This window comes from Salvia splendens, chromosome 6 (genome assembly GCF_004379255.2).
Source record: "Salvia splendens isolate huo1 chromosome 6, SspV2, whole genome shotgun sequence".
NCBI classification, from domain to species: domain Eukaryota; kingdom Viridiplantae; phylum Streptophyta; class Magnoliopsida; order Lamiales; family Lamiaceae; genus Salvia; species Salvia splendens.
Genome location: NC_056037.1, coordinates 23,393,034 through 23,454,302, shown reverse-complemented (window position 1 = coordinate 23,454,302; position 61,269 = coordinate 23,393,034). Strand labels below are relative to the sequence as shown.

At 40.4% G+C, this 61,269-nt stretch overlaps 2 protein-coding genes and 1 pseudogene across 2 annotated transcripts; 2 read left to right on the top strand and 1 right to left on the bottom strand.

Annotated features, from left to right (window-relative positions):
- Window positions 1-13,216: 13,216 nt before the first annotated feature.
- On the top strand, window positions 13,217-23,415 carry LOC121807333 (actin-depolymerizing factor 5-like). The gene is made up of 3 exons (XM_042207554.1): window positions 13,217-13,237; window positions 13,377-13,636; window positions 23,265-23,415. The coding sequence occupies exons 1-3, from the start codon at window positions 13,217-13,219 to the stop codon at window positions 23,413-23,415; spliced, it is 432 nt and encodes a 143-aa protein (XP_042063488.1).
- A 9,794-nt stretch (window positions 23,416-33,209) lies between these two features.
- On the top strand, window positions 33,210-37,666 carry LOC121808987 (annotated as a pseudogene).
- A 4,230-nt stretch (window positions 37,667-41,896) lies between these two features.
- Window positions 41,897-43,768, bottom strand: LOC121808986. Its single transcript, XM_042209541.1, has 3 exons — window positions 43,470-43,768; window positions 42,906-42,977; window positions 41,897-42,491 (listed from the first exon to the last, which is right to left on the bottom strand). The coding sequence occupies exons 1-3, from the start codon at window positions 43,766-43,768 to the stop codon at window positions 41,897-41,899; spliced, it is 966 nt and encodes a 321-aa protein (XP_042065475.1).
- Window positions 43,769-61,269: the final 17,501 nt, after the last annotated feature.

Sequence of the window (61,269 nt, the reverse complement as noted above, 5' to 3'; positions counted from 1 at the left end):
AATTTTGTTGTGAACTTAGAGTACCTAAAATATAAGCCTAGTTGACCGCGCGAGTCGTAGTTCTAAGTTGAAAACTTAACAATTGCTTTTCCGAGCAATGAAACGTACGAGAATATGAGAGTTTAGGCAAACGCTTAAGTCAAGGTGCGAGACAAGAAGAACCGATGCTAAGAGATATTTTCATGCAACGACGGGCGATCATACTCGCGATTTAAAATAGTATAGTTTAATCTTGCGTAAGTGGAAGCACGATGGAGATGATCTTCATACCCTGCTAAGGAGCACGAGGATGACAACAATATCCTACGAGGATAATCATTATGACATGCATAGAACTTTATGAAGATATGGACTCCGACTATCATTATTAGTGGCAATGACACGAAGAATCTCAGCGTGGAATCCACAGTTCTTAGAGCGATGTTACCAGTCTCGGCTTGCGAAAGATGAACGAGGTGGTACGACTTTAATAGCTATAACAAACTATTTTAATCAGCAGTTCTTACTTGGATTCTAAGAAGTTATTTCTCAGGGTCTTTCAAATAACCGTGAGCCCTTGTCTACTTAACGGCTTGTTTCATTCACCCCTTGCAAGTGATGCATATTATTTCTTTTCCTCCATTGAGTCATAACTCACTTTCAATTCTTGGAAAGTGGTGTTGCCTTCATAACTTTGGACAATTGGATTGATTGTAGTCTTCTTTGACTTATTATTTATACGAACAATATTTTGACTTTGTGAGCCTTTGATATTGAACTTCATTCCTAAGACTGCTTGCAGTTATGTCCTTCAATACAATCACGTTTCGCAGACATGTTTTCTGTGGGATATTTCTCTTGGAACTTTTGTTCAACTTTTCATTTGGTCACCATGTCTGTGTCAAGTTCTTTCTTACAGAGTGAAATTCTTTTGGTTCACTTCCACTATATGTATCATTTCCATAATAGAACCTTTCTTTCTACAAAACAAAGTTAAGGCCTACATTTTGTACCTTGCCTTAACAAACTTAATACACTTGATTTTTATTCAAAAGCCCCTTTGACTTTGATTATCTTTCACAAACTTATGAACACGTGAATCTATCATTCCATATTAAGATTTTCGTTGAACCATGATCTGTACTGCTTTGTGACAACTGCCTACATTTCTCAATCCTTACGCAACTAATCCTTTTTATCCTCAACTCTTTAAGTAATTATCCATTGATGTGTGGACCTTCCAAATTTGATCGAACAACTGAATTATCTTTTGGTAGCCTACTATGAGAATTGACATTTATTTGATTCCATCTCATATTCATGACCTATCTTATGTTCTTTCAAGCTCCGTTCGGATGATCATAACCAATTGTTATATTTCAAAATCGGTTCATATCTAAGTTAAGACTGTTTGACTAAAGTTTGTGTTAGGAGAGTTAGGAGTAGTAGCTCGACTTTTACACGTCATGCCTTTGGAGAACGTTGACATAATTTTGAGAATGGTTTTGCTTACCGAGAACCACGCAATGATTCACTGTAAAGAGACACAGATTTCTTTTCAAACCCCTGGTGACGAGCCGGCCATCTTGTATGGAATCTCCATGAACCGACGAACCTCCATAATCTCTGCTATGCAAGCAACCACGATGATAAGAAAAGAGCGTCCGGCATATTTTGTGTATTTGAACGGAGAGTAGAAGGAGTTGAAAGTGGAAGACGTGGCAGTAGTACGAGACTTTCCCGATGTGTTCCCTGAAACCTTACCTGGACCACCGCCTGACAGACAAGTGGAGTTTACCATCGACTTAGAACCCGGATCTGCGCCAGTGTCGAAGGTACCATAACGAATGGCCCCTAAAGAGTTGGCAGAGTTGAAGATTCAGTTGCAAGAACTGTTAGACTTGGGTTTTATTCAGCCTAGTGTGTCACCGTGGGGAGCGCCAGTGTTGTTCGTTAAGAAAAAGGATGACACGATGAGGATGTGCATTGAATATCGTGAGCTCAACAAGTGGACTTTGAAGATTAAGTACCCGCTACCAAGAATTGACGACTTGTTTGACCAACTCCGAGGAGCGGGTGTATTCTCGAAAATGGACCTGAGGTCGGGATATCATCAACTAAAGGTCCGAAGAGAGGATGTGCCTAAGACTGCTTTTTGCACTTGTTATGGCCATTATGAATTTGTCGTGATGCCATTTGGGCTGACCAACACCCCGGTCGTCTTCATGGACTTGATGAACCGAGTCTTCCACAAGTATCTCTACAAGTTCGTGTTAGTCTTCATCGACGATGTTTTAGTATACTCAAAGAACGAGGAGGAACATGGATGGCATCTACAAACAGTGTTGGAAACGTTGCGAAAGGAGAAGCTTTATGCCAAGTTTAGTAAGTGTGAGTTTTGGTTAACTCGAGTGAACTTTCTTGGTCATATTGTGACGGCAAATGGAATTCAAGTAGACCCAGCAAAGGTGGAGGCCGTACAGAATTGGAAATCACCGAAAACGCCGAGTGAAATCCGCAGTTTCTTGTGATTGGCGAGATACTATCGACAATTCATTGAAGGATTCTCTAAGATTGTGAGACCGATGACGCAACTGTTAAAGAAAGGAATCAAGGTGGTTTGGACGCCAGAGTGCGAGGCGAGTTTTCAACTGTTGAAAGAGAGATTGACTACAACACCAGTCCTAGCGGTACCAGAACCCGACAAGGACTTTGCCGTCTATACTGACGCGTCGAAAGTAGGACTAGAATGCGTGTTGATGCAGGATGAGAAGGTGATAGCATATAAATTTCTGACTCATGATTTGGAGTTAGCAGCAGTGGTGCATGCACTGAAAATTTGGAGACACCATCTCTATGGAGTGAGATGCGAGATATATACAGATCACAAGAGTCTCAAGTACTTTTTCGAGCAGAAAGAGCTAAACATGCGACAGTGACGTTGGTTAGAGATTGTGAAAGATTATGACTGTGGTATTCACTATCACCAGGGCAAGGCGAACGTAGTAGCCGATGCTTTGAGTAGGAAGAACCAATCTCAACTGGCTTATTTCCTAACGCAAGAGGAAGCGTTGATTCACGAATTCGACAAGATGAGATTGGAAATAGTGAAAGCGCCCGAGACAGTAGAAGCGAGATTGGCGACGCTAGTGATTGAGCCAGATTTGAGAACCAAGCTCATAGAAGCCCAGCGACGTGATGAGAAGTTGGAATAATTACGTGTGAAGGTGAGAGCCGAGAAGCTGGATCATTACCGTGAGGAGGCGGATAATGCTTTGACGTACGATGGACGACTGTGTGTGCCGAGCGATGAGGCGCTAAAAGATAAGATTTTGAGTGAAGCGCACGACACGCCTTACACCGCACACCCCGGAAGCACGAAGATGTATCGGGATTTGAAGCAACGGTTTTGGTGGAATGGAATGAAAGGGGACGTAGCGTCATATGTGGAACGATGTCTAGCATGCCAACAAGTGAAGGCCTTACACCAACGGCCCTATGGGAAGTTACAACCGCTTGAAATTCCCGAATGGAAGTGGGAGCATCTAGCTATGGATTTCATGACGGGTTTGCCAAAGTCACAAAGGGGTAACACCGCGATTTGGGTGATCATCGATCGACTTACTAAAAGCGCGCACTTCTTACCGATTAAGATTACTTATGGCGTGGACAAGTTAGCAAAGCTGTACGTGAATGAGATTGTGCGTTTGCATGGAGTGCCAAAGACTATTGTGTCCGACCGTGATACGAAGTTCACATCGAAGTTTTGGATGAGTTTGCAACGAGAATTGGGCACACAATTGAACTTCAGCACTGCTTATCACCCGCAATCGGACGGGCAGTCAGAGATGACGATTCAGACGCTTGAGGATATGTTGCGAGCCGTTGTCCTAGATCGAGGGGAAAGTTGGGAAACTGTTCTACCGTTGGTTGAATTCGCTTACAACAACAGCTACCAAGCAACGATAGATATGACTCCGTATGAAGCCTTGTATGGTAGGAAGTGTCAATCTCCACTTTATTGGGATGAAGTTGGGGAGAGAAGATGTTAGGACCCAACGCTATAAAGGAGATGACCGAAATTGTGCATCAAATCCGCGCAAGGATCAAGGAAGCTCAAGATAGGCAGTAGTCGTATGCTGACGTCCGTCGAACGGAAATCAAATTCGACGTTGGTGACAAAGTGTTCTTAAAAGTATCCCCGACGAAAGGAGTTGTGAGGTTTGTAGTAAAGGGCAAGCTGAAATCGCGTTTTGTAGGGCCGTACGAGATTATCGATGAAGTAGGTCCTGTGGCGTACCGATTGGCGTTACCTCCTAGCTTTGGGAACGTGCACAACGTGTTCCACGTGTCGCAGTTGCGAAAGTACGTGTTTGACCCCAAGCATGTGATTCATCAAGAGGAAGTGATCCTGACCCCGACATGAGCTACGAGGAAAGGCCCGAGGTAATCCTAGATCGGAAGGTGCAAGAGTTGCGAAGCAAGTCGATAGCATCCGTGAAAGTGTTGTGGAAACACCATGGTCCCGAGGAAGCCACGTGGGAGTTAGAAGATAGAATGAAAGAAAAATACCTCGAGTTGTTTATTTGAGAATGTCAAAATTTCGGGATGAAATTTCTGTTAAGAGGGGAAGGATGTAGCACCCCGAAAATTTGCGACTTTCGTTCTCATTAATGTGGTTGTTGAATTTGGAATATCATTTATGGAATTAAATTTATATGTGGTTGAGTTAGCAATGCGAGTTTTAACTGTTGTGAGTTATGTGGAATAATGTACTATATTTTTCCAACGTGGGAAATTAATTAAATGAGATCATGCATGTTGTCCTAGCCATTTTAGTTTGAATTTTTGGTCCCTTCAAATTGTTGGAATTAATATTTTCTTTCTTGGATTTAATTAATTGTTTTGGGATATTTATCCAAATTAAATCCAAACCAAATTATCCCTAATTTATTCTACATGATTTTCGACCCTTAGCTTATTCCTTGGAGATTTTCAAAAATCCCCTATTAATTAGGAGGATGAATTATTTTTGTAGATTTAATTGGTGCCTTGCTTAATTTCCCTTCTTGAACTTAAAATCCAATTAAGTCTAACCGTATGTTGTCAAATCCCTTCATATCCTATTTAAATTAGGATTTGACTATTTCCGTCTTTAAGGCCAATGAATTTTCGCTCATGTACCTATGATTTTCCTTGGGGAATTAATTTATTTGTTACCTATTTTGTGGGAGTCTTTTCCCCAAAAAAAAAATGTACCAAATATAAATCATATTCCAATTTTATTAGAATATTTAAATATTTTTCTCTTCACTACTTCCATACCACACGCCCACCCCCTATTCCATACTTGGAGATATTCTTTTTAATTATTTAAATTGAGTATGGGATTAAACCTTAGCCATAAAATAAAATAAACCCTAACCATAGTCACAAAAAAAAAAACCGCCTCCACCTCTCAAATCTCTCTACCACACGCCTCTTCTCCCACTCTCCCATCTCCAAAAATCCTCCATCCAACCCTTGTTCTTGCAATCCGTTGAAGTTATCTTCAAGAGTCTCCGAAGAATCGTTTCGTTCTTTGCTTCTACCGATTTAGTTTTGTGAAAGAAGGTATATTTGCTCACTTTTCCTCATCCTTTTCCGTTTGAACCATGTTCTTGAGTCCTACATGCATGTAGTGGTTGTAGGATTGATAGATCGCAAGATTTAACGGGGGGAAAGTGTGTTTTCGTAAGAACTTGGATGATATTGTGTTTTGATTGAAATCATGTGTTGTTGGTTTGGAATATTTGGTGAATAATATGAGTTTATGTGCAAATATATGTATGAGGAACTTGTAAGCATGATTATGTGTTTTCGAGCATGAGAAATCGGTGTTTGCGTGATGGAAGATGGAAACCCTATTTTCGAACTTGAACCAGAAATCTGTGATGCACGACCAGTGGCTTACGATCTGTGATTGACCCATCAAACGAACGAATCTTGCTATGAAATTTTACTGAGTAAACTTCAAGGTGTTTTCTGTGTCCCGTGTGAATTTCAGCCCTTTTTATAGAAAAATGAATTTTTAATAAATTTTTGAAGTTGACTGCGCAAATCTGCCAGAAACTTGAGTTCTCGCCATGAACGTTTCGTTTTCTGTCTGACTGACCAAATTACCTCCGATTGATGTGATTCTTGAACTCTATGAAAATTTGAAGTGTCTTCTGAGTCGTGGTAAATTTTCAGCCTTTCTGGGCGTTCGATGAATTTATGGTGAATTTTTCAAATGAACTGCGCAATACTGTCAGAAATTGTATGTTCCGACCAGGGAGTATGTGATATGACTGACTAAATGACGTGATTTCGGTGTGAAAATTTTCATGGATGAGCTTGAATGTGTCCTCTGTATTGTGACCAAAATTTAGCATCTTTTGAGGTCGGGTGAATTTATAGTGATTTTTACAATACGGTCGCGCAGTTCTGCCAGTTTTCTGCCCTGTTAAAATGACACTTATTTTCATGTTTAAAAGTATTATATGATACATGTATGTCCAAGGAACGTGTTTAAATGATGTGATCACGTGTGATAAATTGAAATGTGTTACGATGTGTTCTCCCATCTTTGTGACGTATGTTGGGTCGGGAATTTGAGAAAAACGACGAGAGAATCGATAGGACATGCATAGTAATATGTTGTTGTGGGAAGCTAACTGTGTTGTCATTGACAAGGGTGTTGTATATTCGTGAACTCGAGGATCGAGAGTTGCTAAGTTGGGTTGTGAATTGCTAAGAGAACGAGGTGGGCTTTCTTTTCAAACCTCTTTACTTTTCCGAAAAATATTATGTGGAGATATAAGGGTGGTTTAACTGTTATGTCATGCCATGTTGTTTTTGTATGAGATTGTGTACCTGATGCCTAGTTCGTATGAGTTTACTCCGTTAGGCTATATGGCTGTGTTGTGAAACGAATTCGGGTCCGAGTAGGGCCGTAAACCCTATCGGGCTGTGTACACTGGTGGGATCGTGAGCCGTCCTTGCAAGTCAGCCGGTCTCGTGGGCGAATAGTGTGGCCACATTTTCGTCGCACTGTGGTTGCGATTGTTGGATTGATGTGAAAAGTGGGGAGATAAATTGTCTGGCCAGACTTGAATATTTTGTGTTTCTCGTGATATTTTTCTTACTACATAAAACTCGAGATCACTGGTATGGATGACATAACTTATTAAATGTTTTCGGCATGAGCCCATTGAGTACAACAAGTACTCAGCCCTGCATATTATTTTCTTATGTGCAGGTTGAGCGGGATGTTGCGGTGGATGTTGAGCTGGCTTAAGTACTTAGGATGCGTTGTGTCTTCATACATAGGCGTTATCCTTGACTCTCTTTAAACCTTTTCTTTTCCGTTGCTATAATTTGAACTATGACTCAAGACTTAAATCTTTTTCGTACTGTGTTTGAGTATGTTTGGTCGTGTTAGGTTTTAAACGAGTGTTTACTTTGTTATCTGAAAATGGTATTCCCGTGAATTAAACTAAATGTTTTTCTTAGAAGATGATTGGGTTTTTAATAATTATTTCTCTTCGCTGCTTTCTTTTAAAGGTATTTATTATGAGTCGTTTTTATTTAATAGAAAAGTTATAACTTTAAACTTCTTTAAACCAAAATGTTTCTCTTCCTTTAAGCTAATTTAGTTTTCATAAATGGTTATACTTGGTTAATGTTGTCCCTTGGTCGCGATCGTCGCGCTTGTTGTACACCTAGTATGGGCGGTCGTGACAGAATGAAAAGTCCCAACATCATCCACGTATATGCAAATCACGTGATTTTTCTATCTCTATTTTCTTGGGGCAAATATATATGTTCAAGCTGCATTCTATATTCAGACTAATTGATTCAATCATTCGTTGTAAGCTTGTTTGATGTCATTTACTCCCTCCGTCCCGGGCTACTCGCTCATTTCCTTTTCGGCTCGAAGATTAAGGAATGAGTGTATAGGAAAGTCAAAAATGACGGCTGTAGGTGAAATTTTTTACTAAAAATGGAAAGAGTGCAAGTAACTTGGGACGCCCAAAAAGGAAATAAGTGCGAGTAATGCGGGACGGAGGGAGTATTATATTTAGGATTGTAACGCTTCTTATTTAATCATAGATGTCACACCCCAACCCTTTTGAAGTATATAAATCACATTAATTACATCAACATCCAAATAGTATAGTTACAAAATCCATCATCTATTTGCTTATTTACCGAATATTATAAATCAGCATACATAACCATAGTCATTATATATCATAAACAGTATCATATTGATATGCATATCTCTCTCTATTCAATTTATTATTCTGTGACAAATCAAGTCAGGTACCTGCCCGGGACTCCATTGTATATGATCCAAAGGTCTCATTGTCGTTATATATCATATATATGACCCAAATGTCCATTGTCATTGTATATGAACCATAGGTCCATTGTCATTGTATATGACCCATAGGTCTATTGCCATTGATATCAGACTCAGGCAAGATTGTCACAAATCATCTTTAGTCTCATGGTTCATCAAATAGTTCCTTTACAATATATAAATATATCCATTGAACCAATCATATATTCATATCGTATTCCAACATTGATATCAAATAACACATCATATAATCCAATTATTCATTCCACTTAAATATATAGCAAAGAAATACATAGTAAAATTAAAAACGTGATTTATACTGATTACGACATTATATTCCAACTTCACAATTATCTTTCAATAAAAAGCTCGATAACATGTTCCTTTATTGTTTATTTGTTAAGTGCTCTGTAGTAGAAGTAATATTTGACCTGATGAATGACTGGATGAGTATTCCCCCTCGAAAATTTCCTCTACCGTGTATATATGTGGACACGAACATTATATAAACTTTTTTTTATAATAGCTTAAATGAATCACACTTGTAGGCATGCTTAGCAACCAAAATATATATCCACGTGTAAACATACACTTTTACCATCTTTTTATTACATATAATAATATAATATTGAAATTTGGATGACTATTGCATACTATTAAAATAACAAAAGGTGATAACTTGTGCATACGTATATTTTATTCGACACATATATACGTTGCATATTTCTCAACAGGATAGTGATATAATAGGGTGGTGATATAATGAAAACATATATTTAATATAAATTCAAAACTTTAATCCTAGCCATGAATTATTATAGATTAATGCTTATTATATTTTTAGATTAAAATTTCAATAACTTTTATGAATCAACCAACAGAGTGTATATTAGACACTTTCATAATACGGTGAATCATTTAATTATAGAATAATTGTGTAATCCCGATTTCGTCGTTCTCTCTCCTTCCACAATTCACGTTAATTAAACCGTTTCAATTACTCCCCCTCATTCCAACTTTTCGCCTTTTCGTCGAAAAATTGCTTGAATTTTGCAGTGAAATTGCGTTGATTATTTGTTGATGTTGAATTTTGTGTTGAAATCGTGTTGATTCTATATTGATTCTAAAATCAGTGTTAATTTTATGAAGATTTTTTGTTGAATTTGTGTTGAATCGATCGTGATGCTTTTTTGTTGAATTCTGAAATCTGTGTTGATTTTTTGCGCTGAAATTTCGTTGATTCTTTTGTTCTGCTGTTGGTGATTTTTTGCATTGAAATTGCATTGATTCTTTTGTTCTACTGATGTTGAATATTTTGTTGAAATCGTATTGATTCAAAAATATGTGTTGATTTTTTTAGATTTTTTTGTTGAATTTGTGTTGAATCGACTGTATTGCCTTTCTGTTGAATTCTGAAATCCGTGTTGATTTTTTGCGCTGAAATTTCGTTGATTCTTTTGTTCTGCTGATGTTGAATATTTTGTTGAAATCGTATTAATTCTATGTTGATTCTAAAATCTATGTTGATTTTGTAGATTTTTTGTTGAATTTGTGTCCATCGTTTTAATCGTGTTGAATCACTTCTTCGACTCAATATACGGACATCTACATCCTAAGAATTTGAAAATCACAAATCTAGAAATGAAAAATCTTTAAAATATGGAAATCACGAATCACGAATGTGTCAATCTTCACCGTATGGAAATTATGAATCACGAATGTGTCAATCTTCGACATATAGAAAACACGAATCTGGAAATGAAAAATAAAAAATCTTCTGCGGCATTAAGATTAAGCTATAATTCTCATTACCATGAAATTACCTTTATCAGCGTTAGAACCCTCAATATAATAAAAAACCGTTGTGACACAGAATACGCCAGAATTGATTTTATGAAATATGAGATTCAGCCGTATGATATTACGCCGGTGACGGTACAGTCATAAAATAAATTCTTGAATACACAGACAAAGAAATCAATTTAAGTCTTCAGAATAAAGTTTTGACGGTACAGTCATAAAATAAATTCTTCACAGATCTGAAGCTAATTATTATTAGTATCAATATTATTATCTTACCTATAATATTGTAAATCAAGTTAGTGTTTATATATATCTGTATATAAATCTATTTTATAATAATTTATTAAAAACTATCTTTATAGTATCTATTTGATAAGTCTATAATGCAATGGTAATTAATAAATATTCAAATGATAATAAATTATATATACATGTGTGATTTGGATATGGATGTTACAATAGAAAAATTAAATAATCATGTCGCATCACATTAAACATACTTTAACTTATTTTTGTTGAAAAAAGTATTCCAGACTGAGTTTTTTGATTCAAACCTTGTTGATATTTTAGTTTTAGATTATCTTTTATATAATTCACATTTCACAAAGTTGAGTTTTGTCAAAGTATTCAAATAATCCGAAATAACTTTCGTAAATTACTAAGTAAACTAATATTTCCGAAAAAAGTCCAGACATTTGCAGAATTATGTAGTACTTCCCCCGTTCCATAAAAATATGAGCATATGATATAGCACTAGAATTAAGATAAAATTGGTAAAGTGAGAGAGAGAAGGAAAATGGTAGTTAAAGTAGTGTTACTGGATAGTAGAACCTCATTATCATTAGTGTTTTAATGGTGGTATAAATTGTAAATAATTTGATATATAGAGGTAATATATTGAGATAACATTCTATAAATGAAAATACCCCAATTTTATGCGACGAACGAAAATACAAAGTGCATATACTTTTACGAACGAATGAAGTATTAAATTTTTAAGTAGGATCAACAAGCATTTAACTTTTTACGTAATGAAATTCTAACATTCGACAACATTTGCACAATTACTTAAATGCTTACTAAGTTGCTAGTGATTTGACCCACACAGTTGCTGCATGTTCAATGAGGCAAAATAACATTGAACTTGCAGGGACGAAAATGATGAACTAGAAATATAAAAGACGAGTAGAGTGCTCGTGATATTATACTCCCTTCGTTCCAATTAAGTTTGAGTCAAAATTTTTAGACATAGAGAATAAAATATAGTGTTGAAAAATTGTGAGAAGAATAAAGTTGGAAAGATAATGAGAGAGTAAAGTAGGAGAAGCAATAAAGTAAGAGTGATTGGATGTTGTGTTTGTATCAAAAAAGAAAATGACTCAATTTAGTCGGGACATTCTAAAAAAGAATATGACTCAACTTAGTTGGAACAATGAGAGTAATAATTTCCCAAATGATACGTTTTCCAACCTATTAATTTGCTTATATAGATTTTATAGTGGAACATTATCACATATGTAATCTCACAACTTAGATATGTTCAACTTAACCAACTATTCTTTGTTAACAGTTTCAAATATACATTATTATAATATGGTGCATTATAATTTATAAATGTCAATGCAATAACATTATTACGTGAACATAAATTTAAATATCAACACAAAGATATATGTTATCAAAATTTATGTTGATACATTAATATCATTATATTGATACATTAATAATAACTTTGCAATTTAAGAAGAGTTAGCAATAGACCACACCTGAACATGCCTCGGCGAGCAGTTACAAGGATTATTCATTAAAAGCTTGTTTGATGTCATTTTTTTATACTCTCTATGCTCCATTTAAAATGGAATGTTTATCGTTTTGGCTTGTCCTTTTAAAAATAAAATGTTTCATACTTTTTTCTTTTTTTATTTACTCTCTTTTTATTAACTTATAAAATGACACCGCATTAACTTATAAAATAACACTACATAAAATCACGTTCTTAAAAACTAAATATTTTATATTTTTTCGGATGGAGAGAGTATTAAAGAGGAGAGCTGAACTAAGAATTCACTTTTTTATTATCATCAGTCGTGTCATTGTTTATGATACCTGTAATGGAATTCAGTTTAATTAAAGCTCCATATGATGTGAAATTACATCAAAGTTTAAGATATATGTGGGTTTGATATCGATGCTTTAGTCAAAAATAGATAAATAAATTAGATTTCTTTTTAGCGTAAGGTCACAACTAAGATGAGAAATAATTTATGGTGATATATAGCCTAGGGACACCAATGGAGGGAACATGTCTCATCATCATTTACCCTTCCATTTGCGTTAACCTCATTGGACTAAAGACATTGTTAGGCTTTAGTGTTTGTAATTTTCTTCACTCTACAAGAAAGTGTCGGAGTTTTATTGCCCTTAGGCAATAAATAAATAATTAAAAGCTCATGTTTTTTTTAATTAACGAACTAATTATGTATTCCACTCTCAATAAGGGATTTCGGCATTGAAATTTTTTTTACTCTTATCCTTAAGAAACAATATTATTCATTTTCAAATATAATAAAAATACAAGACTTGAATATAATAAATGTTTTGGCCTACATTCTTTGAGATTTTTATGGGAAAACTCAAGATTGGGATTTGCAATGCCAATGTCTTCAAGAGAATAAATTATTTAAAAAATTCACCCATTTTGCTTAGACGCTAAGATAATGTTGAGCTGCTGCAATACATAGAGGATTTATATGTTTGATCCCAAGATGGGGACCATTGTATAGTTCCCTGCCATAATTAATCATCTAAATTTAACATAAAGTTGATCGGGATTATCAAAATTAAAATTCTAACTCTAACATTACTTTGTTTCCCATATGATACTATATAGGAAACAAATACGGTTTGAATCGTAAATAGATGGCTACAGTAGTGGCAATTTCATTCTCCAAATCTTATATAAACATCATACACTTACTACTCTACTTTCATAATCTTTTTTCTAGTAACAAATTGACATCTCAACTTTACTTGGTAACATACTCTCTAATGGCTATGGCTTTCAAGATGGTATGTTATATATATTCCTCTTATCTATCTTCTTTTATCTACGATGGCAACAAGTATTTTCTACACTATATATTGAATTATTCCTCTTGTTGTAATCCGCAAAAACTTCGATTACTATACGATAAATTTTGGCTGTTAGGCTATGACGGGAATGTGGGTGACGGAAGAATGCAAGAATTCATTCATGGAGATGAAATGGAAGAAGGTGCATCGATACATCGTGTTCAAATTCGATGAGGGCTTAAAGCAGCTCACTGTCGACAAGGTTGGCGGCCCAGCAGAGGGCTACGACGACCTAGCGGCAGCCTTACCAAAAGATGACTGCCGCTACGCTGTCTTCGACTTCGATTTTGTCACTATCGACAATTGTCGGAAGAGCAAGATCTTCTTCATCGCATGGTCCATCCCTTTCTTTATCTTTTTATTACAACTAATATATTTTGTTATAGAGATCGTGATCAAATACTAACTAAATCAATACATTATATTAATAATGTCAATACAGTGACATGAGTATGTCATTATGTTGACATACTCATATTGACATTTTTAATATAATGTGTTGATTAGTTAGCAAGTAGCACACTAGTAAGATAATACACTATCACAAAATCCCATTATATATGTTTAATTATATCAGTGGATGATGGAGTACGTACTAAACAAGCCCAACAGTAGTAAAGCCCAAGACAGAGTATCAGTTCGGCATGACTAAAGAGTATAAGTCCGGCGTGACTAAAGAGTTCAGTTCGGCACAACCAAAGAGTTCGGCCCCAGCCTACAGCTCGGTGAAAGCCAACTCGTCAAGCTCTACTCTCAGATCGGCAAAAAGCTGCTCGGCAATAATTCAGCAGTTCGGTCTCAGTATTCGACCGAACTAGGAGATAGTGGACTCATGCAAGATTTCCACCTCCACTACACCGACGATCTATTTAGTGGTGTCAAGCAGTCATTAACTCATGCAGGATAGTGGACCCATGCAAGGTCGCCACGATCTCCACGACATCCACTACCTAATAAATGCTGCATGCCACGATCTTGGTTCACTGTATAAATAGAACCTAGGTCAGATAGATAAAGTCTTCTTCTTCTGTTGAATTCTAAAAAAGCTCTCTAGAGAGAATATCATAAAGCAGGCCAGTGTTGTAAGCTGTAATTCGCAGATCAAGCAATACAAACCTGCCCCCATTTCTCCCCGTGGACGTAGATTTACCTCAGTAAATCGAACCACGTAAAATCTCTGTGTTGATCTTCATTTATTTCCTGCATTTACAAACATCAAGAATTCGCCGCCTCATCACTGGCGCCGTCTGTGGGAAACAGAGAACAAAATTTGTGATAAAGCGAATTTTTGACCCTTTTCCACCCCAAAAAATGCATACCAGATCACATAACACTCATAATACCGTTCGTGATAACCGTGAGGAAGCTAGTCCAGCTCGCAGGTCTGAAAAACGGCCTCGGGAGACATCTACCTCCAGTTCTCACGAAGAAGGAGCAAGCCACTCCAGGAGTCATCGCACCGAATCTTTCCAGCAGCCCAATTTAAATGAAGCTGTCAAGCTGTTCTTGGCCGAGAAGCAGGAGGAGTTCTTAACCTTCCTGCAGAAGAGCCAACAGCCGGAGAAGACAACGGCGGATTCTCCCTCCTCATCCAGACATGAAAGTCACTACCGCAGTAGTGACGTGTCTTCCAGGAGAAAGAATCCTCAACCTCAACATGCTCCTGCTCCTCCTCGGTACCGGAACCACAGGAGAACTCCATCTCCTCCGTACCGAAGAGATGTCGGGTTCGCCATGTACGGAGCATTAAAGACTCCGTTCTCGGACGATATCACCCGAACTCCTTTGCCGCGGAACTACCGGACACCGTCAATGACTTATGACGGACTGGAGGATCCTCATGACTTCCTGGGACGCTATCAATATAATATGGCGAACCAGGGTCTCAATGAGGTCCACATGTGCAAGCTGTTCCCCGAGCTGCTCATCGGGAACGCCAGAAGGTGGTTCGACAGCCTTCCTCAAGGCAGCATCAGATCCTACCGAGATCTCATGGATGCTTTCCACAGGAGGTTCTTTCAGAAAGCGGAAGCCCGAATCACTTCGGCTCAGCTGCTTTCTATACGTCAAGGTCGCGACGAAAAGATCAGCGACTTCCTGACGAGATTCCATAAGGAATGCCTACAAGTAGATAATCTCAATGATCTACTTGTCATCTCGGCATTCCAAAATGGAATCCTGCCCGGAGCTCTCTACAGAAAGCTCGTGGAGTGCGGTCCGCAAACAGCTCAAGAAATGTGGGACATTGCGGACCAGTTTTCTCGTGCGGATGAGGCAGACCGTCGAAAACGGTCGTTAGACAGCTCATCCCAAGGAGACAAAAGGAAGCCCGATCAAAGCGACCAGGTGCTTCCTCGCCGAACTCCTTTTGAAAGAATTCAAAAGGCACCGGTACAAGGCAGATTGGGGCCACGTCTCAATCCTGAGAAGCCGCCCGCTCAGTTCGTACCATTAAACAAGTCAAGAGCGGAAATTTTCGAACTACATTCCGATATGTTCGAAAAACCAAAGCGGATAACGAAATCAGCCGCACGGCGACTTCAGGATCAATATTGCTCCTTCCATCAAACCCACGGTCACGATACCGAGGAGTGCCGAGATTTGGCTGCAGGTATTGATGTTCTTGTGAAAACAGGAACGTTAAAAAAATACCAAAGCAAGCAGCCGAAAAAGAACAAAAGGCAGAGAAGTGCGAACTGCAATCCTCAGGATCCGAAAAGGCATGAGGATCCCGAAGACGACGACGAGCCGCAATACGATGGAGTAATCCTGACTATTGATGCTCTCCCAGCCGGGAAGACTAAGTCGTCCCTAAAAGCAGAACGCAGAGGTTCCAATCAAGAGGAACCAACACATAAAAGGCTGAAGAAAGACGAAGTGATTACATTTTCAGATGCCGATCCCGTCCCAGCCATCTCTCCTCACCAAGACGCTATTGTCATTCAAGCCGGAGTGGCAAACAAACTGATCCACAGAGTATTTGTGGATACAGGAGCGTCAGTCAGCATTCTTTTTAAAGAATGTTTCGATAAAATGGAAGTGGATCCAGCTCGGCTCAGTCCGGCTCCACTTCCTCTGAAAAGTTTCGCCCAGGAGGACACCCGCCCAGAAGGTATTATCAGCCTTCCGATCACGGTGGGAAAAGCGCCTACAAGCTCCAATACGATGATCGAGTTCTTTGTGGTGAAAGCTCGGTCCCCGTACAACATCATCCTGGGGAGAGACTGGCTCAACACAGTTCGGGCCGTTTGCTCTCTTTTGATCACCTCGGATGACCGAAGTCACTTCAGAGCCGAACTCAATGACCGTTCAGTTATACGAAGATGATCCATCCAGAACGGTCAAGGTCGGCTTCGCAGGAACGCCTCTACTCCGGGAAAAAACCATTCAGCTCCTCAAGGAATACAAAGATGTCTTTGCATGGTCCCCGTTGGACATGACCGGAGTGCCCCCCGAGGTAATCACTCATCGGTTAAATATTGATCCTTCAATCCGGCCAGTAAAACAGAAGCAAAGACTCTTTGCGGCAGAAAGAAGCCAAGTCATCCATGACGAAGTCCGCCAATTACTAAAAGCGGATGTACTATTCGAGGTGAAATATCCTTCTTGGGTGGCCAATCCTGTGATGATCAAGAAAAAAGGAGGAGGATGGCGGATGTGCATAGATTTTACCGATCTAAACAAGCACTGTCCAAAAGATTGCTATCCCCTTCCGAATATAGATAAAAAAGTAGAAGCTTTGATCGGCTTCGAAATTTTCTGTTTTCTTGATTTATACAAAGGATATCACCAAGTGTTGATGGATGAGAGTGACGCTCCGAAAACAGCTTTCATTACCGATTTCGGCATTTTCGCTTATAAAAAGATGCCATTCGGTTTAAAGAATGCCGGAGCCACTTATCAAAGGATGGTAGACAAGCTTTTTCGGCACCTAATCGGAAAACAGGTTGAAGTGTATGTCGACGACATAGTTGTCAAAAGCAAAAGCACTTCGGAGTACGAAGACAACCTCAAATCCACTCTCGACGTGCTCCGAAAAGCCAACCTCAAACTCAACCCCCAAAAATGTACCTTTTTGGTAGATTCGGGAAAATTTCTGGGTTGTTGGGTTTCAAAGGACGGACTCAAGGCAAATCCCTCAAAAGTTCAAGTCGTTCAGAACATGGCAATGCCGAAGTCCATACATGACGTGCAAAGGCTAACCGGATGTCTAGCCGCACTAAATCGATTCCTTTCCCAAGCAGCCGAAAAGCAACTGCCATTCTTCAAGGTGTTGAAAAAGGCACCAAAGTTCGAGTGGGGAGCCGAGCAGAAAAAGGCCTTTGACGAGCTCAAAAGTTATCTAGCCGAGCTTCCTATTCTCTCTGCTCCAACCGAAGCCGAAGTAATATTCTTATACTTAGCGGCATCAGATCAAACCATCAGCGCGGTGCTTGTACGAGAAGAAGGCCTAAAGCAGTTTCCCATCTACTTTACAAGCCGAGCATTAAGAGGTCCAGAAACAAGGTATCAACCTCTGGAAAAAATTGCTCTGGCGTTAGTAAATGCAGCAAGGAGACTGCGGCCATACTTCTATGCTCACAAGGTATGCGTCTTAACCGATCTGCCTCTTCGGCAAGTTTTGACCAAGCCAGAAGCATCAGGCAGAATCGCCAAATGGGCCATAGAGCTGGGAGAACACTCAATCGAGTACCTACCTCGGAAAGCCATCAAGGGACAAGCCTTGGCAGATTTTCTTGCAGAGGCAAAGTTCGATCAAGCAATCCCTGTCATTGCCGGACAGAAAGACTCTGCCAATGCCGAGCTAGCACAGCCCTTGGAATCCGAAGTAGAGCCACCGGACTGCTGGAGCGGATTCGTAGATGGAGCTTCGAATAAAACGGGAAGTGGAGCTGGTATTCTACTTATCGCTCCCAACGGACACGAGGTAACTTACTCACTTCGGTTCTCATTCCCAACCACTAATAACGAAGCCGAATACGAAGCCCTCCTTGCCGGACTCCAGTTAGCGCAAAGTCTGCTCGTCAAATCTCTCAAAGTCCATTGTGATTCACAAGTCATAGTAAATCACATGTTGGGTACAAGTGAAGCCCGTGACGAGAGAATGAAGAAGTATTTGGACAAAGCGCAAAGCATCAGCCGAAGTTTCTCCTATTTTCGGATAATCCGCATTCCCAGAGCGGAAAATAGCCGAGCAGATACCTTAAGTAAGTTGGCCTCAGATCCGAGCTCAAAGGCGGAAGAATTAATGCATCGAAGCATTGATGAAGCCGAGGTACATTCAGTATCCAGCTCGCCGAACTGGATGACGCCAATCTTACAGTATCTGGATCAAGGACAATTGCCCGAGGATAAGAGAGAAGCCCGGAAGATCACGTGCCGATCACTTCGGTACGAACTTCATGAAGGAGTCCTCTTTAGAAAGTCTTACCTCCAGCCGTTATTGCGGTGCGTAAGACCAGAAGAGACGGACTACATCCTCAGAGAAGTTCATGAAGGATCGTGCGGTAGCCACATCGGAGCTAGAGCTTTAGCTAAAAAAGTTCTAAGATGGGGATATTATTGGCCAACCTTGGTACAAGAAGCAGTGCAGCTCGTCAAGACATGCCCGAAGTGCCAAATCCATGCAAATATCCCAAGGATGCCGCAGACCGATCTATCCACTATGCAAAGTCCTTGGCCTTTCATGCAATGGGGCATAGACATAGTGGGACCACTTCCTCAAGCTCCTCGGCAAATGAAATTCCTAATCGTTGCCGTGGACTACTTTACGAAGTGGGTGGAAGCTGAACCATTAGCTACGATAACGAGCTCGAAGGCATTGGATTTCGTCTGGAAGAACATAGTGTGCCGATTTGGCATACCCCACATCCTCATCTCGGATAACGGGACTCAGTTCACCGACAAGACGTTCAAGAGTTGGTGCCAAGAGCTGAATATTCAACAGCGGTTCACTTCGGTCTCTCATCCACAAGCAAACGGACAAACGGAGGTAACAAATCGCATCCTGGTGAAAGGGTTAAAAGCTCGGTTAGAACAAGCCAAAGGACAATGGGTAGAAAATCTCCCTCAAGTCCTATGGTCCTACCGAACTACACCCACAACCTCCAACGGTGAAACTCCGTACAGTCTGGTGTACGGCACTGAAGCCGTAATTCCGGTGGAGATCGGCGTACCCAGTCCCCGAACTCTAAATTTCTCCTCAGAAATGAATGACGACGGACTGAGAGCCGAGCTAGATCTTGCCGAAGAAAGAAGAGAATTGGCATGCATAAAAGCAGCCAAGTACAAGGAGCAAGTAGCCCGGTATTACAACCAAAGGGTGAAGAAGCTGCAATTCCAAGTGGGAGATCTCGTCTTGAGAAACAACGAAGTAAGCCGAGCAGAAAAGCTGGGCAAGCTCGAACCCACATGGGAAGGTCCGTATCGGGTGTCAGAAGTCCTCGACAAAGGGTCTTACAAATTGGCTCACATGTCAGGAGAACAGGTACCCCGATCATGGCACATTTCCAACCTCAAAAAGTTCCATTTGTAAGAGACAGTCCGGTCAGTCTGTCTTGTGTCTAGTTCGGTCCTAAGGCTATGTGCGTTTTTTGTCTCTGTGCTTTAATTGGCTTACTTGGTCTTTTTTTGTCTCTGTGCGTTTTTGTCTGTCTGTTTCGTCTCTCTGTGCGTGTCGTCTCTTACAAATGTTACTGAGGTATCTTGTTCTTCGAAGGCTGATCCCCTTCTTAGAACATGTACAAGCCAACGATTGTGCGTCAAAGCTTCTAAAGAGGATACAAGACCACAATTCAGCTTAAACAAGCAGTTCGTCTGAAACGAGCTGCAACAAGCCCACGATTGTGCGTCAAAGCTTCTAAAGAGGATACAAGACCACAATTCAGCTTAAACAAGCACTTCGTCTGAAACGAACTGCAACAAAAGTCTGATTCTCGCGATAAAACTTGCCTGAATTACGACTAGGGAAAGTCCGATCCACGCGATAAAACTCGCCGAATTAGGACAAGGGAAAGTCCGATCCCCAAATTAGGACAAGGGAAAGTCCGATCCCCAAATTAGGACAAGGGAAAGTCCGATCCCCAAATTAGGACAAGGGAAAGTCCGATCCCCAAATTAGGACAAGGGAAAGTCCGATCCCCAAATTAGGACAAGGGAAAGTCCGATCCCCAAATTAGGACAAGGGAAAGTCTGATCCCGAAATTAGGACAACGGAAAGTCCGATCCGAGCGATAAAACTCGCCAAATTAGGACACAAACCAAGTCCAGTCAAAGAAGAGTTCACTTCATGAGACCGTGGACAAACATCAACTTACCCCATACTTTTATCCAGAATGCCGAAGTGATTCACTTCGCTTTTCGGGGGGGGTAGTGATGGAGTACGTACTAAACAAGCCCAACAGTAGTAAAGCCCAAGACAGAGTATCAGTTCGGCATGACTAAAGAGTATAAGTCCGGCGTGACTAAAGAGTTCAGTTCGGCACAACCAAAGAGTTCGGCCCCAGCCTACAGCTCGGTGAAAGCCAACTCGTCAAGCTCTACTCTCAGATCGGCAAAAAGCTGCTCGGCAATAATTCAGCAGTTCGGTCTCAGTATTCGACCGAACTAGGAGATAGTGGACTCATGCAAGATTTCCACCTCCACTACACCGACGATCTATTTAGTGGTGTCAAGCAGTCATTAACTCATGCAGGATAGTGGACCCATGCAAGGTCGCCACGATCTCCACGACATCCACTACCTAATAAATGCTGCATGCCACGATCTTGGTTCACTGTATAAATAGAACCTAGGTCAGATAGATAAAGTCTTCTTCTTCTGTTGAATTCTAAAAAAGCTCTCTAGAGAGAATATCATAAAGCAGGCCAGTGTTGTAAGCTGTAATTCGCAGATCAAGCAATACAAACCTGCCCCCATTTCTCCCCGTGGACGTAGATTTACCTCAGTAAATCGAACCACGTAAAATCTCTGTGTTGATCTTCATTTATTTCCTGCATTTACAAACATCAAGAATTCGCCGCCTCATCACAGTGATGGAGTACGTACTAAACAAGCCCAACAGTAGTAAAGCCCAAGACAGAGTATCAGTTCGGCATGACTAAAGAGTATAAGTCCGGCGTGACTAAAGAGTTCAGTTCGGCACAACCAAAGAGTTCGGCCCCAGCCTACAGCTCGGTGAAAGCCAACTCGTCAAGCTCTACTCTCAGATCGGCAAAAAGCTGCTCGGCAATAATTCAGCAGTTCGGTCTCAGTATTCGACCGAACTAGGAGATAGTGGACTCATGCAAGATTTCCACCTCCACTACACCGACGATCTATTTAGTGGTGTCAAGCAGTCATTAACTCATGCAGGATAGTGGACCCATGCAAGGTCGCCACGATCTCCACGACATCCACTACCTAATAAATGCTGCATGCCACGATCTTGGTTCACTGTATAAATAGAACCTAGGTCAGATAGATAAAGTCTTCTTCTTCTGTTGAATTCTAAAAAAGCTCTCTAGAGAGAATATCATAAAGCAGGCCAGTGTTGTAAGCTGTAATTCGCAGATCAAGCAATACAAACCTGCCCCCATTTCTCCCCGTGGACGTAGATTTACCTCAGTAAATCGAACCACGTAAAATCTCTGTGTTGATCTTCATTTATTTCCTGCATTTACAAACATCAAGGATTCGCCGCCTCATCACTGGCGCCGTCTGTGGGAATCGAACCCACGACCTGCAACAAGCCCACGATTGTGCGTCAAAGCTTCTAAAGAGGATACAAGACCACAATTCAGCTTAAACAAGCATTTCGTCTGAAACGAACTGCAACAAAAGTCTGATTCTCGCGATAAAACTTGCCTGAATTACGACTAGGGAAAGTCCGATCCACGCGATAAAACTCGCCGAATTAGGACAAGGGAAAGTCCGATCCCCAAATTAGGACAAGGGAAAGTCCGATCCCCAAATTAGGACAAGGGAAAGTCCGATCCCCAAATTAGGACAAGGGAAAGTCCGATCCCCAAATTAGGACAAGGGAAAGTCCGATCCCCAAATTAGGACAAGGGAAAGTCCGATCCCCAAATTAGGACAAGGGAAAGTCTGATCCCGAAATTAGGACAACGGAAAGTCCGATCCGAGCGATAAAACTCGCCAAATTAGGACACAAACCAAGTCCAGTCAAAGAAGAGTTCACTTCATGAGACCGTGGACAAACATCAACTTACCCCATACTTTTATCCAGAATGCCGAAGTGATTCACTTCGCTTTTCGGGGGGGGTAGTGATGGAGTACGTACTAAACAAGCCCAACAGTAGTAAAGCCCAAGACAGAGTATCAGTTCGGCATGACTAAAGAGTATAAGTCCGGCGTGACTAAAGAGTTCAGTTCGGCACAACCAAAGAGTTCGGCCCCAGCCTACAGCTCGGTGAAAGCCAACTCGTCAAGCTCTACTCTCAGATCGGCAAAAAGCTGCTCGGCAATAATTCAGCAGTTCGGTCTCAGTATTCGACCGAACTAGGAGATAGTGGACTCATGCAAGATTTCCACCTCCACTACACCGACGATCTATTTAGTGGTGTCAAGCAGTCATTAACTCATGCAGGATAGTGGACCCATGCAAGGTCGCCACGATCTCCACGACATCCACTACCTAATAAATGCTGCATGCCACGATCTTGGTTCACTGTATAAATAGAACCTAGGTCAGATAGATAAAGTCTTCTTCTTCTGTTGAATTCTAAAAAAGCTCTCTAGAGAGAATATCATAAAGCAGGCCAGTGTTGTAAGCTGTAATTCGCAGATCAAGCAATACAAACCTGCCCCCATTTCTCCCCGTGGACGTAGATTTACCTCAGTAAATCGAACCACGTAAAATCTCTGTGTTGATCTTCATTTATTTCCTGCATTTACAAACATCAAGAATTCGCCGCCTCATCAGTGGACATCATGTGTATACTTTAATTTGAATTTGTTTATTTAGGGCGCCAAGTGCATCGAGAATTAGGGCAAAAATGTTGTACGCGACATCGAAAGATGGATTAAGAAGGGCATTAGAGGGCATCCACTATGAAGTTCAAGCAACTGATCCAACTGAGATGGGATTTGATGTCATCAAGGATAGACTTAAATAGTTAATTATCCTAACTCTCCTTACCCTAATCACACCCTTACAATCACTTTTACCAACTTATATTACTCACTAATGTAATCACATATCTATAAATGTGATTAAATTAGGATACCAACTTATAAAATACGAATAAATAGGTGATTATGTGTGTATCATCTTGTTTTAAGTTGAGGGCGTAATTGTAGTTTTGTTGACAGCACTTTGCATTGTCCTTAATCATCTGGTTATTAATAATTAACAATTTAGTACCTTTTTCGCATAGATCTTTTCTTACTTTTTGTTCCTTTTAATATTGTAGTACTTCTTTTTACCTTGTGCCAAGGCCAAGTTGTTATTCGTATTTTAATTTTGTCTTTGATTTTAATGTATCATATTCATATTACACAGTATCCTATAGTTTTACAATATTATTTTGAAATAATAATATTGAATTAGATACAAAATACTTCATCCGTTCTATAAAAATAGCCTACCTTGAAATGGCACTATTTTAATGCGTAGTAATTGGTAAAAGAAAGAAAAAAAGATAGTAAAAGTAATGTTAGTGGATTGTGTGGTCCACATTATTTAGCACGTTTAATTCTTTAAAAATTTCCTTATTTAGAGCTAATACTCCCTCCGTCCCAAAAAAATATGGGCAATGGATACGGCACGAGAATTAAGACAAAATTGGTAAAATAAGAGAAATGAGGAGGTGAAGTAAGAGAGGGGAGGAGAATGATAGTTAAAGTGGAGTTAGTGGATAGTGGGATCTACATTATTTAATTGATATAACTTTCAAAAAATGGAATGCACATATTTTTGTGGGACGAACAAAAATAGAAAGTGCACTTATTTTTATGGGACGAAGGGAGTATAATTTTAAAGGACGAACCAAATATGCATGATTTGTTAAATTCATTCAAAATCGAGTCACAACGCCCTTTACAAAAATCAATCGTAGGGTTTCACAAGATTCTAAAGTTATTTGATAGAAAGAAAGGGTAACAAATCAGAACTAAAATTCACTACATATAAATCTTAATCTTCACTAATATTTAACTCTCGGTGTCCTCCTTCAACCTTCTATGGTGCTCACGGAGGAGGGATTAGAATACAATGTATGAACTTGCAACCACTGCTTTCGCAACTTAATGCGTCATGCGTGAACCCTTTGTCGCACACGGGCCAATTTATTCAGATTGTTGGCCAATAATATCGGATTTGGGCTATTATCAACATTTTCACATTTTTCCGCAACGTAATGTGTAATGCATTTACAACATTTTTGTTTCATTTTCTTCAACATTTTTTGAAATATATGTCCAATCAAAATGGGACACATATTGAATGGAGAGATTAATAATTGGCCTCATATATTAAATTTTAACTACTAGTATACGTTATAAATAATAAATTAACCAATATCAACAACAAAAATACATCACAATTAGCATTATTACCAAAAATTTAATATGTCCGTGGACCGTGGCACGTACCTAATATTCATGAGAATTCGGTCTCTCATTCGAAAACATCAAACGATTTATTGAATCTAATATAACATCAAATTCTCTTCTCCCGCAAAGATTTTCTTTAAAGTGAAGTACTTTGAAAAGAGACAATAGTTATAGTTAATCATGGAGTTGTATAAATAAAAATTATTTGACGGTAATTTAAGTAGTAGAGGGAAAACGGATACCCGACCAAAAAAAATCGAGTACCCGCACCCAAAAATGAGTATCCGGCGTCGGAAAAATCGATCAAATTATTATGAATCATACTTAATTTTAATATATAAATCTGATTCTATATTACTATTACTATTAAGTGTGTTACTTAATAGTAATAATCTGATCAAATTATTATGAATCATACTTAATCGAGTACCCACACCCAAAAATGAGTATCGGGAGTTCTAATATTTTACTTAATATTAATAACAATAATAATAATAATAATAATAATAATAATAATAATAATAATAATAATAGTTGTATAACTCTACTCCATCAAATACCAAAAATGTAAGAATTCTAAAATTGGGAAAAAGAATGTCCAGGAACAATTAGGATTTAAAAACTTGTAAAGTTGTACTACTTTTCTTGTTTACCTTTTCAATTTTATTAAAATCAAAACAAATACAAAAATTTAAAAATTAAAGAATCAGGTTATCGTATTTCAAATTTACAACTAGTATAGTAAATAGAGTAAATTAATGTGAAAAACATCTCATAAAAGTTGTAACATAGTTGGAGCCGCATAAGGTAAATGTTCTAAGTATTGATTTTCGATTTTATCTAACAAATAAATTATATATGCAGCCAATTTCACAATAAAAATTTCCTAAGTTTTTGCAAATTATAGCGACGATTTACATTACTTGTATTTCTACACCATTAACGTGGATTAACGAATAATAATAGGAAAAACTCGCGCGCTTTGCCGACTCAAATTCTATAACATCGGTTGGATTTTATAAGGGGTGGGCAAAAATACCGAAATACCGCACTTACCGTACCGAAAAAATACCGGTTTTTCGGTATACCGCAATTTCGGTATGGTATGATACCGTACCGAAATCTTTCGGTACGGTAACAGTATCAATTTTCCTATACCATGGTATACCGAATCCTTAGTGCGTACCGGAAAATCGGTATATATTAAAATATTATATAAATACCATATTATATTTTTTTTATAAAATAGAATTAAATGGAAAAAATTCCAGAAAATCCTACTTTTAAATATTTTGTGTATAAATTTTTTTTTGTACAACGGTATTATGGTATACCATACCGTACTTTGGTATACCTCAATACGGTAAGGTAACGGTATCAAAAATTAACCATACCGAATTTTCGGTATACCGGATTGCGGTATACCGAAAGTTCGGTATGATATTTTGTCAAACCACAGTTTACGGTACGATATACCGTACTGATCCACCCCTAAATTTTATAACTTTGAATGCTTTTTTTTAGTTCTTAATAATTTCATTCTTCCCTCCTAGCTTTTTTTCTCGTGCTTTAATGTATAGAAAAATGTTAGTCATACACTTTTATGTCTCATAAAAAGAGACATAAAAATAGAAAAAAAAATTTGGTCCATCCTTAAAAATAAATACCTTCCTTTTTTAAAAAAAATATCTTTTTAATAAGATGATAAAAACTTTTCTTTTTTAAAAAAGCATCTCTTTTTAATAAGATGAGACCCATTTTTTGCTAACACACTTTTCTTTCTATATCTCTCTTACTTTACTAATTTTATATTAAAACTCATGTTATTTCAAATTTTTCTATTTTTAGTGAACGGAGAGAGTAGTAAATTTTAGTCTATTTATTTATTTAATTAATTCAATTTTAATATCTAAAAAATCGTATACACGTGTACATATACTCCCTACGTCCAATAAAGTTTGTCACATTTTTCCATTTCTGTCAATTGTTATATTTCTCTTTTACTACTATTATTTGTGATCATATTCCACTAACTCATTCTTACACATATTTTATTATAAAACTAATATATAAAAGTATGATTCACATTTCACCAACTATTGCAACACACTTTCCATTACATTTTTTAAAATCTGAATATAGTCTAAGTGTGATAAAATTTAAGGGAGGGAGGGAGTATAGATTTTGTTTTGTATGCGGTTTTCCCCCTCCTGCTCTAGATTTTCCCATCAATATAACCGATTATCGGTTCAAGTTTGTTGGAAAGGTGATTCCATGTTTTGTTTTTAATTCACACACTGAAGCACACTCATCAGTCTCTAGTTTTTTCCAATGAATTCCGATACGACTCAGAAGATGGTAACTCTGGTGAGCTCCGATGGGGAAACATTCATGTGGTCGCCGTGAAATCACAGATGATTAGGCACATAATCGAGGATGGTTGCGCCGGCACCAGCATCCCGCTACCCAACGTCACTGCCAAGATCCTCTCGAAGGTGATCGAAGCGTTCCACGCTGAGTTCGTCAAAGAAAATCAAGGAATACTCTAGGACCTCATCATGGTACCTCCTTTTCCCTTTTCATCCCTCTTAATTCTCATTCTCCATATTCATTTCATTTTTGCCCAAATTGAAATTAGCTGGAGTTGCTTTTACCCTCAAACTTAGGTGATCTTCTTCAGATAATTATATTCATGCTATTTTAGTGTTAAAATTGGAGATTTCTCTATAGTCATCTATCTCATTAGGTATATAAATTGTTGGCTATTTCTGCCTACTTTCTTTTGTCCATTCAAATGTCATATCAATCTAATAAAATGTGCATAGGAAGTTAGTTATTAGAATAGTGGATTAAGTCAGTTATGTTGTTACGTGTAGTTTACTATTTATATTTTATACCACATAGTGAGTTATGAATTAAAAGTTTAACCTGGCAAGTGCCGTGGAGAAAAGCGTGGATCCCTTTGTACTACTTCCGGTCACAATAGGAGTAAACATTTAATTCGGTACGTATTTTATGAAATGAAAAAGAAATAGATTTAAAAAATTAGTGGGGCATGAGTCTCACATTTATATGTCGTACTCCCTTCGTCCCTGAAAATTAGTCACTTATTTCTTTTTTCGTCAGTACCTAAAAATTTGTCACCTTTTACTTTTACCATTTTTTGTATTAGATCACATATTCCACTAACTCATTCTCACTCATTCTCATATGCTATTAACTTTTTTAACCCACTTTCTATTACATTTCTTAAAACTCGTGTCTGGTCAAATAGTGCCAAATTTTAAGGGACAAAAGGAGTATTAATTTTAGAGTAAATGCCAAATGTGATCCTAAACATATAGCGATTTTACGACTTTGGTCCTAAACATTACGTTTTAAATTATTGCATCTTACACATTTAAACTCAGGCCAAACTCAGTCCAAAATGGATGGAGCCGTTAAATATTGATTCTGACCCAATTAAGCCTTTTGATGAGAATTTTTTATTATTTCGAAAATAAGAGCATCTCCAGTGACGGCCTTCCGGTAGGACGTCCGGTCGGACACGCGGAAGGGCTACCGGGACGTCCGCCGTTGGGGGGTCGAAGGTCGGATACGGACGTCCCGTGAGGACGTCGGGTGTCCTCGGACGTCCCGGCGACGGGCGGGCGGACGTCCGCCACTGTGGCGAGAGTCGGACGTCCCGGTCGGACGTCCGATAATTATTTTTTTTTTAAAAATTCTATATATACGGCTCGTTGAACTTCATTTCATTCGCATCACTTGTGTTAACAAGTTTCTCTCTTCTTTTACTACAAATTTCATTTCTACCTAATGGAGAACGATAGGAACTCCCCGGCCACGAGCGAGTCGCAGACTCCGGCGTTTCCCATCGATCTGGAGGGAAACGTTAGCAGAAGTGCGTCAACGGTTCCGGGAATGTCGGGGATGGGTGGAATGGGTGGAATGGGTGGGATGATGTCCCCTTATATGTACAATTGGATGGGTGGTATGGGTGGTATGATGCCGAGGGCATCGGATCGCTGAAGCCTACCACACACACAAACCGGCTGGGGCGAAGCGTCGCGTTCCCGAACAGTGCCGGAAACAGTGGGAGCGTTTGAGGCCTAAGCTTAGTCGATTTGCTGGCCTCTACCAAAACAATCTCCGCCAGGCAAGCAGCGGCATGTCCGAGGAGGATGTCCGGAGCCTTGCCTTTGCTCAGTACCCCGACAGAGCCTTGAAGTTCAAACAATTCGACCAGTGGGAGGCTTCCTCGTGGTGAAGGATTCCCAAAAGTTTTGTGGGGGTGTCGAATCGGGCTGGGCGAAGCGGACGAAGATCAACGCTTCCAGTGAATACAGCAGCAGTGCTGGTTCGCACGAGCTCCCAGAAGCCGATGAGGTGTCCCCGCTACCTCAATCAGACGCTCGCTGTCGTCGTCGCCCGGTTGGGCAAAAAGCAGCGCATCGGAGGGGTCAGGGAAGCAGCAGCGGAAGCGGGTCGTTCGAGGTCGAATCGGAGGCCCCTGCTCCTGCGGAAGATATCGACCGCCTCGCCCGCGCGCAAATCACCCAAAGCTTGATCCGGACCATGCATAGGTGGCATGGCACGACCGATGCGACGTACAAAAGGATGTTGAAGGATGTCATCAATGGATGTCGGCGCGATTTGGGGATGCCACCCATTGGAGATGATGGCGCCGAGATAAGCGGAGGGGACGACGGGCCCGGCGAGGGCTACGGGGGCGGCACTGGTAGCGGAGGCAGTACGAGCGACGAGGACAGCGCGGAGTGAGCCGGGGATGTTGGACTATGTATTTTTCTTTTTTTCATGACTATGTATTTTACTTTTTTTCTAAATTCTCTTTTTTTTTATGTGTTATGACTATGTATTTTTGCCCGTTTTTTGGTTTCCCGTAATTTTTCCCGTATTTTGCTTTCCCGTACTTTTTGTTTATATTAAAATTAAATTATTGTGATTTTTTTTATTACGGGATGTCCTAGTGGGAAGGGCGATGGGAAGGGCGGATATGCAGGGGATGTCCTAGTGATGTGGCAATGGGGTGGGATGTCCTAGTGACGTGGCAGGAGGTGTTTTTGGGATGTCCTAGTGGATGTCCGAGTGGGACATCCGCCCACTGGAGATGCTCTAATTAAAAATTATTTAGAGCATTGCGCTTAGCCCGATCGGAGAGGAGAGGAGAGGTGTGACTAGAGAGCCGCCGGCGAGGCGGTAGCCGTCGGAGAGGAGCGACACCACTTTGCTGCGCTTCAGCATTACGAAGTGGTATTGGTCAATTTATTAGTGGAGATGAGAGAAAGAGCAGAGTGATGGTTTGCGGTGGTTTTATGGAGCAGAAAAGGAGGTCATAAAAGTACTGGTTAATGGGGCAGGGTATTCGGGTCTGCACTGACAAGTTAGCATTCTCACTGAGCTGACGATGCAGTTGATGCCCTCCACCCTCGCCACCGGGCTGACAGTTGCCGAAGTAATTCCCCGGCACCGGCGGATCGGTTCGCCTCCTGGCGTCTGCGGGTATGACGAAAAGCTGGTCTGATTTATTTCCGGATTTCACCATACAGCTCTAGACGATGCCGTTACTGCGACCAACGACGACACCGGGCGAATTTCAGCTTCTCGATGTCGGATCTGCGGAGGAGGAATGTGGATCTGACTTTGTTCATAGGTAGCGGGAAGGACGCCATATTTAGAGGTATGATTCGACTTAATTTCCAGAAAATAGCATCGATTTTGTTCGAATCGTTGATAAATGATCGATCGAAAATCGGAAGGGCGAGAGAATCACTGTGATTGGAGAGAAATCCTTCATATCCTCCTATTCCGTTGATTTCACCCCACGCGGAGATGAATTTAACGATAGATCTGGCGTCGCCAAGTCAGTTGTGTTGGAGAAACCGATGCAGATTCCTTCGCCGGGGAAACATAGTCACCTGAATCGCGAAAATGTTGATTAATTTCCAACTACTAGTATACGTTATAAATAATAAATTAACCAATATCAACAACAAAAATACATCACAATTAGCATTATTACCAAAAATTTAATACGTCCGTGGAACGTGGCACGTACCTAATATTCATGAGAATTCGGTCTCTCATTCGAAAACATCAAACGATTTATTGAATCTAATATAACATCAAATTCTCTTCTCCCGCAAAGATTTTCTTTAAAGTGAAGTACTTTGAAAAGAGACAATAGTTATAGTTAATCTTGGAGTTGTATAAATAAAAATTATTTGACGGTAATTTAAGTAGTAGAGGGAAAACGGATACCCGACCAAAAAAAATCGAGTACCCGCACCCAAAAATGAGTATCCGGCGTCGGAAAAATTGATCAAATTATTATGAATCATACTTAATTTTAATATATAAATCTGATTCTATATTACTATTACTATTAAGTGTGTTACTTAATAGTAATAATCTGATCAAATTATTATGAATCATACTTAATCGAGTACCCACACCCAAAAATGAGTATCGAGAGTTCTAATATTTTACTTAATATTAATAACAATAATAATAATAATAATAATAATAATAATAATAATTGTATAACTCTACTCCATCAAATACCAAAAATGTAAGAATTCTAAAATTGGGAAAAAGAATGTCCAGGAACAATTAGGATTTAAAAACTTGTAAAGTTGTACTACTTTTCTTGTTTACCTTTTCAATTTTATTAAAATCAAAACAAATACAAAAATTTAAAAATTAAAGAATCAGGTTATCGTATTTCAAATTTACAACTAGTATAGTAAATAGAGTAAATTAATGTGAAAAACATCTCATAAAAGTTGTAACATAGTTGGAGCCGCATAAAGTAAATGTTCTAAGTATTGATTTTCGATTTTATCTAACAAATAAATTATATATGCAGCCAATTTCACAATAAAAATTTCCTAAGTTTTTGCAAATTATAGCGACGATTTACATTACTTGTATTTCTACACCATTAACGTGGATTAACGAATAATAATAGGAAAAACTCGCGCGCTTTGCCGACTCAAATTCTATAACATCGGTTGGATTTTATAAGGGGTGGGCAAAAATACCGAAATACCGCACTTACCGTACCGAAAAAATACCGGTTTTTCGGTATATACCGCAATTTCGGTATGGTATGATACCGTACCGAAATCTTTCGGTACGGTAACAGTATCAATTTTCCTATACCATGGTATACCGAATCCTTAGTGCGTACCGGAAAATCGGTATATATTAAAATATTATATAAATACCATATTATATTTTTTTTATAAAATAGAATTAAATGGAAAAAATTCCAGAAAATCCTACTTTTAAATATTTTGTGTATAAATTTTTTTTTGTACAACGGTATTATGGTATACCATACCGTACTTTGGTTTACCTCAATACGGTAAGGTAACGGTATCAAAAATTAACCATACCGAATTTTCGGTATACCGGATTGCGGTATACCGAAAGTTCGGTATGATATTTTGTCAAACCACAGTTTACGGTACGATATACCGTACTGATCCACCCCTAAATTTTATAACTTTGAATGCTTTTTTTTAGTTCTTAATAATTTCATTCTTCCCTCCTAGCTTTTTTTTCTCGTGCTTTAATGTATAGAAAAATGTTAGTCATACACTTTTATGTCTCATAAAAAGAGACATAAAAATAGAAAAAAAAATTTGGTCCATCCTTAAAAATAAATACCTTCCTTTTTTAAAAAAAATATCTTTTTAATAAGATGATAAAAACTTTTCTTTTTTAAAAAAGCATCTCTTTTTAATAAGATGAGACCCATTTTTTGCTAACACACTTTTCTTTCTATATCTCTCTTACTTTACTAATTTTATATTAAAACTCATGTTATTTCAAATGTTTCTATTTTTAGTGAACGGAGAGAGTAGTAAATTTTAGTCTATTTATTTATTTAATTAATTCAATTTTAATATCTAAAAAATCGTATACACGTGTACATATACTCCCTACGTCCAATAAAGTTTGTCACATTTTTCCATTTCTGTCAATTGTTATATTTCTCTTTTACTACTATTATTTGTGATCATATTCCACTAACTCATTCTTACACATATTTTATTATAAAACTAATATATAAAAGTATGATTCACATTTCACCAACTATTGCAACACACTTTCCATTACATTTTTTAAAATCTGAATATAGTCTAAGTGTGATAAAATTTAAGGGAGGGAGGGAGTATAGATTTTGTTTTGTATGCGGTTTTCCCCCTCCTGCTCTAGATTTTCCCATCAATATAACCGATTATCGGTTCAAGTTTGTTGGAAAGGTGATTCCATGTTTTGTTTTTAATTCACACACTGAAGCACACTCATCAGTCTCTAGTTTTTTCCAATGAATTCCGATACGACTCAGAAGATGGTAACTCTGGTGAGCTCCGATGGGGAAACATTCATGTGGTCGCCGTGAAATCACAGATGATTAGGCACATAATCGAGGATGGTTGCGCCGGCACCAGCATCCCGCTACCCAACGTCACTGCCAAGATCCTCTCGAAGGTGATCGAAGCGTTCCACGCTGAGTTCGTCAAAGAAAATCAAGGAATACTCTAGGACCTCATCATGGTACCTCCTTTTCCCTTTTCATCCCTCTTAATTCTCATTCTCCATATTCATTTCATTTTTGCCCAAATTGAAATTAGCTGGAGTTGCTTTTACCCTCAAACTTAGGTGATCTTCTTCAGATAATTATATTCATGCTATTTTAGTGTTAAAATTGGAGATTTCTCTATAGTCATCTATCTCATTAGGTATATAAATTGTTGGCTATTTCCGCCTACTTTCTTTTGTCCATTCAAATGTCATATCAATCTAATAAAATGTGCATAGGAAGTTAGTTATTAGAATAGTGGATTAAGTCAGTTATGTTGTTACGTGTAGTTTACTATTTATATTTTATACCACATAGTGAGTTATGAATTAAAAGTTTAACTTGGCAAGTGCCGTGGAGAAAAGCGTGGATCCCTTTGTACTACTTCCGGTCACAATAGGAGTAAACATTTAATTCAGTACGTATTTTATGAAATGAAAAAGAAATAGATTTAAAAAATTAGTGGGGCATGAGTCTCACATTTATATGTCGTACTCCCTTCGTCCCTGAAAATTAGTCACTTATTTCTTTTTTCGTCAGTACCTAAAAATTTGTCACCTTTTACTTTTACCATTTTTTGTATTAGATCTCATATTCCACTAACTCATTCTCACTCATTCTCATATGCTATTAACTTTTTTAACCCACTTTCTATTACATTTCTTAAAACTCGTGTCTGGTCAAATAGTGCCAAATTTTAAGGGACAAAAGGAGTATTAATTTTAGAGTAAATGCCAAATGTGATCCTAAACATATAGCGATTTTACGACTTTGGTCCTAAACAATACGTTTTAAATTATTGCATCTTACACATTTAAACTCAGGCCAAACTCAGTCCAAAATGGATGGAGCCGTTAAATATTGATTCTGACCCAATTAAGCATTTTGATGAGAATTTTTTATTATTTCGAAAATAAGAGCATCTCCAGTGACGGCCTTCCGGTAGAACGTCCGGTCGGACACGCGGAAGGGCTACCGGGACGTCCGCCGTTGGGGGGTCGAAGGTCGGATACGGACGTCCCGTGAGGACGTCGGGTGTCCTCGGACGTCCCGGCGACGGGCGGGCGGACGTCCGCCACTGTGGCGAGAGTCGGACGTCCCGGTCGGACGTCCGATAATTAATTTTTTTTTAAAAATTCTATATATACGGCTCGTTGAACTTCATTTCATTCGCATCACTTGTGTTAACAAGTTTCTCTCTTCTTTTACTACAAATTTCATTTCTACCTAATGGAGAACGATAGGAACTCCCCGGCCACGAGCGAGTCGCAGACTCCGGCGTTTCCCATCGATCTGGAGGGAAACGTTAGCAGAAGTGCGTCAACGGTTCCGGGAATGTCGGGGATGGGTGGAATGGGTGGAATGGGTGGGATGATGTCCCCTTATATGTACAATTGGATGGGTGGTATGGGTGGTATGATGCCGAGGGCATCGGATCGCTGAAGCCTACCACACACATAAACCGGCTGGGGCGAAGCGTCGCGTTCCCGAACAGTGCCGGAAACAGTGGGAGCGTTTGAGGCCTAAGCTTAGTCGATTTGCTGGCCTCTACCAAAACAATCTCCGCCAGGCAAGCAGCGGCATGTCCGAGGAGGATGTCCGGAGCCTTGCCTTTGCTCAGTACCCCGACAGAGCCTTGAAGTTCAAACAATTCGACCAGTGGGAGGCTTCCTCGTGGTGAAGGATTCCCCAAAGTTTTGTGGGGGTGTCGAATCGGGCTGGGCGAAGCGGACGAAGATCAACGCTTCCAGTGAATACAGCAGCAGTGCTGGTTCGCACGAGCTCCCAGAAGCCGATGAGGTGTCCCCGCTACCTCAATCAGACGCTCGCTGTCGTCGTCGCCCGGTTGGGCAAAAAGCAGCGCATCGGAGGGGTCAGGGAAGCAGCAGCGGAAGCGGGTCGTTCGAGGTCGAATCGGAGGCCCCTGCTCCTGCGGAAGATATCGACCGCCTCGCCCGCGCGCAAATCACCCAAAGCTTGATCCGGACCATGCATAGGTGGCATGGCACGACCGATGCGACGTATAAGAGGATGTTGAAGGATGTCATCGATGGATGTCGGCGCGATTTGGGGATGCCACCCATTGGAGATGATGGCGCCGAGATAAGCGGAGGGGACGACGGGCCCGGCGAGGGCGACGGGGGCGGCACTGGTAGCGGAGGCAGTACGAGCGACGAGGACAGCGCGGAGTGAGCCGGGGATGTTGGACTATGTATTTTTCTTTTTTTCATGACTATGTATTTTACTTTTTTTCTAAATTCTCTTTTTTTTTATGTGTTATGACTATGTATTTTTGCCCGTTTTTTGGTTTCCCGTAATTTTTCCCGTATTTTGCTTTCCCGTACTTTTTGTTTATATTAAAATTAAATTATTGTGATTTTTTTTATTACGGGATGTTTTAGTGGGAAGGGCGATGGGAAGGGCGGATTATGCAGGGGATGTCCTAGTGATGTGGCAATGGGGTGGGATGTCCTAGTGACGTGGCAGGAGGTGTTTTTGGGATGTCCTAGTGGATGTCCGAGTGGGACATCCGCCCACTGGAGATGCTCTAATTAAAAATTATTTAGAGCATTGCGCTTAGCCCGATCGGAGAGGAGAGGAGAAGTGTGACTAGAGAGCCGCCGGCGAGGCGGTAGCCGTCGGAGAGGAGCGACACCACTTTGCTGCGCTTCAGCATTACGAAGTGGTATTGGTCAATTTTTTAGTGGAGATGAGAGAAAGAGCAGAGTGATGGTTTGCGGTGGTTTTATGGAGCAGAAAAGGAGGTCATAAAAGTACTGGTTAATGGGGCAGGGTATTCGGGTCTGCACTGACAAGTTAGCATTCTCACTGAGCTGACGATGCAGTTGATGCCCTCCACCCTCGCCACCAGGCTGACAGTTGCCGAAGTAATTCCCCGGCACCGGCGGATCGGTTCGCCTCCTGGCGTCTGCGGGTATGACGAAAAGCTGGTCTGATTTATTTCCGGATTTCACCATACAGCTCTAGACGATGCCGTTACTGCGACCAACGACGACACCGGGCGGATTTCAGCTTCTCGATGTCGGATCTGCGGAGGAGGAATGTGGATCTGACTTTGTTCATAGGTAGCGGGAAGGACGCCATTTTTAGAGGTATGATTCGACTTAATTTCCAGAAAATAGCATCGATTTTGTTCGAATCGTTGATAAATGATCGATCGAAAATCGGAAGGGCGAGAGAATCACTGTGATTGGAGAGAAATCCTTCATATCCTCCTATTCCGTTGATTTCACCCCACGCGGAGATGAATTTAACGATAGATCTGGCGTCGCCAAGTCAGTTGTGTTGGAGAAACCGATGCAGATTCCTTCGCCGGGGAAACATAGTCACCTGAATCGCGAAAATGATGATTAATTTCCAACCGAATTCCTCTTCAATCGGAGGAATCCGCTGCAGGACAGCAGAGAACCATTTATTTTCTAATGTTGATTAATTATTTTCAAAATAATTAAAAAAAATTAATTTAAAAGTTTAATTGGGTCAAAATCAGATTAAAAGTCGTTGACTGTTAATATTTAACGGCTCCATCCATTTTGGACCGAGTTTGGCCCGAGTTTAAATGTGTGGGATGCAATAATTTAAAACACAATCGTTATGACCAAAATCGTAAAATCACTATATGTTTAGGACTACATTTGGGCTTTAGTCTTAATTTTATAATGAAATGAATGGAATGAGTTAGTGGAATGTGAGGCCTACAGAAAAGTTGACTTTTATTATGGAATGAAGGTAGTATTGCTTATGGATTCCTTTTATCTATTCTTCTCTTTATTTGAGATCTCCACTTGAATTCTTTATTATCACCTTTACTCCTTTAAAAATGTGTTATAGCTGCTGATAGTCCTCATACTAGTTTAGTTTCTTAGCTACATGAGTAGATTCTTTTTTTGAAATTAGATAGAGTTGTTGGTTCAGCAGGTGCAGGGCAATTCTTGAAGTTGTGTTGATTTATCTTCCTCTAATTTGTAGGCTGCGAACTACCTAGACATCAAGATCCTTCTCGAGCTCACGTGCCAAACTGTAGCGGATATGATCAAGGGAAAGACTCCTGAGGAAATCCGCAAGACTTTAACATAAAGAACGACTATACCACTGAGGAGGAAGAGGCAGTTCGTTGTGAGAATGCTTGGGCCTTCGGGGAAATGCCTATGCCCCATGATGTCTATAAGTGGCGGATCTAGCTTATAAGTCTCATCACTACTTTACCCTTAAGCATTTACATACTTCAACTATACTAATTACCCCTCCTCAAATGAAATTCTGGCAATGCTCATGTCTATAAGCTCTGTTAGTATGTCATGTTCCTACTAATATCATTCTATACCACATATTGACAACTTATCATGTTCAACACATTCTTGTTTGTCTCCAAATTATCCACCTGATTCATTATATGTTAGTCAAGATTTATTTGGGTTGTTATGTTTTTCTTTAATCTTGGATGCAATTTGACTAAGCGGCTAAAATCACCCTTACTTTGCTATTCTTGATTTTTATTTGCGCCTTCCCAAATACAACAATTTTATATACACTGAATCAAAACTTTAATATCAAGGTCTGCATGGACCATCTTTTTTTTCTTTTCTTTTTGATGATGACAATCTCATGTGCAATAACAATCTGATCTACTTGAACTCGATATTTTGGCCTCAGACATTAATCACTTTGTCTGTAGATCAACGCATGAATTACACATTTTTTAAAATAAAAACAACACTCTTTCTGTTACTATTCCTCCCTCTACTTAACTTACAGAATGACACGATCGTAGTGAAAAAGAAGTGTTCCAGGAAGGGCTAGAGGGAGTATTAATTACATCAAATATTTTCTTGGAATGTGAATTACTACTCAGCAACCTTGGTACAACACTCTATGTAATTATACAGGCTACTTTTGATGCATTCAATAATTATAATAGGTTTATTCTTTCTTCAGTTAATTTATAGGCAACAAAGAAGTTTTTCTCACTTATGTAACACTATTAAATTCCATAGCACATAAGTTAATGTCTTCAATAGTTGCAAGTATTACACTAGAAGTTGGAGAGATACATATATAATGAAGGCAAAATACTTATTTCTAGCAGCAAAAGAAAGTAGGGAGAAAACATGGTAAAATACAACCTACTTCATATTTGTTGATTCTATTTCCCAAATTAGACAGGCGGATCAAGGCTTCCGTCGAGCACGCCGACGTCGAACCCCTCCTTGAAGCCTCCGAGCTCGAGAACTCGCGACCTGCACCTCATGAAACCATGGCCTCATGTTCGGTGGCTTTTGAGGCCTAGAGCATCTCAAACGTTGAGGATATGAGATACTCATTGATCCCCGAGAGAGTTGCTCGACGGATGGCAGCTCGGTACTTATCCGAAGCTGCTATCTCAAGCCTCTCTCAGCGCGGCCAGCATTGAATGAATCCTTGCAGCGCTGCACGAGCATCTCTATCTCTAGCTTTGCCTTGAGCAAGGCCTGCTCGGAATCCTCTGTCCAATCTCGGAGCTCACAGAACTGGCGCAACAACACGTCATGCCGAGCCCTAACCTCTTCAGCCACTTGGTGCATTGGAGAGTCAGCTGATGCATAACAAGTTGAACCAGGGAAAATGAGATACTCACTCCATCCCACTACAAGTGAGGCGTTCCAATTCGGACGTTGTTTTGCAAAAATGATAACAAATAGTAAAAATTGAGAGAAAGTAAAGTAAGTAAGAGATTAATGTATATACGACTCTCTTCTTTATTCTTCTCTCTCTTACTTTACACTCTATCCACTCTAACTATTTATTATCATCTTCCCAAAACAACGGCCACAAAAAAGCCTCACTTGTAGTGGGAAGAGGGAGTACATCAAATTACTGCCATTGGTACATGAGCCGTGATCGAGAATATTCTCAAAGCTCGAGCTCGGTGATGATCTTTATGCTATTAACTAGCAGAGATCGTACAATGAAAGTTTGTAAGTCAATTGGATTGAAATGGTTTGCTTGTTGGGCAAGTAAACCCAAATATAAGAGTTATATTTTAAAATAAAGTTTAAAGATATGACAATTACTACGTGCTATAACGACCAAATTAATCATGTCTGTATCCTATTACCTTAAACAAGTCGTACAATGAAAGTACATAAGTTAGCTGGATTGAAATGGTTTGCTTGTTGGGCAAGTAAAGCCAAATATAAAGAGTTAAGCTTTAAATGAACTTCCACGAGACAACAATGATTATTATGCTCTATTTATTTATTTATTTATTTTATTTTTTTGTCAAACACCATGTCGGTAGAGGGTTCGTGGGTCCCTCATCCCTTCATTTCATCACGACAAGTTTACACGATCCATGCCCAAAGTGGCATGTGGACTACACTAGAAAAGTGGATACATAATTCCTAAGAAAAGAAAAGCCACAACTAAGGAGACTATTACAAGATGAGACAGATGAAAATGGAGACTTGTCGACCAGACCCGGAGCCTACGCCATGGAGAGTACCGCAGGGACATGTCACAAATTGTGCACGACACCGAGATACTCTCAGGCGAGGATGAGGACTGTCGGATCATCCCCTTCGGAGACCTCGGGTCGGAGCACAAGGCCGAGCGTGATCTGTTGGTCTGATATGGGGAATGCCGTCTTGCTCTGACCTGATAATTGCCTTAAGCGTTCTTGGAAGCTCCCTGAAACTGAAGCGGCGGAGGACTGAGCCCTCGAGACCCATTTTGGCAAGCAGAATGGCTGGTTTGTTGACCTCCCGATATGTAAAGGAGGCTCGATTTCTGCACTGGTTCTGGAGGAGTCTGATACTTGCCAAAGTATGGTGTGAGGGAGCAGGGTCCGGGCTTGTGGAGTTGATGATCGCCACTGCTTGGGCTGCTTCTGACTCAACCCAAATGTGATTTCCTTTCTCCTTGGCCATTTGAATTCTGCACAGCATGGCCATCAGGTCAGCCTCGAGGGTAGACTGAGCAACAAGGGGGAACGAGAAAGCCGAGATTAAGCCGCCTTGGTGGTCCCGCACAATACCTTCCCCACTCGCCTTCCTTGTACTCTTATCGAAAGCACCGTTTGTGCTGATCTTGATCCACGGGGGCTCCGGTGGGTCCCATTTCACGGCCGTAGCAAACCGGCCAAGACTCTGAGCTCGACTCTGTGTTGGGGTCGCAAAAGGTAAGAGAACTCCCTGCCAATGCTTTGGCTCAAGATAGCCTATTTCCATGAGCTTGTGCACCTGCAGCTGCACTTGCCACACCACGTTGGGAACTTTGAAGGTGGCCTCATTATGCCAACATCTATTACGTTCCGCCCAAAGAAATCGATAAATGAAACAGGGGATCAATCAGCTGAGGTGCATTTTTGCATTTTGTTGGGACCTACGCGCCCAGATCTCCATTCTGTCTGGGATGGAATCGTTAGCTCGGATTTGATTCCCGTGGCCCTCAAACCATTTATCGAACTCTCTCCATACACCGGTGGCGCCACTTCCTTGGACAAAGAGATGCTGAAGGGTCTCAGCCTGGGGCCTAGCTGTGCAGCAAAGGCACTTGGAGGCGAGGCTGATCTTCCGCCATTACAGTTTTGCGTCGACAAGAATTCTGTTTGACAGGAGCCGCCACATGAATATAGAAATTGAGGATGTGAGGCCTTTGTTCCAGATGTCTTCGAGGGACGGGACGCTAGCCCGACGGTTTCGGCCAATTTCCCACGCGGAGGCCAATGTGAAGTTCCCGTGGTGGGAAAGGTTCCACCTAGGTATATCTTGATGACCTAGAAGGATTGGGATTTTCTGGATGTCCTCTAGCATTTCCAGAGGGAGACCTGCCTGCAACTGAACCAACTGGAGTTTGGGAAGACTCCAGTTACCATCGCTCCAGAAGCCAGATAATCGAGCAAGGGGGTCCCCTCTTTCATCCAAACCAATTTCTTAGAGGCTCTATCTCCAAGCCAGATGTCGTCCCAGAAACTAATATTGCCACTGCCAACTGTCCAACGGATGTGTGGGTGGGTATGTGGCCATGCTTTGGATAACCATCTCCACGTAGGGTTGCATCGTCCCGAAATCGAGGAGGCCAGGGGAGATGCCTTGCTGCAATATTTACTAAACATGTGCCGAGCCCATAGGGAATTTTTTTTCCTGAAATCACTACCACAACTTGATATTGAAAGCTCTAAGAACTTCCTTAAACCGTCTGATGCCCAAACCTCCCTCAGCCGTGGGGAGGCACACTTGTTCCTACCCAATCCAATGCATTCTCTTCCTCTCAGCTGTGGCACCCCAGAAGAACCTTGCCAGTTGTTGCTTCAATGCGCTCTTTGTTGGCTCAATGGCCGGAAAAGTATGGACAGGGATTGCCTCGAGGGTGCTTTTAATCATAGCGAGCCTCCCGCCGAAGGATAGATGGGCCCCATTAATAAGGATCGAGAACTAGCACGAGCCTATACAACGGTCAACTAGGCTCAGCCAAGGCTCAGGAAATCCCATGTGCTGCATAACTTTAAGGAGGAAAGGCCACTGGACTGCATCATGGCGAATCGGAAACCAGGGACCCAGAAGCAACGAGTTTGAGAGGAAAGGAGGAAAAGCCACTCGGTCGTAGGCCTTTGGCATGTCGAGCTTGAGAGCAACGTTTGGGGAGGGTCTGCATCTAGATAATTCATGAAACATTTTCTGAGTGAGCAACGAGTTATCATTCAGCAGGCGGTCCTTAACAAAGCCGCTTTGATTCGGCGAGATCACAAGCGGGAGTAGTGGCGAGAGTCTAGCCGTGAGGATCTTTGTTATGACTTTGTTAATCACATTGCACAGACTAATAGGCCGGTAATCCGACCACATGGCAGGATTTTCTCTCTTTGGGAGGAGCACAATCGTGGTTGCGGTGATGCAACGTGGAAGAAACGCACCTTTGAAGAATTGGTCGATGGCATCGGTAAAATCCAGACCCACAATTGACCAGCTTTTCTGGAAAAAGGTTAAGGTGAAACCGTCCGGCCCAGGGGTACTGTCCCCGGAGGTGTCCCAACTGGTTCAACCCACATCTCTACGTCGTGAGAGCAAGTTCAACCCACATCTCTACGTCGGAAACGAAAGTGAGGATATCCCAACTGGTTCATCCTAACCAGCGCCTTCAGGTACTGCGGTGCAGAGATTGGGTTGTGAGGGCTGGGGTCTGGACCCCCCTACCTGCCAGAAAGTCGGCAGCCCGGTTCTCTTCTCTGTAGATATGTGAGAATCAAACCTGCCGCTGAGAGGTCATACTCCGGATCAAAGCCATGTGATGTTTACGATCCGCAAAGCCAAGATGTCCAGATGACGATAATGTAACCAGAGCCGCTGAGTCCAGCTCTATCCAAATGTGTGTAGAGAGCTCCATAGCCATCTCCAAACCCCGAATCAGAGCTAAAAGCTCTGCCTCAAAGCTTGATGACGCAGCTACCGGAGAACAGAAGGCACGCAGAAGGCCTCCATCAGAACCTCGAACCAGTCCTCCCTCTCCCACCTCCAGTGTCTATGTAGAGAAGGCACCATCAGTGTTCAACTTCACCCAAGGGGCATCAGGGGGATGCCATAGGACCATGAGCGACCGCAAAACACCCTGTCTGAGGGAGAAAGACATGAAATCAACCAACGGCGAGCATCCCTTCCAATGAGTCGGGGTGATCCTGCCGGCCAGAACAAGCACGTGCAGGTGATGAGTGACCTGCCAAATAACATGTGAGTGATGAAAAGGACGAGCGCCATGCTTGCAGCCATTCCTCTCCGTGCAAAGAAACCAAGCAATCAAACAGGGAACTAGAAAACTAATATGCATGGCTGGGGCCCTTTGGAAAGAGGACCTCCGCCAGTGACCTAGTCTAAGTGCAATATCAGTGCTCGTGTGAATCGGTGTGTGTGAGGAAGGAAACCAGGCATCGAAATACTCCCATGCAGAAACCGTCGACTGACTTAAAAAAATATATGGCTAAGAGACTTGACCGAAGGAGACCGACAACACTGACACCTAGACGCTAACTCAATCCCCCTCCTCTGGAACTTCTCATCCACCGACAGCCTACCAAACAGTAACCTCCAAATGAACACCGAGATGGTGGGGGTCAACCCCTGATTCCAAATTATGCCAAAAATCTCCCTCTTCGGCAATCTAGTCCGGATGCTCTCCCAGGCTGAGGTCACAGAGAACTCGCCATGGCTAGTCAGACTCAACCGCCTCACATCCTTCACCCCCAACTCGATCAGCGTGCTGATCTGGTCTATCACATCGGGAGGTACGCCAAACCTTAGAGAGAAACTATGCAGCATATCCTCATCCCATGCATGATCATGCCAATATGATGCAACGGCTTGGGATTGAGGAGGATCATTTCCCGGGATGCACAGACCCCGAATGGGGCTAGCCCCAACCAGACATCATCCCAGAAGCTGATTTTCCCCTCACCCAAGGAACAACGAATATACTCATGCATGTATGACCAAATACGACGCAAACGACGCCAAGTAGGACTATCATGCGACCAACAAGGAGAACTATGCAAATGCTAAGGAAGGATTCTATACTTCTGGGTCATGAACTTGGCCCAAAGAGAGTCCTGAGCGAGAAGTCTCCACCACAGCTTGAACCCAAAAGCCACTGCCGCTTCTCTGAATTGGCAAATACCCAAGCCACCCTCATCAAACGACAGGCAAATCTGTCTCCATGAGATCCAGTGCAGCTTCCTCTTCTCTCCAACTGTACCCCAAAAATATCTAGCTAGAATCTGCTCCAACTCGTCCAGAAAACCAAGCAGACGGCTCATGACCTGTAAGATGTGTAGCGGGATAGCTGCTAAAGTGCTCTTAATCAAAGCCAGACGACCCCCAAAAGCAAGATGTCGGTGTGACCAACTGTGGATCCTGTCCATCAGCTTCTGCCTAAGGGGCAAGAGATGATCTGCCCTCCTTGCTCCTTGGAAAATCGGGACCCCTAAGTATGTGAAAGGCATCACCCCTCTCTAAAATCCTCCTACCTCCTCCAACAATGTCAACAAACTCCATGTGTTCATCCACCAAGTAGAAATATGTTTTCCCATTGTTCACCATCTGACCAGATACGACTATGTAGTGATCCAGGCATCCCACTAACTTCTCCACTGCATCTCTATGAGCTCTCGAGAAAATGATAATATCATTCGCATATGAGAGGTGAGTGATAACTGGGGCCTATTTTCGGCATCTGTAGACCATCTCTCTATCCTCCTTGATCAATCTATCAAGACATCTCGAGAGGTGATCTGCCGCTAAAACAAAGAGGGAAGGCGAAAGGACTGAAAGAAGTCTGCCACACTGCCATTCACCGGGACAGAAAACCAACAAGACGAGATGCATCTGATAATCATATCCACCCGGGCTGGTGTGAATCCCATCTTTTCCAAGACCTTGAGCAGAAACAACCACTAGACTCTTTGTATAGGTCAATTGGAAAGAAATGGTTTTCTTTTCTTTTTTTTTTATCGAACACCTTCACGGTGGAGGGTTGAGTAGGTCCCTCATCCCATATATATCATCAAACGAAAAGGAAAGAAATAGTTTTATTATTGGCCAAGTAAACCCAAATATAATAGTTATCTTATAAAATAAGCTATAAAGATATGACATTTACTATGTGCTATATCGACCAAATTGATCTTGTCTATATGCTATTACCTTAAACGGATCGTACAATGAAAGTTTATAAGTCAACTGGATTGAAATGGTTTGCTTGTTGGCTAAGTATACCAAAATATAAATAGTTAGGCTTTAAATGAACTTCCACTAGACAACAACGATTATTATGCTCTATTGACCAAAATGATCTTGTCCTATCGTGATGCTATTATCTAACACAGATTGTACAACAATAGTGTATAGGTCAATTGGAATGAAATGGTTTACTTGTTGGCTAAGTAAACCCATATATAAAGGGTTAAATGAACTTCCACAAAAAACAACAATTATTAAGCCCTATTGATCAAAATGATCTTGTCTTTGATGCCATTACATTATGAATATCATACAATGCACATGTATTGCAACTTTGATGATTCAAAAAGTTTACTTTTTGGCCAAGTAACCGCAAATATAAGAGTTCTCTTAGGAAATAAGCTTCATAGATAAACCAATTACTATGATGTTATATCGACCAAAATGATCCTATCTTTATGCTATTAACTTGCAGAGATCGTACAATAAAAGTTTATAAGTTAATTCAATTGAAATGGTTTGCTTGTTGGGCAAATAAACCCAAATATAAGAGTTATATTTTAAAATAAACTATAAAGATATGACAATTACTATGTGCGATATCGACCAAATTGATCTTATCTATATGCTATTACCTTAAACAGATTGTACAATGAAAGTTTATAAGTCAGCTGGATTGAAATGGTTTGCTTGTTGGCCAAGTATACCCAAATATAAAGAGTTAGGCTTTAAATGAACTTCCACGAGACAACAACGATTATTATGCTCTATTGACCAAAATGATCTTGTCCTATCGTTATGCTATTATCTAACAGAGATCGTACAACAACAGTGTATAGGTCAATTGGAATGAAACGGTTTGCTTGTTGGCCAAGTAAACCCAAATATAAAGGGTTAAATGAACTTCCACGAAACAACAACAATTATTATGCTATATTGATCAAAATGATCGTCTTAGATGCTATTCTTTTTAAACACCTCGAGGGTGGAGGGTTAAGGTAGACCCACACCTATGCATTACCAAAGTCAATTGCAACGAACAACCAAAACACCAAATCGCCCAAAAGTGACGATTCGCAACAACCGATTAGAGTACAACAACGACCTCCCTAACAACTAGAGAGGTCATCAATGTACTCTTAGCAATCCAATTACAATTAACATGACGGACAACTTCCCATCACAAAACATACCTCCATTCCTCAATTAAGACACGCAATAGGGATACCCCCGCGATGGATAATCCCTCTCGGATCAAGTTGCTCGATGAAGCCTTCCTTCTCCTGGTCGGGGAGCCCACATGAGACACTCATTGAGCAAGGCGCTAGAGTCAACTCGATCAAATGAAACCGTAGCCACGTTGCTGCCTTTGAGGAGTTTCTCTAAGTAATTTGCTTTTTGTGTATCTCCTTTCACTTAGTGTGGTGGATAAATCACTTTTCCCTTTCGTCGTTTAGTCACTAATTGAAACCCGTCTTCATCCACTTGGACTTTTACCCTCGGTGAAGCTTTCAAACTAGGAGCCGCTTCCGCACCGCTCTTCTCTTCGCAAGGCCCCGGCTCGGTCTCCTCCTTTGGTATAGACCCTTGGTCCGGTTTCGGATTGTGGGTGCCACGCAAAGGATTTTTCGGCCTCCATTCCCGACGGGTGGGTTTTGAAGCAGAATGGGGTCGACGGGGTTGTGGCGGTCGAGTGGGATCTGTGGTGGTCGAGTGGGATCTGTGGTGGCCTGCTCCGTTTCCCTCCCTAGGACAAGGCATGTTTCCTTGACGTGCCCAACATGCTTACATTCCGCACAAAATAGGGGAATCCGGTCTCATACCACCTTGTACCTAGTGTCTTTGCCTAGGATGTTGAGAACGATCTCCACCGGTGGAGGCGTCGATATATCAATCTCAATACACATCCGGGCAAAGGTGAGTCGGGTTTGGTTGAAGGTCGCATGATCCACTTGGATTGGCCTCCCCAACAACTTGCCAATCGCAATGAGGGCTACTTGGTCATAGAGATGGATCGGGAGTCCTACCACCTTACACCAAACGGCGACAATAGGTGTCTCAAAAAACGTGTTGAACTCCGGAGTTCATTTGAACACCCTCATTGGATGATGCTCTACAAACTAAACCGGCGCCCCATTGGGGCCATTGAGCATCCGGCCATAGTCTCGTACATCACGGAATTGGATTAGAATGTGCTTGGCGTTAACAAACTTCCATTTGAAGCCATCGACGAAGTTGATGTTGGAAAGGGATTTTTGGATTTGTTGTGGCGTTGGGAGGGTGTGGGAGAACTTTCCGATGATGGCGTGCCCTACCTTGTCCGCCAAGCACTTTGTTTCCTCATTTGAGAATGTAAGCGAAGGGATCCCCTCACCCCATCCGGTTGTCCCCATCTCCGTGTCTGTAACATCCCAAAATTTTTTTTGCCACTTTTATTTAAATATGTCGATTGGGAATTTTATTTATGAAATTTAATGGTTGCTACGTGATTGAGTTGGCTATGTTGAATAAATTGTCATGAGTGATATGGAATAAAGTGTTATTTATATTTTTCAATCTGGGAAATTAATTTAAATAAGAGCATGCATTTTGTTCTAGCCAAATAAAGTGGCTATTTTCGGCCCCTCCAATTATTGGAAACTATATTCTTTTTCTTGGGTTTAATTAATTATTTTGGGATATCTATCCAAATTAAATCCAAATCAAATTATCCCTAATTTATTCTACGTAAATGTCGAACCTAGCTTATTCTTTGGAAGTTTTTGAAAATCCCTATTAAATAAGAGGATGAATTATTTTTGTAGATTTAATTGGTACTTTGTTTAATTTCCTTCTTAAATTTAAAATTCAATTAAATGTAATCTTTTTTCAAATTCCTCCATATCCTATTTTAATTAGGATATGACTCATTCCTTCTTTAAAGCCTTTAAATTTTCTCCCCATATGCTTCCAATTTCCTTGTGGAATTAATTTAATTGTTACCTATTTTGTGGGAGCCTTTTTCCAACAAAGAAATTTCCAAATTTAAAACCTATTCTTATTTAATTGAGGTTTAAGTATTTTCCTTTCATTACTCCAATTTCACACGCCCATTTCCATGTTAATTGTGGTACTTTATTATTCCTCCACAATTTTAATTATTTAATTTAAGTGTAGGATTAAACCTAGACTATAAAATCAAATTAACCATAGCCCCCATTCCTCACGCTCCCTCCTCCTTTCTCCCTCTCCCACACGCCTCCTCCCCCTCTCCACATTCTCTCCAAAAACTCTCCTTCAATCGTTGTTCTTGCATCCGTTGGAGTTGATTTTCAAGAGTTTCCGAAGAAATCGCATCAATCTTTGCTTCTACCTTTTGATTTTGGTTCAAGAAGGTATATTTAAAATTTTTCCCTCATTTCATCTTTGTTCTTGAACCCTACATGCATATAGTGAGTGTAGGAATCATAAATCGCAAAATTAACCGGTGGGAATTTGTGTTTGTATGAGAACTTTGTTGAATATGTGATTTTCGATTGAATATGTGTGAAATTGATTGAATCTTTGGTGAATGATGTGAGTTTATGTGAAAACATGTTTGTGAGAACCTTTTTAAGCATGATTGTGTGTTATAAGCATGAGGATGAAACCCTAATTTCGAAAATTTTAAGCCTGAAATCTGTGATGTTCGAACAGCGGTTTCTGATGCGTAATTGACCCATCAAACGAGCGAATTTTGACATGAAATTTTTACTGCTAAACTTGAATGTGTTTTCTGTGTTTCGTGTGAATTTCAGCCCTTTTTGTCAAAAAATGAATTTTTAATAAATGTTTAAAGTTGACTGCGCAATTCTGCCAGAAACTTGTATTCTCGCCCAGAAAGTTTCGTTTCTGTTTGACCAAACAAAGGACCTCCTTTTGATGTGAATTTTAAACTAGATGAAAATTTGAAGTGTCTTCTGAGTTGTGTGAAAATTTCAGCCTCATTGGACATCGGATGAATTTTTGGTGAATTCTTCAAATGAACTGCGCAGTGCTGCCAGAATTTTTATGTTCCGACAGAGAGTTGCATTAATGTTTTGACTGACTAAATGACATGATTTGAGTGTGAAATTTTAACTGTATGAACTTAAATGTGTCTACTGTGTTGTGACCAAAATTTAGCTTCATATGAGGTCGGATGGATGTTTGGTGATTTTTACAAACCAACCGCGCAGTTCTGCCAGCTTTGTTGCTATGTGGAAATATCACTTGTTGCCAAGTTTTAATGAATTATATGATGCATGTATGACTTAGGAAGGTATCCTATGACATGATTATGTGTGACACATTGAGAAATATTATGGCATGTTTTTCCATATGTTGATGAATGTTGGGATGGGTAATTTAAGAGAATGATAAAACGAACGATAGGACATGCATGATAATGTAAATTGATGGAAGGATGATTTATATTGTTGTTGATAAGGGTTGTCGTGCGTACGTGAGCACACGGAACGAGAGTTGCATTGAGTTGTGTTTTGTGATATCTAAGCAAGCGAGGTGGGCTTTCTTTAACTGAAAACTCTTTTATTTTCTAAAGTATGATTGTGGAGCTATAAGGGTGGTTTAAAGTGTTATGTCATACCATGGACAGTTTTTGGTTGTTGAGATTGTGTGCCTGATGCCTAGTTCGTCTGAGTTTACTCCGTTAGGCTATATGGCTTTGTGTGAAACGAATTCGGGTCTGTGTAGGGCCACAAACCCTATCAGACTGTGTACACTGGTGGGATCGGGAGCAGTCCTAGCTAGTCGACCGGTCTCGTGGGCGAATAGTGTGGCGACACTTTCTTCGCACTGTGGAATGATGATGTGATTGTTGGTTTGTGATGAGAAAGTGGGGAGATTGTTTGCCTGGCCAGTCTATGAAAATGTTTTGGTGATTCTCGTGATATTTTCTTTCAAATAAACATAAAACTCGAGTTCACTATGGTATGGATGACATAACTTATATAAAATACTTTGGCACGTGTTCACTGAGTATATCAAATACTCAGCCCTGCATATGTTTTCCTTATGTGCAGGTTGAGCAGGATGTTGCGATGGATGTTGAGTCGGCTTAGGGAAAATTGGATGCATTGTGTCTTCATACATAGGCGTCATCCTGTGACTCTCTATTTAATAACTTTTTCCGATGCTATCTTTTGAAATTGATGTCATAAGAATACATTTCACGTCGTATGGTTGGATTGTGTCAAATACTTTGGAACTTTAATTCCGCTGCTTATTATTTTTGGGTAAACTGAAATGTTTTGTAGACTTAAACAAATCTCTTTTGGTAGTTAATTTAAGTTTTTGCTTTAAGTGTCAACTCTTTTTGTGTCCCCCATTTCTTTCCCACTTCTTAGTCCCTCCCCTTAGTTGCGATTTCCCCGTCCTTGCTATCCTTAGTAAGGGCGGCCGTGACAGAGTGGTATCAGAGCTTCGTTCCTTGCTCTGGTCCGAGAGTCTTCTTTTACCTAAGTCTAGATTTGTGAACCCTTATTGACTAGAAGTGTCACGAAGGCTCAACATCCAAAGCATCACGCTCAACCAAGGAAAGTGAGGTATGTTTTAAGTTGTTGATGAAATGTGAGAACGAGGTATAAAATTTATGATATGATGAGGATGTTTTGGGCAAAAGAATGCATGAGCATGTAATTACGTGATGATGTGATGTTATTTTCATGTTGAAATTCGAGAATAAATGATATGATGATATACATATGTTGAATGTGAGCATGATGATTTAAACGCGTGTATTATGTGTGAAAACAATATTGTGATAGTGTGAATATGTGGAATATGAGCATGAATTGACAAGATGATTTAAGCACGTATTGTATGTGTGAATATGATATTGTCATGGTATGATTATGTGAGACATGAGCGAGATTGATATGATGACCTAAGTATGTGTTATATGTGTGGAAATGATATGACGTAAGCATGTGAACATAGGAAGATGGAGTGTTTTACATGAAAGATGGAAAATGATAAGTTGTTGTGAGAATGTTGAAATTTTCGAGGAAAAAAAATGAGTAATCTAAAAATGTTGTTTCAAACACATATGTGAAGTGCATGAGTGTTTTGTTTGGAATGCTAATATGTTGTGAGATTTGAAAGATTCGCATGGTGTTTTGACATATAAAAAAATGGAAAAGGGTTTTGCGGTTGATGTTTTACAATATTAATGACTAGTTGTTCTAGTGGAGTTTGATTGAGAAAAAATGTTTATGTTGTGGAAAGTTGTTGGAATTTTTGAAAAAAAAATATATATATATCTTTGAACTTTAAATGAAAACATGTAAGTTGTTTCTTTTGGGAAAATAATTGATCAATGGAAAATGTTGTGTTTATGAATTGTTAAATTTTTTTTTTTTGAGTTTCGACACAAAAAAAAATAATAATAACTTTTTCGTTTGGAAAATTGAGCTATGAAAGTGTGATGTTATGTATGTTATGAGGTGCGAAGTATGATGCGTTATTCTATGGAGTGTTTTATATGGATGATGAAAGTTGATGTGAAAGTACGTTTTAGTTTGAGTCAAAACTTTTATTTTTAAAAGTGAGATGTGGAAAATTTTTTTGGAAAGTGCGAAAGTGTAAGGAAATTTTGTTTCAAAAGTTTTGAATATAATTGTGAAGTTCGAAAGTGTTGTGTTATGGGATGTGAAAATGTGGTGTGTTTATCTTGAGGTATGAATTACGTTAGATGATGATCTAGGAGATGATGAATCGTATGGTGAACTTAGAGTACCTAAAATATAAGCCTAGTTGACCGCGTGAATCGTAGTTCTAAGTTGAAAACTTAACTATTACTTTTCCGAGCAATGGAACGTACGAGAATATAAGAGTTGAGGCAAACACTTAAGTCAAGGTGCGAGACAAGAAGAACCGATGCTAAGAGATATTTTCATGCAACGACGAGCGATCATACTCGCGATTTAAATTAGTATAGTTTAATCTTGCGTAAGTGGAAGCACGATGGAGATGATCTCCATACCGTGCTAAGGAGCACGAGGATGATAACCATGTCCTACGAGGATAGTCTTTATGACAGGCAAAGAATTTTATGAAGATATGGATTTCAACTATGTTATTAGTGGCAATGACACGAAGAATCTCAGCGTGGAATCCACAGTTCTTAGAGCGATGGTACCAGTTTCGGCTTGCGAAAGATGAACAAGGAGGTGCGACTTTAATAGCTGGAACAAACTATTCTAATCAACAGTTCTTACTTGGATTATAAGAAGTTATCTTTCAGGACCTTTCAAATAGCCGTGAGCCATTGTCTATTTAACAGCTTGTTTCATTCATCCCTTGCTAGTGATGCATATTGTTTCTTTTCCTCCATTGAGTCATAACTCACTTTCAGTTCTTGGAAAGTGGTGTTGCCTTCATAACTTTGGACACTTGGATTGATTGTAGTCTTCTTTGACCTATTATTTATACGGACCATACTTTGACTCTGTGAGCCTTTGCTATTGAGCTTCATTCCTAAGGCTGCTTGCAGTTACGTCCTTCAATATAATCACGTTTCACAGACATGTTTTCTATGGGATATTCTTCTTCGAACTTTTGTTCAGCCTTTTATTTTGTCACCATGTCTGTGTCAAGTTCTTTCTTACAGAGTGAAATTCTTTTTGGTTCAGTTGATGTATCCTTTCCATAATAGAACCTTTCTTTCTACAAAATGAAGTTAAGGCCTACATTTTGTTCCTTGCCTTAACAAATGTAATCCACTTGATTTTTGTTTTCAATAGCCCCTTTGACTTTGATTGCCTTTCACAAACTTATGAACCCATTGATGTGATTCTGTCAGTCCATATTATGATTTTCCTTGAACCATGATCAGTACCGCTTTGTGAAAACTGCCTACATTTCTCAATCCTCATGCAACTGATCATTTCTTTTCCTCAACCCTTTAAGTCATTATCCATTGATGTGTGGACCTTTCAAATTTGGTCGAACAACTGAATTATCTTTTGGTAGCCTACTAGGAGAGTTGACATTAATTTGATTCCATCCCATATTCATGACCTATCTTATGTTCTTTCAAGCTCCGAGGGGATGATCATAACCAATTGTTACAATTCAAAATCGGTTCATATCCAAGTTAAGACTGTTTGACTAAAGTTTGTGTTAGGAGAGTTAGGAGTAGTAGATCGACTTTTACACGTCATGCCTTTGGAGAACGTTGACATAATTTTGGGAATGGATTTGCTTACCGAGAACCACGCAATGATTCACTGTAAAGAGACACAGATTTCTTTTCAAACCCCTGGTGACGAGCCGGCCATCTTGTATGGAATCTCCATGAACCGATGAACCTCCATAATCTCTGCTATGCAAGCAACCACGATGATAAGAAAAGGGCGTCCGACATATCTTGTGTATTTGAACAGAGAGGAGAAGAAGGAGTTGAAAGTGGAAGACGTGGCAGTAGTACGAGACTTTCCCAATGTGTTCCCTGAAACCTTATCTGGACCACTGCCTGACAGACAAGTGGAGTTTACCATAGACTTAGAACCCGGATCTGCGCCACTGTCGAAGACACCATAAAGAATGGCCCCTAAAGAGTTGGCAGAGTTGAAGATTCAGTTGCTAGAACTGTTAGACTTGGGTTTTATTCGGCCTAGTGTGTCACCGTGGGGAGCGCTAGTGTTGTTTGTTAAGAAAAAGGATGGCACGATGAGGATGTGCATTGACTATCGTGAGCTCAACAAGTTGACTTTGAAGAATAAGTACCCGCTACCAAGAATTGACGACTTGTTTGACCAACTCCGAGGAGCGGGTGTATTCCAGAAAATAGACTTGAGGTTGGGATATCATCAACTAAAGGTCCGACGAGAGGATGTGCCTAAGACTGCTTTTAGCACTTGTTATGGCCACTATGAATTCGTCGTGATGCCATTTGGACTTACTAACGCCCCGACAGTTTTCATGGACTTGATGAATCGAGTTTTCCACGAGTACCTCGACAAGTTCATGTTAGTCTTCATCGACGATTTTCTAGTATACTCGAAGAACGAGGAGGAACATGGATGACATCTACAAAGATGGATGAAACATGGATGAAACCTCAGCTATGCCTGAACCTGGTATCAATAAATCCTCAACCCTCTTCTACTGGGTAGTATAGTGAAGGTAGGGGTCGAATCCCACAAAGATGGTGATGATTTGGAGTGATTGTGGTGATATTCTGGAAGGGTTTTGGTTAGTTACCACGCTTTGGGTTGAGACTTTATCTAGGTTGGAAGTTAAGATGTTACTCTACTGATTAGGAGGTGTGAGAGACGTTTGATAAGCAGCTGTGCACGAGAGAGTAGAGGACATTATGTCTCTGAAAATATGTGTAAGGTACGGGATTACTATAAAAACCTAAACGGAATATCAGAGGAAAAGAGGTAGTTAGGTGACTAGACTGACAGATATGTAGGGTACCAGCTGAAAAGGTAGAAAAAGTAAAGGACAAAAGCAAAAAGTAACTAAAAAGTAAAAGTGGTCCCAAACTTATCTTCTTCAACATGAATAAACTCAGATCAACAATCTCAGATTCCATGAACGAGAAACACAGATTAACAAACTTCACAGCTCAGATCCAAAATTAAAATCTCCAAATCAAAAGATTAATCTAGCGAAACTGAAATCAATTAAAGATTGTTTGCCACTCCGGGCGATGAAACTGCTAACTCTACGAAACACGCTGGCAGGAATGAGAACAATTGGAACTCCGGCGAACTTCTGGAACTCAGGTAATCATGACTGTCGGCGAGGAATGAGAATCTGGACCGGGCTGAAGAACCGAACTACCGAGAGATTTCTACCTAAGAGTGATGATGGTGTCTAGATCCCCGCTTTATCTCTCCATGTGGCTTCCTTTTATAGGGAGGCTTGCCTTTGATTTTAGGGCAAAACCTCATTGCGAAATGACTTCTCTGCCCTTAATTGCGGTTGACCAGTCCCAGCTATCCTTCTTCTCCATCTCGAACCTTTATTTGCATGCATCCTGGCCAGTATTGCACCCTCCTGGCGCCCTTTTTGCCTGAAGTATCCGAAGCTTTTCCTACTGGCTAGAACACTCAACCTGCACACTTAAGCAACTGTTTTGCAGATATAATTCAATTATGCACATCATACTGACTAGTAACCAAGGCCTAGAATACGACTTATCAACTATAAAATCAAATTAACCCTAGCCCCCATTCCTCTCTTTCACACGCTCCCTCCTCATTTCTCCCTCTCCCACACGCCTCCTCCCCCTCTCCATATTCACTCCAAAAACTCTCCTTCAATCGTTGTTCTTGCATCCGTTGGAGTTGATTTTCATGAGTTTTTGAAGAAATCGCATCAATCTTTGCTTTTACCGTTTGATTTTGTGTCACGATCGCCCTTTAGGGTTAATAAAAATGGGCGATCGTGATTAAAAGGACTTAATGAACAGACATAGAAGACTAGGGTTTCAATAAAAGTCTGACCAAGAACTTAAGTTTAATAAATAAAAAGACTAAAGGTTTAGAATTTATTCAAAAGATAATAAGTTTTCAAACATCCCAACAAACAGTTTCATAGTTAAATAAGAATAAGTAAAGAAAATATCACAGCGGAAGCATCCAAGAGAAGAGTGAAGTCATGTGTGAAGACACAACGACACTCGGAGTTTCAAAACAACCATAGTATATTATTAATTCTGCTCAACACCACCAACCGCTCGTCGCCGCTCAACCTGCACATAGGGAAAACACATGCAGGGCTGAGTACTATAAAAATACTCAGTGGCTCATGCCGAAAACATTTTAAATAAGAGTATATGTTATCATGCCATACGTAAGTAACCATCGGGGTTTTATTTCAGAAAGGCCCGAGGCATCCAAAATATTTTCCATCAAAATAGTGACTGCGCAGTCATTTTCCCATAGACGTCAACCATATCTTCCAATACATGACTTGGAATGTGGCCACAAACCAAGCCACTAGACCGGCCAGCCCGTACGCTAGCACATAGTCTACCATAGGTGTACACTAATCCTCGTAGGGTTTGCGGCCCTACGAGGACCCGAATTCAATTAATATAACAGTGGCAAAAAGCCACATCAGATAGGCGCGTTAAAACAAATCACGGCATGATAATCATAGAAATTTTCATCAATAAAGCATTTAGGACATCGTCCTTATTTAAAAGAGAGCCCACCTCGACCGTTTAGATTTCAAGTATCGTTTTCCCTTCGATATCACGCTTCGCGCACGAATTTTCACCTTTAGATAAGGTATTACCAATTAGTCACAAACATTGACTTAATATTATGCATGTCCCCGACGGTTCCCTTTTCCCCATCAACATATGGAAATCGCATCATAGCATACAACTTTGATTAACACATCACTTCATCATAGAGTGGTTCTTTAATCCATATATAAATCATGTATATCACTTATAACATAACAATATAGTTGTTTTTGTAAAGATAGAAATCTGGCGGCACTGCGCAACCATTTTATAAAAATCATTAAAAATATACCCGACTCCCGTTGGGTTCTAAAACTTTACCAAAATGTAGTAGACTCATCAAATAACTTCCAGTTTAAATTTCATATCAAAATACCCATTGTTGGTCGGTCAAATAGAAAACGTAACCTACTGGTCGAGAAAATATTTTCTGGCAGAATTGCGCAGTCAACTTCAAAAATTCACCAAATATTCATATTTTATCCAAACGGGTTAAACTTCACATACAATACAGAAGACATCATGAAGTTTACTCAGGAAAAAGAATCGATCGAAATGGAGTTCTTTTGGTCGGTCAAATGCGTGTCGGAACCTACTATCCGAACTCACAGTTTTTTTTCATGCATAAATCCGAATTAGGGTTATATCCCTATTCATTCAAACACAATCTTCTCATGCTTTGAACACACAAACATTCTTAAAAGAGTCATCACCCTCATGCTTTCATAACATCACACACCATTCACCAAAGATTCATTTAAATTCATCATACAATTACGTTCAAGAAGCATACACGCATACAAACACAAATTCCCACCGATTAAGCCCTTAGATTTGAATTTCCTACACTCTCTACATGCATAAGGGAGTCAAGGAATGTTTAGATGGAGAGGAATGAAGAATGGAGGTTTGATTTTACCTTCTTTGGACGAAACAAACGGTAGGAACGAATATAATTCTCGATTCTTCAACAAACCCTTGGCAATTCGAAAGGATCTTGAGTAGAGTAGAAGAACAAGTGTGGGAGGAGTGGGGAAGAGAGAATGGGCGTGTGAGAGAGGGAGTAGGCGTGTGAAATTGTGGGGCTAGGGTTAGGGTTTGGTTTAATCTCTTATTTATAGAGTTAGGAATAAAATATCCCACAATTAAATAAAGATTTGGGGAAGATATGAGGGAGTGGGAATTGGCGTGAATTTGGTGGAGAGCTTTTGAAATCTTGGCTATTTAATTTGTCAATGATTTTATTTGGTATTTCACGGAGTAGAATAAAATATTACGGAGCATAATAAAATAATAATTCTCTCAATAAAAAAATAGGGAAGTGGCGTGAATTATGCTTCTTCCACAAGGAAATAAATTTCAAATCTTTAATTAAACAAGATAAGGCAAGATTTGCTAGGATAGTTGAATTTATTCATGGGAGGGAATAAATAGGGGATCAATTAGTATAATGAATAATTCATCCTCTCCACAATTAGGAGATTTTCGAAATCTCCATGGGGCAAGGATGGGGGTCGACTTTCCTCATGAAGAAAATAAAGAATAATTGGCTTTGGATTTAATTTGAATAATTATCCCAAACAAATAATTAAATCCAAGGAAAATAGAATCCCTCTCCAATAAATAGGAGTGGTCGAAAATTTCAAATAAAATGGGCAAGGTAATTATTGATGATCCTATTTAATCTCAACTCACCCTTAGAAAAAAATAATTCACCACAATATATTTCACCCCGCATCAGTTATTCAAACAGCCATGTCATAATTCAACACGATTGACTATTCCACCCAAATCTCAACTCCAAAACAAAATTAGGTCACATAGAAATCAAGCAATTAATTCACTCATCATTTAATTTGAATACTTCACGGCATTAAAAGCATTAAATGCAAAATTTTATGGTTCGAAAATTAAGGTTCAGAAAGTGGGGCGTTACATCCTACCACTCTTAAAAGAAATTTCGTCCTGAAATTTGATACCTTCATGGGAAGAGTTCTGGGTACAAATCCATCATCTTGTCCTCAAGCTCCCGCGTGGCTTCTTCGTGCCCGTGGTTTCTCCACAGTTCTTTTACGCAAGCAATAGACTTACTTCTTAAATTATGAACCTTTCGGTCCAGGATCATTTGGGGTATCTCCTCGTAGCTCAAGTCCGAGTTCAAAGCAACTTCTTCTGAGTGAATCACGTGCTTCGGATCGAACACATATTTCCACAATTGCGACACGTGAAAGACGTTGTGCATGTTTCCAAGGCTTGGCGGTAGCGCCAATCGGTACGCAAAGGGTCCTACTCCTTCTAGAATTTCATAAGGCCCGATAAATCACGACTTCAACTTTCCCTTGACACCAAAACGCGTTATTCCCTTCGACGGGGATACTTTGAGAAAAACCTTGTCGCCAGCTTGAAATTGTAAGTCGGTTCTTCGTGCATCCGCGTATGACTTCTGTCTGTCTTGAGCTTCTTTTATCCTCGCACGAATTTGTCGAACGATTCCAACCATCTCTTCAACTGTATCGGGCCCGAGTACTCTTCGTTCGCCAACTTCGTCCCAATAGAGCGGCGATCTACGCTTTCTTCCATAAAAGGCTTCGTACGGCGCCATGGTTATCGTTGCTTGGAAACTGTTGTTGTGAGCGAATCGATCAGTGGTAGCACTGATTCCCAACTTCATCCGCGGTCGAGCACCACGGTTCTCAACATGTTCTCTAGAGTTTAGATCGCCCTCTCGGATTGTCCATCGGTCTACGGGTGAAGCGTCGTGCTAAAATTCAATCGAGTTCCAAGCTCGCGTTGCAACCTCGCTATCTTGGAGAATCCTTCTATAAACCTTCGGTAATATCCTGCCAAACCCAGGAAACTCCGAATCTCGTTTGGTGTCGAAGGTGCCTTCCATTGTTGTACCGCCTCAACCTCGGCGGGATCCACTCGGATTCCTTCTGCCGACACGATGTGACCGAGAAAATTGACTTCGTTCAGCCAAAACTCACACTTGCTGAATTTAGCGTATAGCTTCTCGGTCCTCAACGTCTCCAAGGTGATTCGTAGATGTTCCTCGTGCTCTTTCTCATTCTTCGAGTAGATGAGTACGTAATCTATGAAGATCAAGACAAATTTATCCAAGTATGGGTGGAATACTCGGTTCATCAGATCCATGAATACTGTGGGTGCATTTGTCAATCCGAACGGCATTACCACAAACTCATAGTGACCATGTCTTGTGCGGAACGCGGTCTTCGGTATGTCTTCCCTTCGGACCCTCAATTGGTGGTATCCGGACCTTAAGTCTACCTTTGAAAACACGCAGGCTCCTCGGAGTTGGTCGAATATTTCCTCTATCCTTGGCAGTGGATATTTGTTTTTGAGGGTCATTTTGTTCAACTCTCTATAGTCGATACACATCCTCATCGACCCATCTTTCTTCTTGACAAATAGCACAGGAGCGCCCCACGGTGAGACACTGGGCCTAATGAAACCCAGGTCCATAAGCTCCTGAGGTTGTATCTTGAGTTCTTCTAACCCTTTAGGCGTCATTCGGTATGGTGCCTTGGACACAGGCGCCGACCCTGGCTCTAGGTTGATTGTGAACTCCAGTTGTCGATCTGGCGGTGGTCCAAGCAAAGTTTAGGGGAAAACGTCTGGAAATTCTCGTACAACGGCAACATCTTCCACTGTCCTTTCTCCTACCTCCTCTCCTTGTAGATAGACAAGATAGGCGGGACGCCCCTTTCTCACCATCGTACTAGCTTGAAGCGCGGAGATGATAGATGTTCGCTGGTTCATCGAGATTCCATAGTATATGGTGGGTACCTCCCCTGGGGCTTGCAGAGATAATTGTCTATCCTTGCAACGAATAGTAGCAAAGTTCGCAGCTAACCAATCCATCCCCAGGATTATGTCGAAATCCCCCATTGCCATGACTTGTAAGTTGTGAGCGACTAACTTAAGTTCTCCCATAACAAATTCTACGTTTGGGCATGTTCGAGGGATTTCTATTGTCCCTCCCACTAGTGAGGACACCATCATCGTATGTTCAGATTTGTAAGCAGGCAAACTTAAGGTGTCCACACATAATTCAGATATGACAGAATGCGATGCGCCCGTATCAAACAATACAACAATGGGTGTGTCGAGGATTTTGCCCATACCTGCCAGGTTTCCCTTCTCGTGACTCCCTGGTTCAGTCTTGGGTTGTTTCTGTCTCAAGGCATATGCTCTAGCCTGAGGAAGGAGTCTTGGGCAGTAAGGTTGTTGTTGTCGCGGAGGTAGATCGTGATTTCCCCTTGATTCACTCTGCGGTGCCCTTGATTGCTGACGGGATCCTTGATCGTTCTGCCTCGATCCCAATCCTCCCTTCTTGCTCGGACACTCCCTAGAGAAGTGACCATTCCCTCCGCATTTGAACAATTGGTAACGTTTTGATGCCGACATTCTCCGAAGTGATACTTAGAGCACACGTTGCACTGTGGTGCCCTGGATCGGTAGTCTTCTGACTAGAAGTATGTTGTCCTCCTCCGTGTTGAGATCGATGCTGACTCGACTGGTACCGTTTTCCGTTGTATGGAGTCCGAGAATCATCCCACTTCCTTTTCTCCCGGGAGTGGTGTGTTATTTTTGAGCATGTCTGACTATAGAAACTTATTCCTTGCGTATATCTGAGTCGACTACTGCATTTGCTTACCGTCTAGTATCAAGGATTCGAAATTTGACCCAACAGTCTTACTTGGATATGAACATATTTCAAATTGTTGCAACATTGCTGAGGATGTCTTTAGTTGGGAAGGCTCCAAAATTAATCAAGGAAACAAGAACAACAATGCAATGATTGAGTTCCATGGGACTCAACCCGTCCACTCTGAGA

Bases quoted from the DNA above. Each gene is read 5' to 3' on its own strand.
- LOC121807333 (XM_042207554.1), top strand. From the start codon at position 13,217: ATGGCTATGGCTTTCAAGATG. The intron at 13,238-13,376 runs GTATGTTATATA...TTTGGCTGTTAG, and splicing joins TGGCTATGGCTTTCAAGATG to GCTATGACGGGAATGTGGGT. The intron at 13,637-23,264 runs GTCCATCCCTTT...TTGTTTATTTAG, and splicing joins AAGATCTTCTTCATCGCATG to GGCGCCAAGTGCATCGAGAA.
- LOC121808986 (XM_042209541.1), bottom strand. From the start codon at position 43,768: ATGCTGCATAGTTTCTCTCTAAGGTTTGGCGTACCTCCCGATGTGATA. The intron at 42,978-43,469 runs GTGTCAGTGTTG...TTCTCTACATAG, and splicing joins GGGATTGAGTTAGCGTCTAG to ACACTGGAGGTGGGAGAGGG. The intron at 42,492-42,905 runs GTAGCTGCGTCA...GGGTTGAACCAG, and splicing joins TGCGTGCCTTCTGTTCTCCG to TTGGGACACCTCCGGGGACA.